This window comes from Vigna umbellata, chromosome 1 (genome assembly GCF_029865625.1).
Source record: "Vigna umbellata cultivar VRB3 chromosome 1, Vumbellata_1.0, whole genome shotgun sequence".
In the NCBI taxonomy this organism is placed as follows: domain Eukaryota; kingdom Viridiplantae; phylum Streptophyta; class Magnoliopsida; order Fabales; family Fabaceae; genus Vigna; species Vigna umbellata.
In genome coordinates, this window is record NC_142165.1 from 83,091,223 (window position 1) to 83,156,716 (window position 65,494).

The window sequence follows — 65,494 nt, forward strand, 5'->3', positions numbered from 1 at the left end:
TTTTAAACTTAATTCAATTTCAAAAAAATTAATTTATAAAATAAAATTTTCATTCACTTATGTACTATAAATTGATGTTATTTTTAGTTCGAAATATAACTTTCAATCCACATATATTCTTACAAAGGGGAACATAAACTGAGGGAAATAGTCCTTTTGCTTTTTTAATTATACACATAGAATTTTGATGGTGCTCATGTGGGAAAAATAGCATGACAGTTACAAAATAGGAATTTGACAAAGTGGTCTATGAGAACCATAAAAAGTGGATGATTTAGTGGGAATCAATATTACGTTCTTCTTTTGAAATAGATAACTGGGTGGACTTTCTAACAGAAGACTTGATTGGTCCTTTCATCTATTCAAAAAGCACCACAGTCTAACAACAGTAATTGGAAGCGACATGCTTTTAACAACAAAATTCTGCATGGAAGTACATTATTACTATTGACTAAGTTATTGCAAATGCCGAGTGATAAAACTGAAAATTGTAGTTGAAACTTCCCCCTTTCCTCACAAACATCCCTTTCATTCACAGCAAAAAGTGGAGTTAATCTTTGCAAAGCCTGATGGATCGATCGAAAATGAGAAGATTGAACACTGAGAAGTTAGTGGACACTGGACACTTTCTAGTCCATTACCATAACCAAATTTCTTCAGAAATTGAGTAGCTACGATTTTAATAGAATTAGATAAATATCTTATGTGTCTCATCATTCTAGCAATTAAATATTAATGTGGATGACACAAACCATCATTAAATGTTTAGCATGTTCAGTCTCATGCCATAAAGCATATAGTAAGTCCATTTACTTAACAGAAGAGCGACAATCCAAAAGATATACAAGAATTAAACCTGGTTGGTAGCATCATCAATCTCTTTCAACCCATATACTCTAGAGTCTTCTAAATTTTGTCACAAGTGAAGCACAAGCACAGATCAGCACTGGAAGCTGAAATTTTTTAGATTTTCCATCGTTTGTTGATAAGGATTTGCTCTGACACGGTGCTCAGAACATTTTTTTGGACGACAATTTGACAACGTTAATCAAAAGGACAAAAAATCCTCCAAATTTTGTTCCTAAGATTTTCATCATAACATTTAATATCAGATAATCAAAATTGAAACCACACACACGATGGGGGTTTTTCCTGATTCATGTGTCCTAAGTTGCCACATTGCCCATTGGAAAACCATAAACACCAACCGTGGATTAAGCTAAGGTTACGCATGTTTCTGTGAACTATCTTTCGTGTTGTCATGCAATGAGTCCACGCGTTTCTTCTGAAACCACCCCATTATGGAACGTCATGTTTTGGCAGTCAATGTCACTGCTGAAACATTGTGTGGTACTGGGTGTCACTGTCTGAAATTAAAGGTCCCTGATATCCTTAACTGTCTTGCTTTTTGAAAAGCATGTCACGAGAACATTCTGTGTGCATATATCGTTTTGCTGTGCGACAATTTATTGATACTGAACCCGATGTGGTACATTCTGATGGCCAAAACTGTCTCATGCTTACACCTAGTTCTGGCATAAGCACCTTCTACCGAAATGAATACGACACGACTTGACAGTCGTTTTGAAAATGATTACCTTAGAAATGTTGTAATATGCTGATGAAGACTAAAAGCTACTCCTTAGAACCTGATTTGGACCTTTTTTATCTGAGTTTAGAACAACTCACTCGTTCTATTATGCTGCTGTGAGAGACATATAGTTTTACCTCTCTAATGCATGCTGTTTTAATATAGTTTAATACACTGAGATGTTTTATTATAGTGGACTATGTGAGACTGATTCATATTTGGTTGGTAGTAATGGTAGCATTTATGAGGCATGACATGTGTACAATTATTGCAGATCCAGAATCAGCATTCACCAACCTTGAAAAACCCTTTCGTTCTGCATAATATAGAATAAAATGGTTGGTCCACACACTACACCAGATTTGTGGAATTGATTATTCTTAAATTTTATCTATGTAGACAGTTATGTGTATATATTTGTTGGCAGTTTGTTGGAATATCTTAATTTCTAACCATTCATCCATCTATAGGCTCCATGCAATGGAAACAAAACAAATGTCCAAGGGGAAAAGATATTTTTCATGTTAGTACGGTTTTTCTTTAATTCTTCTTTGTGATTTTAGTTTTTTTTTTCCTTTTCGATTTTAGTTTCACCATTTTTAAGCAATTGTAATTTTATTCTTATTCTCAAAATAAAATAATTAAATGCTACATTATTGAGAATAAAAAAATTTAAATTTCCTAATGAAGGAAAATTAAAATTGCTAAAGAGAAAGAAAATAAAAATGTAAACAAATTATTTCTAGAGAAAAAAATTACATTAATTATTTTTAATATTTTATATGACTCATAGAGATAATGTAGATTTCGTGTGAAGACTACTATTTAAGGATAACAAATAAACTCGTCATCATAGGTATCGTTTGAATTCGTCTTTGTTTTGATACAAAATTTCTGCATTGATTGGATATATGTATGAATAATATCGATTTTTTTAATTGGATATAAGGATGGTGATGAATATGTACATATACCATCCCTACTCTAAACTCATTCCCATTTCCGTTTAAATTAATTAAATATCTATAATTTATTTCTCTGCCCTAATATAGATACACTTATGTAAAAGAGGCTTATAACGTCGTCAGTTTCACGTAGCATGACTCAAAATTCGACCTTAAAAATGTGAAATGGTATTTTTTGTAAATATTTTGTCGAAAATGATGTTATATCCCTATTCACAACTGATGTCAAATTGAAAATTGATATTGGCCTTAAGGCCAACCAATGTAAATAATGCCAGACTATTATAGGTTCAATATCAATTTCCAATTTGAGTTTGTTGTGAGGAAAATAATTTATACTTTAAATGCATTTACATTTTATTTTTAATTAATATTTCATTTATTAGGATTGATTGAATAATTAATTAGAGTTATTTCACTTAATTAAATATCTCATTAATAGTAATAATTAAATATCACATAATTATTTCACTTTACTTAAATACATATTTATTTTATTTTCAAAATTAATTTTGAATTTTTTTTCTTCCTTATAATTTTTTACAAATAATTATATTATTAATAAATATTACTTTATATTATTTTTACCAAAGATATTTTGGTAATTTTTATATTCTATCTATTAAAATATATTTTTATTTGTCACATCAGTCAAATTCTACCTAAACTTTCATAAACTTTACTTAAAAATTCATTCTCATTCACCTCTAAAAAAATAATTCTCAATTTGTTCTCAAATCCTCTCAAATTCATTGACTCCATCTCCCACAAAATCTATCCTTCCAAGTTAACACACTCTAGATGATTTATATTTAACTAAAATAAATCATATAAAAATTAATTAATTATGAACGCTTATATACGCTAGTAACATATTTTGGGTCTGCATAACTAATTATAAATCATACATAAGCTTCAAAAAGAAATTGTAAATTATGTAAATTTTATCCATATAAAGTGTAAATACATATGAAAACATCACTTTAACATCAAAATATTAGTTAAAGTGAATTATGACGCTAGTAGTCTCGGCTTAGCTAACATTAATATCACATAAATTATTAATTTTTTAATTAAAAAGAGTTAAATTATTTTTAAATTTTTTTAATAAATAAATATTTATAACAATGTTAATTTCTTAAAACAAAAATTATAAAAGTAAAAAGTTATTTTTAATTTTTTTGTTACAATCGATATTTATGTTTAATATTTATATTTGTTTAAGTTGGAGTAAGTTAAGAAAATACAAATTTTAAAAAAATAAAATATTAAAAATAAATAAGGTTATTATTGACTTAGCGAATACTAACTTATTTATTTTTAATATTTCATTTATTTAAGTTAGTGTTGTATTAGTTGATGTTAAGTTGCATGTTTTGAATTGTATTTGTTCCTCAAATTAAATATGAATCATACATTTTATTTTAATCTTAAGGTCCATATTTAAAGATAACAAATCTTCTCACTCTTAATTTTCTTCTCTCATTTTTTATATAAATATTAAGACATTCATCCTCTTTATTTTATATTCATAAATCTATTTACACTCATCTCCTTCATTCAACTCATCCCCTTCACCTATACTTATATCTTTCATTCACACTCATCTTTTTCATCCATACATGTCTCATTCATCTACATTTGTTTTCTCATATTTTCATTTACATTCTTGTCTTCAACTCCCTCATTTATACTCATCTTTTCATCCACGTTCATTTTTTCATCCACGTTCATCGTTTTCATTTATTCCTATTTCCTTAATCTATTATAATAATTTATTTATTTATTTCATTTAAATTATTTAAAATTTAAGATACTATATAATTTTTTTATTATTATCCTTAACATTAACCGATACAAATTAAACTAGTATTAAAAAAAATTGAAAAGATATCTTAGCATTGGTTAAATGAAAACTAATTAGAGTCACTCTTAAAAGCTAATGTTAAACAAGTTAGCTTCAATGATTTTAGCATCACATACATGTGTGTATTGTATGCTTATACACCCGAGTTCTCCAAAGGTTGGGCTCTCCAAAGGCTAAACTTTTCAGGTCGACCTCCTCAGGCTGAGATCTCTAGGTCGATTTTCTCAGTTCAAGCTCTTTAGGTTGTCCCCCAGGTCGAGCTCTCCAGGTTGTCCCCCTCAGACTAAGCTCTCCAAGTTGTCTTCCTAAGGCCTAACTCTCTAGGTCATCCTTCTCATGTCGACCTCCACAGGCCGAGTTCTCCAAGTCGAGCTCCAAGACCGAGCTCTCCTAAGCTGATCTCCAAGACTGATAACTCTCGGACAAAGCCCCTTTGATCGCCCACTTTAGAACGATTGATCTTAGCATGATCAAAATTAAACAACATGAACGACCTATCAAAGCATGGTCAAATTAACAATGATAATGACAAATTAACCTCTTAATGCAGATTAAGGTAAGGTAAAAATCTATCACAAACAAACAATTTAAATATTTTCTAACCAATATTTTTCCATCCATTTAAGCTCCAATCACAAACAAACACAACTTATTTCTAACCAATAAAACTGAAATGAAAATGAAAAAAATACACACTATAGGGTGACAGAATAGCTACAGAAAGTAACTCTACATATAGAGAAATATTAGAATAATTCTTATGATAAAAAATATTACAAATTATTTCAATATTTAGAATGAGATTAATGATAACAAAAAGTTAAAAGTTAAATCTAATACAATAACTTCATTTCTTCTATCGTTATTGATATTAAGTAATCATATCTTAAAACTCAAAAAAATTATATAATTAATTGATATTTACTATTTTATCTTTCTTTTTATAATTATAAAATCTTTTTTTAATGATTATAATCCTCTTAAAAATAGGTAGTCAAGTGATTGTTTGAAAAATATCTTTTAACATCTAAACAATCGCTTGATAGTACACTTTTAAAGGTAAGAGTATCATTAAAAAAAAAATAAACGTTTACAATTGTAAAACTTAGAAAAAAAAAAGGACAAAATAATGAACAATAATTTATTGTATAGTTTTATTAAGCGTCAAGATATCATGGTTCTAATATTTTTTAGATAAATTTTAAACTAATTTACTTAAAATATTTTTTGAATTAATAAAGAATAGATATTATAAAATATCAAATACAACATACATTTCAGTTGAACGAATTGCATTCCATTTTTTTTATGTATGACAAAAATGTATTGTCCCTTTGAATACATAAATTCGGCAGTAATGGTTTCCTTAGCCATGACGCTCCTTTGGATTAAAAATTTACAAAATAAGTTTGAATTAAACTTAAAAATTAGTGTATTGTGATGTGATTATGTTTGGATAAATTTGTTTCTTTCAAAAACACGTTCCAATATATTTTATTCAGAAATATGTTGATATGAAATTCGCTTTGAATATTAATAAAAAAATTACTTTTACTTGATGTTGTTGTTTAATAATAAACCTTAAAAAAAATGAGCTTTCTAAAACAACTCATATATTGCTTCCACCTAAAACTTTAGTTTAGTATTAAATACAGATGGAAAAATCACTTTTAGAAGAGTCAATTACATAATAATAAACTAAATTTTGTATGTTGAAGCCAAACTTGTATCCAAACATAACCTACAAAATCATAATTTAAACATTCTCTTTCATAATTCTTGATGGGAATCATCCAAGATTCTCTCTTGTGCATTCAAAATTTGACAAAACCATTATAGATTCATGGTGCTTAATTATTTCTTTTACCTACTCCAATTTTTTTTCTACGATTTATTCAAAATTGATTTTATAAATTCAGTTTCATTCGAAATTAGTTTTACAAAAAGACATTCAAGAAAAAATTGCATACACAAATGCATCAATCTATTTTCATGGCTTTTAAGTTTTGTCTTGTCTTTCTATCGCTTTAATGAAAAATTATCACAAAAAGTAAAACATAATTAATATAAATTTAAAGTTTTAAAAAGATCTTTACACATTGTTCATGAATATTCATTTTTTACATGGTGCTTTATGGATACTGTTTAAAGACTAAAAAAAATACTTTATGACAACTTTCAATAGCTCTTTAACTGAACTTTTAAAAAAATTATATTTATTATTTTCTAAAGACATTGGTTGGTAAAATTATTTTCATCTATCCACTTAGAAACACAGCAGACAAAATTTAAACAAAAATGTAATAGATATCTCTGTTTATTATACCATAGTTTGAGCAGTTAAAAGCCTATATTCAGCTCCAAATTCACTGTGAGGAAGAAGGGTTATAATGTATGAAAAAAATCTTACACCTTAAATTCACTTTTAATGTAAATTTTGCAACCATAACTAAACTTTAAGCTTTAATTGAATGATCACTGCATAAATTAAGAACATATTACCAGATGCCAAAGTTGGATATTCAATTCATCAATCAATATTGCGCTACAATAAAGGGCATTGAAACTTGGTGAGAGGGATTATAGCTTTGTTGAAAAAGGAAAAAAGTGAGAGAGATTAAGGGAAAAGTGATGAATGAGAGCAACCCATGTGCATTCTTTCTCAGCAAAACAGAGAAGATAGGTTTGTGCCACCTGTTGAATCGTTCTTCATCTCATCCACTGTTCTTTATAAGGGTCACCACAACATGGAATTGGATAAAATGCACAATTCACAATCTCAATTGCAAGATGAGGGGTGTTGACTTGCATCAACGTGTGTGTGTATATATATATATATATATCCAACTTCACTTTTTCGGTTACCACATTAATTAAATCTGAAGCAACCCTCTTACTTTAGTGGATAGTTAGTATATTTTCGTCGTGATTTTATTGTTTTTAAATTCTGTCTGCAAAACATTTGTATGGAATTGAAAGATAACCATGCTTTCAAAGTATAGTTATTAATTATTGTAACTCGAAGGCACTTACTATGAGACTGTTTGAGTAGAATCTAACTCACTACAATTCAAGAATAAGTAACTAGCCAAAACTCTATTAAGTGTTGGTGTTTGTTCTTCTTTTCATACACTACCACTTCCGATTTAAATTTTGAGTTAACTCATCAGTTTCTGAAATATAGACTATTTTCTATTTATGTATTTTTCCAGATTCTATTAATCCAAGTGAAAACCTGCCATCAACAACCCCAATTAAAAATAAATCTGCGAACCCCAGAGAAAAAAAAACATACAAAATAGATTAATAAAGTAACATTTAAATATCGTGGTTTATAGTAAGCTAAAAAAAGAAAACTAAAAAGAAATGATGATAATTTTGAAAGTGGAAATTGACATGAAAAGGTATTGAATTTGGATTTGGGAAAAGAAAAAGAGAAATATTTATTTATAAATAGATTGGTGGGGGAAGAAAGGAAGACAAGAAGAAGGTTAAAGAGTGGTGTACTCTTGGGTGTAGTCGACTGCCATTTCCTTTTCTCTTGCCTTTCCATCGGCCACTTTGGAGTGGAAAAGCTTTTCTCCAATTCAACCTTTCCATAAAACAAAACCATCAAAATCCTGAGAGTGTGTTGTGAGAATCATGGTTTCTGGATGGAGAAGGACGTTTTGCACATCCAACAAAATGCCCGAAAACACCAACCCATTACCAGAAAACAATTCTGATTACGAGAACACACATCCAACTCCCAAAATCACATCCACTTTCTCACTATTCTCCACTCCATCGTCAATTCCACACTCAGAATCTCGCCCCACCCTCCGTTGCCGAACCAATTCACCACTCTCCAAGCACCAATGCAACAACAACGCTACAGCACCATCTCCCACGCCGTTTCACCTCTTCACTCCCTCTTCCCCCAGACCCTCCTCACGCTTATCCAAAGTAATTAAGAAACCCACACTCTACTCTACGCTCTTGCTCTTTATTCATTCTCAATTTTCTTCTAACCCTTTCTTCTAATTTCTCTGTGCAGAGCTCATGCGGAATCTGCACGCAGACTGTCAAAACCGGCCAAGGAAAGGCAATTTTCACTGCAGAGTGTTCTCACGTCTTTCACTTCCCATGCATAGCAGCTCACGTCAAAAAACACCGAATCCACACCTGCCCCGTTTGCAATGCTAACTGGAGCCAACTTCAACCCGCGGATGAAGACAAACCACACCACACCAAAACCACCAAGTCGTTTAAGATAAACAACTACAGCGACGACGAGCCACTAATGTCGCCAACTTCGGTCTCGCGTTTCAAGCCCATACCTGAATCCAACGAAGAAGAGGAAGAGGAAGAGGAAGAACAAAATCGTGAACCAGAAAGCTTTCATGTCTCCTCATCGCTCAGAACCAGAAACATCGACGCCAGCTTCGCTTCAGAGGCTGCGATTGTCGCATCCAATCGGAGCTCCGAGACATTTGTTGCTCTGTTCAAGGTGATGGCTAGGCCGCGCAAAGCTGCGGCGAGTCGACCGCCTGTGGACCTTGTCACGGTGCTCGACGTCGGAAACCCTGTCTCCAGTAAGGAGCTTCGGATGCTGAAACGTTCGATGGAAGTTGTGATCTCCTCGCTTGGCTCTGCCGACCGTCTCTCCATCGTCGCATTCTCTGGTGCGTCGAAAAGGCTGTTTCCACTGCGGAGGATGACCGGGCGCGGTCAGACGGCAGCGCGGCGAGTCGTCGACGCGCTTGTTGCTGGCGAGCTCCAGCGCGGCGGAACACCGGCTAGAAACGACGCGCTAAAGAAAGCTGTGAAGGTTCTGGAAGATCGACGGCAGAAGAATACCGTTGCCAAAATCATTCTCTTCACAAACGGCCACGAGGATCAGCGGTTTTCCACCACGCGCTTCGCGGTGCGTTCCCTCAGATACTCTCACGAAGGCGCGTGTGACAACTCGCAGCATGACTCCGATTTCGCGACACGCGTTGGGAATTTGTTGAGCGTGGTGGCAGAGGACTTTAAACTTGAATTAAAATTAGCTTCTCGTTCGGCCCCGGCGGAGATCGCTGCCGTATACTCTGTGGCCAAGGGTTGCACCGATGCTTTCTCGCCGAATTCCGTCGCCCTCGGCGATCTCTGCGCGGCTGAGGAGAGAGAATTGCTGGTGGAGTTTAAAGTGCCAGCTGGCACAGCTTCTCGTGGGTCCCACCTCCGTTTTATATCCGTACAGTGCTCCCACCTTGACCCCTTCACTCAAGAGCTTGTTAATTCCCAGGAGCGTGAGTTAATCGTTCCGCGACCCCACACTGTTCGATCGTGTGATCCCAGGATCGAGCGGTTAAGGCGTTGCCACGTCAGCGCTCGAGCAATAGCCGAGTCGAGACGGATGGTGGCTCGCAATGATGTGTCTGGGGCGCTTCATTTGCTATCATCAGCTCGAGCGTCTCTGAGCCGCGAACAGGACGATGACTGTTTGAGCTGGCTCGAAGCCGAACAATCCGATTTGAGGAGCCAAAAGTTAAATCTCGGAAGCAGTTGGTTGGAGGAAAAAGGAGAGCCGGTCACGCCGATGTCGGCTTGGAGAGTAGCCGAGAAACTGGCTAAAGTAGCTATTATGAGAAAGTCCATGAACAGAGTCAGTGACTTACATGGCTTCGAGGATGCCAGATTTTAAGTGTATTTTTTTAATGTATTTATTATTTTTGTAGTTTGTAGAGGCAAAAAATAAAATAAAGTGTCAATAATAAAAATACCGTTTTCATGTTTATGCATGGTTAAGAAAGTTGTGAAGCATCAATCTTTCCACTTTTTTTTTTCTCTGATAATTTATTATTTATAAATATTCATACTATTCTAAACTGTTCAATATTTCATATTTTAACGGTGCCCTGTCGAGAAAAGAGAAATTAAAGATGGAATTGTAAAAAAAAAGGGTAAATTTAAATATAAGAATGGAGATGGGGAATTGTACAAGAGTGGCCTAATAGGGACAAGCAGTAGTTGACGGTCAGGGCCTTTCCTTCAGAGAAAAGGAAGCGAATGTGATAGCCAAATGAAATGAGATTGGAAATGGAAATAAGAAATGAATTTAATTGGGTTTGTAGCTTTTCTCCTTTTGTTTTCAAATGTACCTGATTCTTAATTGAAGGTGCCATTATTGGGTCTAATCAAAGAAATGTACAAAACCAGTGACAGGCAGCAATGGCTTTTGTTTTGTGGGTCTCATTTCAGACTTAGACAAAGGACGATGTCAAGTACTTTGGAATTTTTTTGGCATTACATACACATTGCTCTTTAACTTTCAAATTCTTTTAAGAATATGTAAGAATTGGAGCTATCTGAAGTGAGATTTTTTGTGACACCCAAGAGCTTATCTTGTATATTTTGCTTGGTGCCACTCATGTGTGGCGCACTACAAGGCAGTGGGGTTTTGCTCCCATGGTGCCAAACAATAACTTGAAAAATGCCAAGTTATGGCAAGCAAGTAAAATTATGATGAGAGAGACTATGAGACCAATGAGAAAGGAAATTAAAAGGGGGGAGGAGGTGCGTGCATGTTCTCTTCCTTCTTTTCATTATGCACATTTTTTTATGATAAAGTCTTGTTTGAAAGTTGCGTACTTGTATAATCAGATTCATGTAATCGTACCCTAACTTTTATTGGAAATGCTTATCTGGTTATCGAGCTTCCTAGTGTGACGTGTCAGGTCTTTATGAAGAAAAAGCGTGTGGTGTGTGTAATACAAACAAATGTTAAGATGGTGCGTCAAATCATCAATGCCATTTTCGCATTCGCTTTGTTTTCTGTCACCAACGAAATCATGTCGATGCTGCAAATTTTGGGATCCCAGCTAACTTACGACCCAGATCCAACACACCCCACTCCATACTCAAAATTAACAACGCCAACAAATTAGTCAAAAATCTTCTTCAATTTCAATTCCAATTTACTCTCAAAACTCAACCCCATGTGGTTTGGCTAAAAGCTGCTTTAATGCGCTCCATGATTGGTCCCTCGGATTCTTAATATGAAATACTAATCATTATATTCCAGCATGTCACTTTTTAAGCTTTATCTTCAAGTATGATCAAGCTACAAATTTTGCATTTTGGTACCAACATGCTTCTTTCTCTCACTCTAGTTTATTCATGCCATAATGCGAAGGACTTGCTCAAATTATTGTTCAGATTTCACATTATTTGTTATAAAAGTATAAGGTTTGAATTTATTGTAATGATAATTTATTGGTATGGTAGTGTTGGAGTCCTTATGTATGTTATAGGTGTTTGGTAAATGATGGAATGAGAGTAGAAAGATGGGAAAAGAGAGAAAGGATAGATCCATGTGTGATGTGAAAGAGAGAAAAGGGATGAGAATGAAGGTTAAGACTAAAGTTTATGTTTTGGTTGGTCCCTTTGGAGCCGTTTTCCCTTCACTTTTGGGACTACACTAAGGATTTCCTTAATTTACTCAACCACTTTACTTCTTACTTTTCGATTCTGCATCTCAAAGGACATGTTATATAATATCAAATTTCCCATAAAGCTACTTTTTTTCCTTCCTTACTTCTAAGCATAAATGTTTACCAAGTAAATACTTTTGCTCAAACTGTAAAAGGATAATACTTCTCTAATAATTAAATAAACTTAAAAATCAAAAGCAGCTCCTCAAATTATTAATTCTCACATACACGTTAGAAGAAGAGTATTTCTACATTTTCTCATACATGTTTTATAAATAGTTGAATAAGATCAACTAACTCTTTATTTTTCATTGTTACTTTTATGGATAAAATTTTAAAGGAACATACATATATGTCAAGAAGAGATTTTAAGTGAGTATTAACTCTTTCAAAAAATTTTATCATCAAAAATTGTTTTTTAACTTATTTATCATTTACTTCTTTATTATTTATTTATCAATTTTTTAACGAGTGACTCGTATAAAACATAAAAATATTATATTTTTCTCATTTAACTAATGTGACATTGTATATGTTATTAATGAATAAATAAACAAACTAAAGAGATAGTATGATATTAAATCAACTTTTTACATTGGGTACATCTAAAAACAGATCTTAACAAGGGTGATGAAGTATCTTAACTCCCATTTTATTATCAAAGTCATTCTTTTTTTATAACTTTTCTTCTAAGAGTAAAGACAAAGATAATATTAGTGGTCATTTAAGAGGGTGAAATTGTTTTATACTTTTTTTCACATATAAGATGAGATGGTGCAATACGTGTGTGGAGGAAGAGAAGTTTGTCCATGTTACCTTATAATATGTGAAAAATGAACTATGGTAACTTAAACATAAAAATTATGCTTAGTTAAAATTATTAGTCAAATCACTAGGTACTTCATAATTTCATAATTAAGAACAAAAACTAATTTAAATTATGGTGGTTAAGGTCACTCAATTGACATGGTTCCTTTTACGTGTCACAAATTTAACTTCTCCTTAACATGAACATCATTACACACATAATTCATTCAACAAAATTGTCTTTAATTAATACGTACTTGTTTGCTTTACTCTGTACAATTATGTATACAATCACAAAAATGAGGTAATATCAAAATGTAAATAAACTAATAAAATAAACATAATACTAAACAATTATTCCTAATAATAAAATTTATATTTTCAACATGTTCAATAAATGTTTTGAAAGAAAATATATTTAGTAAGAGATTATTTATCATAAGATTTGTTATAATATGTTTTATTGACACTTTTTTTTTCAAACTTTCTGTTTTATGGCGAAGTACTTTCTTTCCATATACTTAGCATCCTTTCAATACATGTTATTTGTACATTTGTAGAATAAAAGCAACAATGCAAAGTTATCACAATGAACTTTTAACAATCAAACAATATTGTTGACAATTCCAAAACTTGAAATAAAGTTTCATAGTCAATTAGCCTTAATAATGACTTCAAAACATGTAATAAATTCAATCTATACATAGATACAACAACAAATTGTCTTGTATTTTTTCCAAAATATTGCTACTCCAACTAAAATAAATACATAATTAAATGTGAATTTTCTTAAACCTACACAACCACGAAAATTAAAAGTTAGAGATTCATTTAAACATTAATTTATTAATAGCTAAAACTTTGATAAGTAATGTTAGAGACAAATTTATACTCCAATAAACAAATCAATTATAATTTTTTATTCATAATTGTTAGATATCTTAGATTTTAGATATCTTATATTATTATATATCTTAGATATCTTACATTTATCTTTTATCTTCAGTTACTTAACTTATGTTGCTTTACTAGTATTTTTTTAGTTTGTATTTTGGATTTAGTTCATATTTCTTATAAATAAAGTAACATATATGTATTGTCTACACAGGGAGATTAATTTTACACATAGTTTTTCATTATATTCAATATGGTATCTAGAGCTTAAGGTTATTTTGAAAAAATCTCGTTGCCCTTGTCCACTACCGCTGTCACTGTATGTCGTCATTGTCACTAGAGTTTTAGTTTCGACCGATCTCCACATGGTTATTGTCAGAACCCATTTAAAACCCACTTAAAACCCCATTTGAGTGGAAGCCAAATGTCAAGGAAGAGAGCTGAAAATCAGAGAGTGGAAAACAGGTGGCAGCAGGAGGCTGGTCGTTCGCTAATGACGGTAGGAGTAAAATTCTGGGTTTTCAAAAGTTCACGCCACTTCTGCATGCTTACCTTCTTCTCCAAATCTCTGAAACCATTTTCCCCTCCTTCTCTCTAAAAAGCTCTTACTTCTCTCTAAGAAATCCTCATCTTTCCTTCCTCTAATCACCACTCAGGCACCATTTCTACTTTTCCGGCGTCGAGGGCGTCCGTTTGAACCGATCAGTTTCAGATTCTGGACTGGTAAGTTCATCTCTCTCAATCGAGTGGTTTTTCTGTGCATGCAAGCCTAGTTTTTGGCTGCTTGAGTTGATCACCTTTCCATATTTAATTCTGATAGTGTGTTGGTCCTTTACTATGGTATAGTTTTGAAATCAGTGAGCTTTAAGGGTAGAAGAAACCATAGTGGTGAACCCGTATTCTGCCTCTGTGAACGTTTGGTCATGCTTAGAGGTAAGGGAAGCTATTAAATTTAATTATGCATGTGATGATTTTGTGTATATATGGAATGAGTTGATTGATGAATTGTATATGAGTGTATGAAATGCATGTTTTTGGGTTTTTGGTGGTTCTGTATAAGTCTATAAGGATTCTGCAAAAATTATGTAAAATAGTTGGGTGTTCGGTCTCAACCGTTCGGTTATGGTCAAGGAATAAGTTATCAATAGAGTTAGCAGTCTAGCCTTACCAGGGTATAATAGTTCGGTTTATAGGGAGTGATAAATATATTAAGTTTTGATGGTTATATATATTTATAATCAGTCTTATTGGATTAGGTATTTTAGTTTGTGATAGCTCATATATTATTATTAGTAGACTTCATAATGGGACTAGGCTTAAAATACGTTCGTTTATGATCGGATACCAGTTTAGGTGTATTTCAGCTAAAAGGTATTAACGTTCGGTTTCCTTAAAAGTATTAGGTTTGATGAATAGTTTGTAAGAGTAATTATAAGTGTTCGGTATAAGCTTTAAGCGTTCGGTTTTGTCAGATAGTGAAATAACGTTCGTTCTTGTTTTGAGAATAGTAGAATATCGTTCGTTATTACTTTGAGGATAGTGAAATAGCATTCGTTCTTGTTTTGAGAATAATAGAATATCGTTAGTTATTACTTTGAGATAGTGAAATACCGTTCGTTCTAGTATTGAGGATAGTTAAATATGGTTTGATCTTATATTAAGTATTTGGTTTAATTCGAGTGTTCTATTCTTAAGTTGTGTTCGGCTCATGTTAAAGTCCTATCTATTAAATAAATGTTAGGTTATATTCGTCTGTTGTTTAGATCCTTTCCGTTCGTTTGTAATTAAGGGTGGTGTTATTTGAGCGTTCGATATTCTTATATGAAATGTGGTTTGATCTTTCAATGTTGATGTTATGGATTGATGTTGCTTGCTTATTTATAGAAATGATCTATTATGTATGGGAAATATTATTGGTATTCAAGTAAAAGTTTATGTTTCAAGTAATGTGGAAGAGAATTCCGGGGAGGAATGTCTCAGCGTAAGGATAATGTTGTAGTAAAGTATGAATACGAATAGTGAAATTCATGGAGTTCATCCTGATATTCTGATGATTACCAATGCTCAAGTAGAGATGGGTAAGTCATTGTGAGAGAATGCCGGGAGGTCCTAGCCCATAGGTTCTTGGGTGAGTTATAACGGACTAACCTCGGGTGGCAGCTGATGGTTTTCCAATTACTACACCACCCGAGTGCACGAACGGCCTCAAGCTACATATTCATACAATCCGGATGGTCAAGTCAAGTGTCAGTCGTACATGAATTATGATATTCAAGTTATGTGTGATATCTACGTTGGCTCTTGTATGCTATAGCGTTCGGTCTGTAATGATTTGTAGTTTTATTTCATGTACGAATGCATGCTTAATTGAATTGTAGTAGCTTACCCTTATTTTATGTTTTTATCCATGTTGTTGTTCGGTTTTCTATTGCAATGATCATCCTTGTTGGATTGAGCAGAAAGGGAAGGGCTTACGTTGGAACAAGAGCTGGACGGTGAGACTCCTGCTGAATAGGAGATGACCGTTCGGTCATATATTATAGATAGTTTTGGTGAACGGACCGTTTACTATTTTTGTTCTGTAAATATAATCGTTCGGTTATATGATGAACGTTCGGTAGTAGTATAGGAAGCTCTTGTATAGTTCAAAAAAATTTATGGTTATTTTTGTAATAACTGTAAGTTTGACTTTCTTATTGTAGTAATTGTTCTATCATATTATTAAATGTTGACACCTGTATATAGTTGTGTGCTATATTTTTGGGATGTTACAATTATGCTCATCTCGGCCAGACGACCCAACACGTCGATATCACCACCATCAGAGTCCAAACGCTCTCCCACACGTCGGTTGAAGTTCACAGACGTCGTTTTCTCCAATTAGACTTGGCGATACATGTGTCGCCTTCTCCGGCTCTTATTACTTTATCTGGACTCATCATGGTTTCTTCTATATGGATTTGGACTTGTTGTCTTGATTGGAGAAACTTGAATATTTAGGATTTCTCTCTCTCATGTTCATCTGTGGCTTGCTTTCATTGTTGTATCTTTCTAATCTCTCTTCTGTCACTAGTGCATCTGACCGTTCATATGTAATAACTATGTCATTGTGAATTTGTCTATTGATAAGTTAGAGGACACTAATTATGCAACTTGGGCATCAAACATTAAAATTTGGCTTAAGAGTCAGTGGTATGTTGATCATATTACTAAAAAAGTGATTAATAATGTTCTACTTAGGTTCCTCATTATTGATGAAAGTTCTGGATTGGTATATAGTCTTTGCAAATCTTTATATGGCCTAAAACATTCTCTTAAGGGTCTGGTTTAGAAAATTTAGCAACATTGTTCAACAATTTGGTATGACGCAGTGTGAGACAAATCATTAAATTTGTTATCGTCATTCAAGTGTTGGATGTGTCTACTTGATAGTATATATTTATGACATCGTTCTTAACGATAATGACAAGTATGACATCTTTCATATGAAACAACATCTTTGTCACAATTTTCAGACATAAGATCTTAACAAATTTAGATATTTCTTGGGTATTGAGGTGACACAATCCAATGATAGTATTGTTATATCTCACGGAAAATATGTATTGGATATTTTGAAAGAAACTGGATTGGTGAATTCAAAATCAGTTAACACACTCATGGATCCTAATACCAAACTCCTACCAAATTAGGAGAAGCCTATGTTAGATCCTGAGCAGTATGAAATATTAGTCAGAAAATTGAATTATGCTCATCCTGACATTTCCTTTGCAGTCAGTGTGGTAAGCCAATTTCTTAATTCCTTAAATAAAGATAATTAGAAATCAATATATTAAAATATATCAAAGGATCTCTTGGAAAATGGTGGTTATATGGTTCCAATAACCATACAAGAGTTATTTTTTTGTTTAGATGTTGATTGTGCATGATATCCTTCTTATAGAATAATTACTTCTGGATATTGTGTATCTATTGGTGGTAACTTGATTTCTTAAAAAAGCAAGAAACAAAGTGTTGTGCCAAGATCTAGTGTAGAAGTTCAACATAGAGTTATGGCCTTAACCACTTGTGAACTTGTTTGGCTTAAGAAATTGCTCAAAGAGTTATAACTTAGATATGTCACTCAAATGACATTTACATGTGACAATCAAGTTACTCTTCATATTAGTTCTAATCCTATATTTCACGAGATGACCAAACACATTGAGATTAATTATCATTTTATTTGAGAAAATATTGTATATGGAGATATCAAGATTGAGTTCGTTAACTCAAGTGATTAGTTAACATATATTTTTACTAAGTCTTTACAAGGACCAATAATTAATTATATTTGTAACATGTTTAGTATATATAATTTATATCCACTAGTTTGAGGGAAAATATTAGATATCTTAAATTATTAGATATCTTATATTTATCTTTTATCTTGAGTTACTTATTTTCTATTACTTTGTTATTATTCTTTAGGTTGTAAATATTTCTTTCATTATAAATGTAATGACTTATGTGTATGTTTTACACAAGGAAGATTAATCTCATATATAATTTTTCACTACATTTAATAAAAAGAGAGACTATTTTAGATACCAATAATGTTTACTTTATAAATTGGTATCTAAATCCATTACTATAGTAACTAATTGTTTTTTTTTTGTTTCTAAAATTAATTGTTATTAAATTAGTATCCATATTAGGAAAGACATGTCGAACTTCTCAATCCGTTTTCATACGTCAGACTGGCCCGACCAGACCCGATTTTGGTGGGTGAAAAACGGGCTAGGCTAACCCATTTTGACATCCATATCCGGAATGTAATTTACAAAAAAGAAGGGCATTACCAAAGGCCACAATCCCTTGGAAATAGCCAGAAGTCGTCGGTAATGACCTTTTACTGACGACCAGATTGCCCTTGATAATTATTGAAGGGCGAAAGCTTTCGGTAATTATCGAAGGGCAAAAGCACTTAATGCAAAATATATCCTTACTGAACTATCCTATCAAACCTATCATGTCTGAGAAGACGACAAATTATTCTTAAACATCAACTGTTGGACCCCATTTCAGTTCTACCAACTCTAACAAATACTCAAGCTCCAAAAGTTGCTTCAGTAGCTATTTGTCAAAATCATTTCTCCAAATTTCTTCCTCTCTACCTGCTTTATACAACCAGTGCATGTTTGCAAATAATACCAAACATCAATAATCATCATTTTTCTGTCAGTTCTTATAAGAGGCTTCACCAAAAATATATATTTATCTCACAAGTGGTCCTCTCAGCCAAGTTACCCATCTATATTACTCAATGTCTAGCAAAAACAATTACTAGACCTACAACTCTGACAGGCAGACTGTAATGTAGCTTGGACATGAGATTTAGAACTTAAATTTGTTGGGTACCATTACCTTACTTCTTTAAATTGTACATTTAACTCCCACACCTTTTCATCAAGTGTAGAAATTCCCAAACATATTCATAGCTAGTGAAAGACAGCTAAAATGCCAAAAGGAACCATGAAGTAAAGCCTAGTTAAACCACGAAAACCCTATTCACAAAAGAAATATTCACCTTTACGACAGCGACAACCCATGTATTAGCACCTTCAATACCCTCTCTCGCGAAGCCCTTCTCACGCAGCGAAAGCCACTTCGTCACACAACCCCTGAATTAGCCTCCCTTGCCAGCTAGAAGCTCTGCCCACGTCGCGACACCAACGCCTGACGCAGCGACAACACCTCCTAATGCCACCAAATCACCTTCGTAGAGAAAAAGGAGCTCGAGAAAGTGAGAAACAATGACAATGATGGTTTTGGATTGTGAACGAGAGAATGAGACAAAGATTAGGGCGGGGAAGAGTGGAAAGCGGGGACCTGACAAATTGGGAGTGAAAGTTTGGGGGAAGGTTTCGCGAGGAGAGTATTTGGGAAAATGGAAGAGGGAAATCCCAAATTCTGATTTCATTAAGTGAATGCCTATACCGACGGGCAAAAGTCTTCGGTAAATTCGTTGCCCAATACTAAAGGGCAAAAGCCTTCAGTGATCACCATCTTACATGACCGTCGCTAAATCTTTCGGTATATCAATTTTACCGAAGGTCTCTAGGCCTTCGGTAATCAGCACATTTCTTGTAGTTTTGCATTATAAATTATATAATCTAGAATGTAAATTTGCATTATAAATTATATAATTTGGAATGTAAATTTTGCATTATGGATTGTATAATCCAAAATAGTTATGTATTAAGTAATTCAAATATATAATTACACTAAGGAATAATTGAAATTTTGGAAAATGTGGGGTACAAGAAGAAATTCCGTAATTGAAATTCATCTCTAACCCAAACTTTGATACATTTTGGTCCTCAAACGTTAAAAAGGAATTAATATAGTCTTTTTAACCCAATAACATTAATTTTTTTTTTGTTTGTTAAATAACATCCCTGACTAACATTGAAAGAAAATGTATCAAACAGTATAAACAACTCAAATGCTAGATTGAAATACATTGTCAAGTTAAAAAATTTATTTATGTATTTTAATAAAGGACTATATTCATTCATTTTTAAAATTTGGAACCAAAATGTATCAAAATTTGAAATAAGGACAAATTACAATTTCCGTTAAAATTCAGAGATTAGAAAACATATTTAACCATTAATTTTTAATTCTTTATTATTTATTTATCAACCCCTTAATTATAAAAATTATATTTTTTCCAAATTTATTTATTTATCAACCCCTTATCAATCACTTTAATTAAAAATTTATTATAAGATATATTTAATAGCTAAAGAGGCTATAATTAATTAATTATATACTTATTGCTAGTCTAGGGACTTATTTTGAATTTCCTTAGCCTAAAAAATGTGATAATACTTTACATTTTCGGGAATTAAAATAATATTTTTCTGAAATAATTTTCAAAGCCTGGTATGAAAAATGAATGTTTCTACATTGGTCTGGAGATAATAAGTTGAAAAGAAATTTTATTTAATTTTTTTTATATTTGTCAGTGATATAATGTACTAACATGATCTAAGAGGTTCAAATTCTATAGAAGTATAACTCTTGTATAAACTCTTTAAAAATATTTTAATAAAGGACTATGATATGTTAACAATTTTTTTTTATAATAGAGCATGTGTCACTATTTTATTGATTCATAAATTTGAAACGGACTAATCATGAACTACCACAAAAGCGGTTGTAAAAAAATTGTAAAAAGAATTGTTAAAAAGATATTTTCCTTTAATAAAATAGTATTGACGTCCTAAGATTTTCTCTAGACAATTTTGTTAGGGTGTTGCTTCCTCCACCACCACCCTATACTTCCTCCACTTCCCCACATTATTTTAAATACAATTATATCCTTAAGTTAAAAAGATTTTTACTTTTATCCTATGTTAAATAATTTGAAACCTTAATTTTACTTTTCCAGCACCCACCCACGGAACTCTCTTCCCCTTTTCCCATTTCCGTTTCACCTCCCCACCTCACGCACTTCCATTCTTTTTTCTTCCCTGTTTTTTTTTTTGGTTTGAAAGCTTCCATTGTCGCCGTGGTGTGAAGGAGCGTCGCCGCCGTGGTGTGGAGAAACATCGAGGAACGTCCAGAGCATCAACCAACGTGAGGAAGTATACATCAACGGAGGTGACATCCTTCAACGGATGTCCCCTAATAAAACAAACCCTAAAATAAAAAAATGTAACCTTTAAACGGGGTGACATCTTCAACGGATGTCAACATCCGTTTAAGGTAAAACGGATGTCAACATCCGTTTAAGGTAAAACGGATGTCGACATCCGTTGAAGGTAAAACGGATGTTGACATCCGTTGAAGGATGTTGACATCCGTTGAAGGATGTCACCTCCGTTTAAAGGTTACATTTTTTATTTTAGGGTTTTATTTCAAGGTTTATTCGAATACGCACCTGGAGGAAGCACGACACGCACTGCACCACTCCACACACTGCACCACGAGAGCGACACTGCACCACAAGAGGGAGACTGCTTGATAATTCTTTTCACCACCACCGACCTTTGCAACTTGTAGTATCTCACAACGACGAAAGAAAGAAAGGAAGAAATATAATGTTAGAATGAAAAAAAAATATTTTACTCATGTACGGGACTAGAATATGTTATTAGTGAAATAAGTTGTGAATGGGTAAAATTAAAAAATAATAACCCTAAAAATAAAATTTTACTGAGGAGCAAAATAGTAAAGGAGAGGTGGAGGGAAAAAGGTGTAGTGGTGGAGGAAGCAACGTCCTTTTGTTAGAATGACAATAGACGTAATCTCTTAATAACATGATTACATTATATAAACTAAATTTCAATTAGAGTAATAAACATCCTTTGTTTATTGCTACTCTACCAATGGCTAAAGTAACTTGAAATAGTTAAAGGTGACATAAAAGAAGAATTGATCCGTGGAGTACTAACTCGGAAATATTCCAGTAGACACAATAGCAGAACCACTCATCTAAGAGAAGGTGGCGAAAATAGTTCATTCGGAACCTTAAAAGAGGAAAGAAGGGAAAATGACAATTGTTTGAACATATAGTAGAAAATATACAATCTTTTTGTAGTAATTCGCTTACAATGCAAGTTATGTCGGATCTTTTCTACCAGCAAAAAACCTGCTCATTACTTAGTTGCTACTTGCTAGTATTTTCTATCTCTCTTCAAGGTAATAACAATAATCTTATTATATACAAGATTACTGAACCACGAGTATTATTTGTTCACTAAGTCTCTCCATATTTCGTCAGCAATACAAGTTTTTCAAAACAGAATCAACTCAAAGGATATAAACTAATTATAATGTATAATGCTGTCTAGTAAATTAAACAATCAGAGTAATTAGAAAATTCTTTTATGAGGTGGCCTGATCGATCACTTGAATCTATAGATTTTCTTCTTCTGCTGTTTTCTTTTGTTTGTTGAGATAGATTCGACATTACTTTCCTTCATTGGTTCAAGCAATTAGGAGAGGAAAATCTAACTTGAGTGTATCAGAGGTTATTCAAATGATTGCTGGTGATTATTAATCAACGAAGGACTTGCTGCACATATCCAAATTAAAAAGAATTTCTATTTACAACAAATTTATTAAATACAGACATCACAACAAGGAATTGGCTTTTTGCATGCGCCATGTACGGTTACACCTATGCTAACACATGATTCAGTTTATACAAGAGTTTCATATGAATCCATTGATATCAGAAATATAGCTGCCTGCATTGTCCTGCATCAATATCAAAGGGGCAATATGGGCACTTGAACACTTTTGTGCAGTTCTTTGATATCTTCAAGATAGACTGCTTGCAGAGGACATGGCCACAGGCCATTAACATCGGAGGGTTATCTCCAGTTGCTTGTTCCTTTGAGACAGGACAAACAAAAATAGAATGAAACTGGAACTCGCTGTCCAATTCAACTGGTACAGGTAACTGGTTCATGGACTGCCATTCATGCTTCTTCCCTGCCATGACGCTCATAAATTTGAGGAGAGATGGCAAAACCTGGATGCCTGCTGCTACAGTCACACTCAACGGACTATTGTAGGACTGACCCAGAAGATTGCAGAACTGCCTTTTAAGTTCCTCAGCCAACTTATCCCAGTTAGATGGCGATAGTAGCGCATGGTAAGGAGATCGATCAAGCTTTCCGGTCCATAGAAGACAACCCATAAGCTTCTGAATCTCAGTCATGTAACGGGAAGCAAAAGGGGAAAGGTGTGTTCGAGCATAGCTAAGGGCTTCCTCTCTACTTCCATTTTGAAGCACTTTCACAAATTGCATTGTGTGAAGTTTCAACACAATATCAGATCCACTTAGATCAAGCTTGTCACTATTAGTGGCAGCCCAGTTGAGGGCTGGCTCTAGGTTCTGATTCTGCATGGCTTCAAGTATTTGATACATTTCCAGGAATGGGGATTTCATAATGGCAGCAGATTCAGGCTCTCCAACCACATTCATGAAATTGTCCCCTATCTCAAAAAGGCCCTGCCGGTAAAAATGGTTGGCAATTATTTGGTTTAATGTATGAATATCAATGTCGATATTTCTGTAAGCCTTGGATATATCAGGATTGAAATATTTTTCAAGAAGTTTTCCATACTTGTTGAGTTCTTTTTGTGTACCTTCCATTTGAGAAAGTGGAGCAGCTTTAAGTAAACTGGCCTTGAGCTCACTCATGACGGTTTTGTAATCAAGTTCATGGTCAGCATTATTCACTGACTGAATTGTATCTAAAACACTCTCAATTTCGTGTCGGATATGATCAATCGCTTCTTGAGTCTTGGAACAAGATAACGTTTGCTTCTTAGTAACACGTTCGAAAGCATCTTTTATAGTACTCAGCTCCATATTGAGTAGTAACTGTATCTACAACTTGTAATGCCTTAAAAAAAGCGAGGCACCTACAAAAGTTCAGTGTTAGGACAAACTTCATGGAACAACCACGCAGAGAATGAAATGCAAGAGAACTAGGAATCCTCCCAAAACAGAATTGCACTGCAATAAAGGAAAACTAAAAGAAAAATACACATTTTAGAAAAAGACAAGAGTGAAGTGAACTCGCACTTTTGGCAACTCAATAGGAATTAAAAATGAAATGCTGTCAAATATGAACTATGAAAAAGGGTTAGAGAAAGTTAGCCACATGTGCATTTTTTTTTCTGGTATGAGAAGAATGAATAGTACGTCAGGGGTTAAAAAGCACGTTATTAGAAAATTGTTTAAGTCAATCCAAATCATTGCCAAAAAATCCATAATCAGAATAGGTACCCTAACTGGACATCCCCCAAAGTATCCATACAAACAAATCAAACAAAACCAGGAAAACACAGCCATCTACCGTTAACAAGTTTATAAATGGTTTCTAAAACTTATATTATATGATACCAGGCGCAAACCAAAAATACAACTATTTTCTTCTAGGATAATCTTGGCTACATTAAATGCCTTTTAATGCATTTTGTGTCTGTTTGCATAGCTCCAGAGTGAGAAGCAACTTCAAGTTGCAAATAAAAACCCTTCATATTAATAATCTTCACACACTCGTACTAATTGAGACTTATCTTTTCCACTAAACGAATAATATATCAGCAAAAAACACAAAATGAAAGAGACTCCAGCCACATTGGAGAACATAAATTTCGGTGCAGCCAAATAAATGGACAACAACAACTCACATATAAAATAAAATTAGAACTAGACTAAGCAAACCACTTACATATTCTTTTTATTTGGTCAGATGTCTAACAAGGCTTCAGAAAGAATAAGTTCCCAAAGATTAAATTATTATAAATCCATTATATTAGTCAAACAAACAATTAGAATTCGGGAGGAGGTTGTATCTTAGCATTTTCTTCAAGCATATTCCTCTAAATTGGAAAAATAATATTCCAGAGTCTGCGTCATATGTTTCACAATAACTTTTACCGTCTTATTCACAACGCCAACCAAACGGTCTAGGATGAAAACAACAACAGAAAATTAACAGAAACTATAGTCCATAAAGTAGGTTCCACTAATATCCAACATATCAGAATACAGGTCCACTATAAATTGAAGAGAATATGTTGAAGATCCACAAGAAGCTGAATCAACAAACAACCACAACGTGTATCAAATCCCTGACAAAATAGAGTTGAATTCGATTCCTTTCCCGTCACAGGACCACCCCAGGGGAAGAAGATTAACGATACCAACCTCCCTACGTCCCATCAAAATTAAATCCACGTTCAACTCAACGCAAAGCACAGTGACCATTACTTACAATTTAAGGTCCAGAATTCAAGCATGCCACTTCAGCTCGAGCAAGACACACGAAAAATCCAGAAAGATAAAAATCCAAAACATGAGATTTAACGATGAAGAAGAAGAAAAGATCGTGAACACAAAATAAAAAAGACAGCTTGAATAGCAAACCGCTTATCCTTAAAATAGTGAACCGTGCAGCATTCCATAGGAAGCCGAAATTGTTAAGCAGTATTTATCATTCATGATGAATAAATAAAAATAAAAAAGGTGAGAGAGAAGGTTAGGATGAAGGGTTTCACATATTGTAATTGGTGGAACAGGGAAAAGGAGAAGCTTACTGAAAATGGAGGTAACAGATCTGTGGAGGTTGGTTAGGGCAAAGCGCAGAGAAGAGAGAGAAATATGAGTTTTGTGCATTAGGATGGAAAGTGTAAGAGGGAAAGGGTTACTTACGTGTCGTTGGTTAATCCACCGAGACACTGTGCAGCCCACTTTACCTACCCAAGCCCACTTTGGGATGGTAATTTCTTACTGCACCTCCACATATTTCCTCCTGCACTCTGCATAAATAAATTTCCGTTTTTCCCCTTTATTGTCTTTTCTGAGGGTGTTTCTTCCACCACCACCCCAAGTGCTTCTGCACCTTTTCATTATTTTCTTTTATTTCAAAAATATTCTACACCTTCCCACTATTTTTTTATTCCAAAAATACCCTACACCTCTCCACTATCCTCAACAATCTTTTTCTTTCTCTCTTTGCATTAATGTTGTGATTTAAACTTGTGATATATTGCAAAATATAAAATTCAGAGAAAACTTCAATATTAGTGCTTCTACCACTTTCATTTTATAAACTTAAAAGTTAGATACAAATACAAAATAATAAACATAATAATATTAATAGTAAATAATATATTATTATTATTATTATATACTAACTTTATAATGACGAAAGAACTAAATAAATTCCAAATCTTTAACAAATAACTTTTCTTTTATATTTTAAGTATTTAATAATATTTTTATATTATTTATCTAATAAATTAAATACTTTATTCAAGTTATTTGAGTCAAACATGTCGGTAAGTTAAAGCATAATATAATGTTAAAAATTATAGATATTAAATGTAAAAAAAACACACATATATATAAACATTTTTCTAGAAATTTAGAACAAAATTTTACCATTTATTAAATAATTTGAAAAAAATATATATATTGAACAGTGAAAATAAGATTGAATCAAACTTATTTAAGGGAAATTGTAAATAAAATTTTGCAATATATCATAAGTTTAAATCAGAGTCATGTGAATGCTTCATTAATGTGGAGAAAGAAAGAGAAAGATAATATAGTGAAGAGGTGTAGGGTATTTTTGGAATAAAAGAAAATAATGAAAAGATGTAAAGCATTTTTAGAATAAAAAAAAATAGTGGAGATGTACAGGAGCATTTGGGTGGAGGTAGCAACACCCCTTTCTGATTTCCAGTACTTCTTGGTCCAATACCCACTCACGTTACTACTTTGATGTGCTTATTTAAACTTGTTAGGTTTTAATGCTGAAATTTAAGGGTACCCATTATTTATATTTAAAATAATAATAGTTTTATTTTATAAAAGATAGACTTGAATTACATTAAATAAAAACATATCATATAATTTAATCACACTAAATAAACTGACATGTTAATAAATATGTTTCATTATTAATTATTGATTTTGTTTCTTATTAAGGCACCTATTCTTAGTTATAATACTCCCACAAAATTATAATTATAAGCCGTCCTTTTAATTTTGTTATTTAATATATATATATATATATATATATATATATATATATATATTATATATATATATATATATATATATATATATATAATTTTATCTCCAAATGTTTACCATTCGATCTAAATTTTGAAATTCTCCGCACAAAAATATTTTAATTTCTTAAGTTTAGCTTTTACAATTATGCTATTTTTCAATTGATCTTTGAAACTAAATTTGTGTTTGGATGAAACGGTGAATTTGGGAGAAATGAAAATTAGTGAGTAAAGGAGGTAAAAGTGAAGTTATTTGAATTGAGAAAAGAATAATGAAAAACATAGATAAATGAGATAAAAGTTTGAAATTATTTGATAACGGTGATAAAAAAATTATTTTAATAGGTAAAATTATAAAATTAATAAAAAATTTATTTATTATTTTAATATTTATTAGAATTACTTATTTCATTATAATAGAAAATATAATTATAATCATATGTTTATTTATATTAAAAATAATTGATTACATTTTTTATTTTAATTAATTACATACATTTGTTAGTGCAAAATAAGACTACAATGTCTTGCGAACAAAAAAATCAACGTTAAAAAAGACAGATGACATTGTTGTAAATAAATGCAATAACTTAAACATATGACCTCTCAAAATTTTGACGTAATTTACTTAATGATATCTGAACACATCAAAATCGACGTCATTTAACGTTGGTTAACACCATCTTCAACGTTATATTATACCTTGAGTAAAAATATAACGTCTGCGTAGGCAACCGCAGACGTCCATAACAAAATAAATTTAACCGAAACGCTTCTTGTTCCCCACAGTTTCCTTTTTCAAAAAGAGTTTTCAGATCCTTTGTAAAACCTACACATCCATTCACCAAACTTTCGTTTCCCTATAGATATTTTGAAACCAACTTTCATTTTGTTAATTTTCTCTCTCTAAATTTCTATAAACTCCTTGAAGTTCATAAAAACAAGGTTTTTCTTTGTCGTTGATTCATCATCTCTAGGAAAAGTTTTTATGAACTTTGAAGGTGTGATGGAAAGTTAGAGGCAAGAGTTAACAAAATCTAGATTTCAAGCAGTTTCTCCATTTTACATATCTTATGCTTCTTTGGTTGGTTTGGTTTTCATATTTGTGCATAATTTTTGTACTAATAGAGGAGCTTTTCAAATCCTCGAAGGTAATTGACGTCGGATAATAACAAAATCTAACGTCAATTTATATGTCAATTTGAACAAAGGTTCCACTGCACATATATTCACCTACGATTTAAGTTTTCTGAAGATGCCTCTTGTCTTGCTTGAATGATTTTCATATTTGTGCATAGGTTTTGTAACTTTAGAGCTTTGTTGATATTGATGAAGCATATTGAGGTCGGAATATCAAAACATCCAACGTCAATCTATTAAAAAAGTTTTACAATCAAACATATTGTGACCCATTTTTTAAATTTCATGAAGATGTTTTTTATAATAAGATTTCATTACATTTTACTCTGAAATCTGAAGGTAAAAAACATCTTTAAGAAAATTTAAAAAATGAATCCTAATATGTTTAAGAGGGAAACTATGTTAGATCAAACAATGGAATAATAGTGGTATTTGTAGGCAAATATTAGACGTCAGAATATGCACTCATGGACACCAAACCCTTCGTTGGTAACAATGTTGTAATTAATGTCCCAAACTACCCCCTCCTCTTGACCAAATAAACGTTGAACCTTTGTCAGTTCAACGTCAAACCCTTTGATGGTAACAACATTGTAATTAATGCTCTCAACTGCCCCCTTCTACTGACCAATTAAATGTCGAACCATTGTCCACTTTGTCGTCAAACTCTTTGTTGGTAACAACACTATAATTAATGTTTTCAACTGCCTCATTCTCCTACTAAATTGACGTTGGGCCATTGCTTAATTCGACATCAAACCCTTCGTTGGTAACAACACTATAATTAATGTTCCTAACTGCCCCTTTCTCTTGACCAAATAGACATCAAACCATTGCCTAATTCAATGTCAAACCCTTCGTTGGTAACAACGCCCTAATTAATGCTCCCCCCTTCTCCTGACCAATTAGACGTCGAATCATTATCTAGTTCTACATCAAACCCTTCGTTTAACTTAACCTATAAATTAATGTTCATAACATTCCTCTTCACCTGACTAATTAAACGTCTGATTAGTGATCAGTCCGTCGTTAATGTGTTTAAAAAGTTTTATCATTGAACATATTGTGAACCATGGTTTAAGTTTTCTAAAGATTCTTGTTTCAGTTAGATTTCATCACATTTCTATCCTCCAAAACGCGTTTTCCAATCTTCAGATTTCAAAGTGCACCTTCATTAATGCATAATGTTTCCTGAAGATGAATGTGCACTTTGAAATCCAAGACAACAAATTTCTACATAAAAATGGATTCTAATATGTTCAATAGGGAAACACTTATGGACCAAAGTATGGAATGGAAAAGGTATATTTATACGAATATTAGACGTCTGAATATGCACTAAGAGATGTCAACCCCTTTGTTGGAAACAACTGTGTAATTAATGTTACCAAATGCCCTCATCTCTTGACCAATTAGACGTCAGACCGTTACCAAGTTCGGCATCAAACCCTTCATTGACAACACTACAATTAACGCTCCCAATTTTCCTCTCCTCCTAACCAAATAGACGTCGGCCCATTGCTTAGTTCGATGTAAAACCCTTTGTGGGAAACTGCATTGTAATTAATGCTCTCAACTGCCACCTTCTTTTGACCAAATAGACGTCGGCCTTGTGCCCAGTTTGATGTCAAACTCTTCATGGGAAATTGTAATGAAATAAATATTCATAACGTTCAGTGCATTGTTCGAGGGATATATGACGTATGTCTTTGTATTTTTAGACGTTATATGCCTTCTGATGTTGTGAGGATAACTTTTTGGCTTCTCATCAATCAATTAGACGTTGGAATGTGGGTCAAGTCGATGTCATATCACCCAAAAACATTAAAATTTTTGCGAGCAAGTTTAAGTATTTACTACAACATAACGTCAAATGCCCTAGATTTTGAGGCCATATACCTATAACATATTGTATTTACTGGGTTTCTGACGTTTTATATATTGTAAAAATTTGTAAGAACTTAATTCAATATCACTCTTTATTCGCGCTTTCGTTGTGCTTGAACTTTCGTTTTTGAAGATGAGTGCAAACAACAATAAAGGTTAGTTTTTAATCAGTTAAGTCTTGCGAAAGTGGTTTCATGATCTTTTGTGTTGTTTTACGTATGTTTTAACCAATTGATTTTTGTTTTTCTTGAGGCTGTTACATGGTTAACGACTTTAACCTCTATTCGTTCAAGTGAGCACCATATGGTTTATTTATTAAGTCAATGAACATTCGAGGTTAATTTTATGTTATTTACCTTAAATGTGTTAGTTTTGAAGTCATGTTTATGGTTTTGTTTATGTTTTTGTATTCATTTTGTGATTCGTAAGTTAGAATTATTTTTTGATGTGGTTTTTTGCCTTTTAATTGTGTAAATACAATGAAGCCATGTTAGGTGAAAACTACTATTCTTTAGGCATTTTATGTGGAAATTTTATGTGATTATTTTTAAACTCCCTTAAGTTGAGAACATATGTTGAGTATTACCATCTTGGAAGAAAGATAATGGAAGGTTGTTGAAGATTCATATTGATAAGAAGAAGTTTGATGAGATTTTGTTGCATTTTCTTTGTGATGATGTGATAATCTATTTTGTTTGCTCATGAAAGACTTGATTGGATGCAATTTGAATTGCAACTTGATTGTCACAATATAGGAGAGACGATTAAGTGTGTTGAACTTGAAGGTCTTCAACAAGATAAGTCATTGTATCTCACAAGTGGTGGTTGAAAAGAGCTTTATACATGATTTTAGATGAAATTTTGGAAACAGTGGGCAACTTTTTAGACTTATAAGATATAAGAGGTTATTTCTGAGCCGCTTTCCAAATTTGAGTCACTAAGGGCTTTAAACTGAAGATCACTCGCTACAACAAGAAATAAGTAATTTCTAGGGTCTTGTTTGAAATATCAAAGAATAGTCATGCAAGCTTGATGATGGTGTGTTTTATGAGTAGCTACAAATTGGATAAGATGGTAGACAACATAGGTAATGTCTAATCGTGTGTTTATTAGATAAAATACTTATCTCTTTTGAGTCTTTTTTAAGGAGTAGGGTTGATGAGATCTTCTTGAAAAAATACATAAGGTAAAGTTATCCATTCAAGCCATCCAATTATAATAAATTAGTATATCTCACATTATATATATATATATATATATATATAGTCTTTACATAGTCAAAATTACACTGCAAAGACTCCACAAGAAGCCTCTCAATTTGTTTAGGGTTCCACTAATTTGTCTTACCCCTTAACCTTTGTTGATAATGGTTGATCCTTGGTAGTTTTGATTGAGACGTTCTTACCGACATGATGCCACTTTACCTAGCCCAAGATGATATTGGTCATATATGATACACTAGCCCTATATTCAATATGAACTAGGTGATACTCTCAATATGCAAAGAAAATGTGTTCTTTGGCCACAACCAAATATTCTTACAAAGCCGAAATCACACTACAAAGACTTCACAATAAGTTTTTCTCTACACTATTTAGCTTTCCTTTTAAGATGTCCATTCTCTACTTCTAGATACTTCGAGGTGTGTACATGTTTATATGTTGCTTAATCTAAGATGAAAGGTGTGTCTACAAAAGACACTCAAATACTCAAATAAGACAAGTATGTTCGCAGTAATAAATGTTATGTTAAATATATAATTATTTACTCTATGAATAATGTTATATATAATGAATTTATGAGTTTTTTTCTTGAGGCAATTATCTTTTTATCTATTTAGGATTCACTAATTCATTTTATTCCTTAACATCTATTGAATATGTTTGATTCTTCTTAACATTGATCAAGAAGTTTTTACTAACATGAGGTCATCTTGTCTAATTTTGTGATAATCTCAATTATATATATATATATATATATATATATATATATATAATATTATATTATATATAATATAAAATTGTTTTATGTTAAAATTAATATTATTATTATTCTTGTGGGCTAATGAAATATATATTTTTTAGTTAAAATATTTTCTTAGATTATAAAAGAAGAGTTTTCTTTATTTAATATCAAAAGTATAAATTATAGTATTTCGTGCATGACATCATCATGCTAGTGTTTTTATAGACTAAAATACCGTCTTAAGTTTATTGTTACATGTTAATAAAATAAAATATGTATTACTAAAAACTGATAAAAGTGATTAATTAACTATTTAAGTTTATTCTATTTATCTGCTAACAGAATATAATAGTTATCATTATTAAATACCAACTAAAAAGATATTAATAGAACGAATTTTTCTGCTACAAAAATTTAAGAACGGCTGATTTAAATTAATCCAAATAACTATTATTTTGGTATGGCAATTTGTTCGAATATTTTCTTTTTAATTTATGAGGAAAAACAATTAACTGAAATAATTGATTATCTTTAATTAAATTATCATATTACAGGGTGTTTTAAACCGCGTTTTCTGTGGTAGAAAAAAAACCGGGACTCAGTTTTGACGCAAAACAAAAGAAAATTGTATTTGAACTCTTAGATTTTGCATCTTCGATCCTTTATCTATTCTCGCCACTCTCGCCGAATAGCTCCGGGCAAATTGGGAACTCGGCATTCGTCAACCCTACAATTATGGATTACCGCAACAAACTCGTTCTCGCTCCCATGGTTCGCGTTGTGAGTTCAACTTCCTTGTCATTTTCACTAAACTACCATTTTCAACTTCCAAACCAAACCGCAACATTCATATCGTTATATCTGCCTTTTTTGTTTTCTAACTTTGTTTGGTAGGGCACTCTCCCATTTAGATTACTAGCTGCTCAATATGGTGCAGATATCACTTACGGTGAGGAAATCATTGATCATAAGATGCTCAAGTGCGAGCGTCGAATCAACGGTACACAACTACGTTTTTTTCTGTCTCTCAATTGCACCCTCTTATGATGGATTTGGCATGATACAGCTTTTATACTATTTTCTACTTGACCCAGTTTTAAATGAATAAACTGTGCTAGTATTCGGTTCTACTGTTGTATACATGCGCATAATGAAATGAAATAGTGGTGTGGTGATGAATGTCAATGCCTATTTATTTTTTACGGTGGAAAGATGCCAACCGCTAAGAATTTTATTGGAACTGTTGGAGAGATAGCTAATCATTAATATGCCTGTGGTTTTTCTTATTTAGATTTAATATACTAAGAAACGTTTTTTTTTCATATTTCTTTGTCAGGACTCATTGGATGCACTGATTTTGTGGAGAAGGGAACAGATAGTGTTGTTTTTAGAACCTGCAATGAAGAAAAGGATAGGGTTGTATTTCAAATAGGCACATCTGATGCTGTGAGAGCCCTAACTGCGGCTCAGTTAGTGTAAGTTAATTGTGTATTTCAGTTCCCTCTTTAAGCTGAAGTTGATATACCCATTTTGCTTTTACTTCTCTGTATGAAATAGTTGTGCACTGTACATACTTTTTATTGATTGATTTCCCAATGGGGTCAGTTATGTCCTGTAGGAAAAAACACATCCAGTCAGTGAGATGTGTCTTGGCTGATATTGTTGTTGTTGGTTCTTAATGTTTTTTTTTCATCTTAGTATATACAAGACTGAAAAGTGAAAACCCATTCAGATATAGATTAAAATGTTGCTGTCTTAGTCATAGTAACGATTTGCTGGAAGATCTTTTTATCTCCCAATTCCAAATATATAGACCCAAACAGATTTAATATTCTGTTTTGAAGTATGTATGCTTTCTTATGTGCACCGAAGTTGCTGTACAGGATCATTGCATGTAGCTTTTCTGTACTGAAGAAGCAATTTATTTAAGTGTTTATTTTTTTCATTTTTATATGCTATGACTGGCTACAGGTGTAATGATGTCGCTGCCATAGATATTAACATGGGTTGCCCGAAGTCGTTTTCTGTGAGTGGTGGGATGGGTGCTGCTCTGCTATCCAAACCAGAGCTTATTCATGATGTAAGTCTTTATAAGCTGTTGTATTTCTGATTGTGCTTCTTTAACATTTTGAATCTTTTCTCTTTAAAATACCAGATCTTAACAACATTAAGGAGGAATTTGAACATACCCGTAACTTGTAAGATCCGACTCTTAAAATCACCACATGACACTGTGGAATTGGCCAGAAGAATTGAGAAAACTGGTGTTTCTGCTCTCACAGTCCATGGACGGTAATCTCTAATTCTTAAAACTTTTCCCTGGGACTTTCTTTCTCTAGTGTGAACTAATACTGGTGTTTTGCTTTCAAAGGACAGTATTTCTTGTTTCAATCAACTTATTAGATGGTTAAATAGACAATTATCGTTATTAGGATCTATCACAATTCTATCATTAGTCTATCTTATACCGTTTTATGTTGTGCACTGACTACGTTATACAACTTCTATCTTTAATCTGGGCTTGGGATGATATACAGTGTTTTATTGAAGAACGGCAAAGGCTTGTTTAATTGTTTTCATTGATGCAGTCAAAGCAGGATAATAGTTTGATGATATGTTATTCGAAGTGGGAGTGATGAAATTTTCATAGAATTAGGATATGTAGAACAAACCATCATGACAAGTTTTTGTCAGAGGACATTCAAAGTATCTTATTGGGAGAGAATGCAACAGTGTAAGGCTTGATCTACTTGTGATGAATTGTCTGATGTCACTATGCTCAATCAAAACCCAAATCCTAGGGGATATTATGTTAGTACATTGAAACTAGATATTTAGGCGCAGTAATTGAATGGAAACTGTAGCAAAAGCTGTCCTATTGTTGTAACAGCTCCTACTGGGAATAACTCTGTCCATAGAACTTCAAATGAACTTTTTTGGCCACTCCTTTCATATCAGACACTTTTAGTTTTGCACAATGACAGCTCCTATAAAACTTAATAACAGTCTGCCATCAGACTAACAAAATAACTTTTTTTTTTTAAATACACAACTGAACCTAATGACACAATATGCATTTGGTGAGTAACTTCTCCTGAAAAATCACCCTTTTCCCCTAGGCTAAACACAAAAATTGATTCTTCCTAGGGATGAAATGACACTTTATGCCAGCCCTTAGTGCATCTTGTCAATTACTATTGTTGAAAGGGTAAAATAGGTGAAAGAGATGCTGAAAATTATATAACAGAGTCCATTTTATATAAGATAATTATTCTTAGTGCAAATAATTACAGGAGATTTTATTGCTATATCTTGATATGGTATATGATAGGCCCTGGTTAGTTTACAAAAGGCGGGAAAGAGTGTAATAACATAATTGTCTTAACAGTTATGAGAGGGGACGGGAAAAGGTTGTATAAATAGCCTCTGTTTAACAGAGAAAGGCGGTTGTTGACTATTGATGTAAAGAACAGGTTCAGTGAACCTTGTGAGGGAGGTTATGCTCCCAGTCTATTCTTTGTACAGACCCATTCTTTGAGTAATAATACAGTTCTTTCATTCATCTTCAGGCTGTTCTAAGTGATTGTGAGTGAGTTCAAATAGGTTCAATACTTAGGAACCTAACATTTTGGTTTGACCTGCCGGATCCGGGACGAGGTGCGAGAGAATTGCCATGGAAGGAAAGGTTGACGGAAGATTCCACGTGATGGAGGGGCGGTTGGAGACGGTAGAAATTGCAGTTGATGGGATTAAGGCGGAGACGGGGGCGTTGCGCCAAGATACGGTTGCGATTCGTCAAGAACTGAAGGAAATTATGAGGGTTTTGGGAGGACGACGTCACCAGACGGAGGATAGTCAGTCTTCAGTCAATGGAAATGTAAAGAACGACGAGAACGACGGGGGAGGAGGAAACGAAAAACACGAGCACCCACCGAATTGGAGGAAGAGGGTCGAATTGCCCACGTTTGAAGGTCCGGATCCACTCAATTGGATCAACCGAGCTGATCGTTTCTTCGACTTACAAGGAGTAAAGAAGATGAAGTGAAGTTGCAACTAGCATACATAAGTATGGAGGGCAGTGCTGAGTATTGGTTCCGCTTCTGGAAGGAGAAGGCCAAGAATCGGTCTTGGGCGGGACTGAAGGAAGCATTGGTAGCGCGATTTGGGGAAAGAAGCAGGGGAACCATCTTTGAAAGGTTGACCACCATCAAGCAGATCGAAACAGTGGACGAATTTATCAAAGAATTCGAAATCTTTGTAGGACAAACATCGAAGCTACCAGAGGAAATTCTGCTGGGGTATTTCATGGGTGGATTGCAGGAACCGATACGCAGCCAGGTGCGATTACTTGACCCTCAGGAGTTGATGGTCGCGATACGTATCGTGCGCGACGGGGAAGCCTTGCATGAGGGTGCGAAAGCAGGAGGAACGGGAAAAAGCATATCGAACTGGATTAGGCCGATCGGGACAGTGTCGTGAGCTGAACCCGTACGTCAAAACCCAGGCCGAACGGGTCCAACGAAGAATAGTGGGTCGGTGCGCAGAGAATTAACCCAGGCTAGTGGAGCGGCGTCGAACAACCTCAAAAACAGAGGGCGAAACTTTCACAACTTACCTTACGCTGAATACGTGAAACGTAGGGAAGAGGGCAAGTGTTTCAGGTGTGGAGGGCCTTTCGGACCTGGACATCAATGCCAAAAAGGAGTTTGAGGATGTTGATCTTGGCAGAGGACGAAGAGGAGAACGGGCCGTAACTGAGTCGGAGATGACCCAGTTGCAGATGGAGCTCTCGGCGTGTTCTGCAGGGGGCCTAACGCAGGCCAAGACGATGAAGATGTAGGGAGAGATTGGGGGAAGAAGGGTGATAGTACTGGTTGACAGTGGCGCGAGCCACAACTTCATTAATAGAGAACTGGTGGGGGAACTAAGGTTGGCCACGACAAAAACTAAGCCTTACCTGGTTAGCTTGGGTGATGGGTGGAAAAAGGAGACCCGAGGGTGCTGCGAAGGGGTGTAGATTCGCATAGGGGACATGGAGGTCGCAACTAGATTACACTTGTTTGAATTAGGAGGGGTGGATATGATTATGGGGGTAGAATGGTTGGCTACCCTGGGGAAGGCGACTCTGGATTGGAGCAACCTGACGATGACTTTCAGCCAGGAGGGTAAGGAGATGACAATCAAGGGGGATCCTAAACTGGCCAGAAGCCTGGTGACTCTGGAGGCGTTATTGAAAATAAAAGAGGCGGAGACTTGGATGCTAGTCTGGGAATTGGGAGAGATGGAGATGGGTGGAGACGGAGCACATGAGCCTGGAATAACCGGGGATTAGAGAAAGGAAATGGAAGAGATGTTGAACCAGTATGCAGGGGTGTTTCAGGAACCCACTGGGTTGCCTCCCGAAAGACTTATGACACATCAAATACCCCTGAAGGAGGGAGTAGACCCAATAAATGTAAGGCCCTATAGGTACCCGCATGAGCTGAAGAATGAAATAGAGAAGCAGGTAGCGGATATGTTACAAACAGGGGTGATACGGCCAAGCACCAGCCCATACTCCAGCCCTGTTATACTGGTGAAGAAGAAGGATGGCTCTTGGAGATTTTGTGTTGATTACAGAGCCTTGAATCGGGCCACAGTCCCTGACAAGTTTCCAATCCCAGTCATAGAGGAGTTGATGGATGAGTTGAGGGGAGCGAAATACTTCTCCAAGGTTGACCTTAAGGCTGGATATCATCAGATACGTATGGGGGAGAAGGACATACAAAAGACAGCTTTCCGAACACATTTGGGGCATTATGAATTCATGATAATGCCATTTGGCTTGATCAATGCCCCAACAACCTTTCAAAGCGCGATGAACGACCTGCTGCGGCCTTACATAAGGAGGTCCGTTCTAGTTTTCTTTGACGACATTCTGGTCTACAACCAGACGTGGGCTGATCATATGAAACACGTGGGGATGGTGTTGAGTAGATTGGAGGAGAATCAGTGGGTTGCTAACCAGAAGAAAAGCGAATTTGGGCGTGTCCAGATAGGATATCTAGGCCGCTTGATCTCGGAAAAGGAGGTAGAGATGGATCCTGGAAAAGTAAAAGCAGTGGTGGATTGGGAAAGACCAAGGAGCGTGAAAGCATTGAGGGGCTTCCTTGGGTTGACGGGATATTATCGGCGTTTCGTCAAGGACTATGGTAAAATTGCTAGGCCCTTGACCGAATTGCTAAAGAAGGGGGAGTATAGATGGACTGAAAAGGCGGAAGAAACTATGGATCGATTGAAGAAAGCAGTGACTTCAACTCCTGTGTTAGTGCTACCAGATTTTGAGAAGCAATTCCACATAGAATGTGATGCTTCGGGAGGGGGCGTCGGGGCTGTATTGACACAAGACAGGAGACCTATTGCATACTTCAATAAAGCCCTATCTGAGGGGTCATTAAATAAATCGATCTATGAGAAATAACTAATGGCATTGGTGATGGCCATACAACATTGGCGACCTTACTTGTTGGGACAACAGTTTGTAGTTCACACAGACCAAAAGAGCTTGCGGTACTTGTTGGAGCAACAAATTACAACCCAGAATCAGCAGAATTGGCTTGCCAAACTGCTTGGGTATGACTTCGAAATAGTCTACAAGGCAGGGAACACAAACAGAGCGGCTGATGCCCTGTCCAGGAGAATGGAGGAACCGGGGGAAGGGGAAAAGGAATTGAGGGTAGTGTCTAGACCCTACTGGCAGAATTTTTAAGAGGTGATAAAGGAGGTAGAGGAGGATGTATACTTGAGGAAGATAATGGAGGATATTACGGAGAACTCAGACTCACACCCACCCTTTACTATGGAAAATGAAAGGCTGCATTACAAGGGGAGGTTGGTGATATCGGCTCAATCAGCCTGGATTCCCAAACTGTTAGCTGAGTTTCATCTGACCCAAACTGGGGGACATTCCGGGGTGTACAGGACTTACAGGAGGGTGGCTCAATCTCTTTACTGGGTGGGAATGAAAAAAACTGTGGCTGATTATGTGCCAGGCTGTTTGGTATGTCAACAACATAAGTACCTTGCGTCGTCCCCCCAAGGACTATTGTTGAGACTTTGGCAAGTGCCACCAAATCGTTTCAAGTAATAAACCGGTAAGACCGGATATCGTTTCCCAAGAGACTCGTGTCACCAAACAATCGTGTAATTTCCAACTAACGTTGACTAAAGAATGCTTCCATAATTTGGGTTTTAGTGCAATTAAAGTAAACATGAAACATAAATGATAAAAGTGATCTTAGATACTCAAACACTTGGAAATGAAAAGATTAGAAATGATATGGAATGATATTGTTGGGGATATGATTTCACCTACTTCACTCTTATGTATAAAAAATCACTTCCTCTTCATTAATATGCCAATGTCAATCTACTAATTTACTCAAACCCAATCCCTTGGTAGAGAGAGCCTAGACTTCCTCATTAGGCTCCAATCCCTTGGAAAACCTAACAATTATTTTTGCATTAAGATTTGAGATTTAAGAACCAAAAGTCCTAGTTCTATCCCTAGATACTATTTCTTTTAGGTGTTTAATCCAAGTCCAGATTTACCCAACATTTCCGAATATCAAGCAAACCCTAAAATCATGTCATGGGTAGCAATTTCACAACAAGCATTAAGAGAAGGAATTAAACACTAACAATCAATGAAAGAGGCATATATTCATTCAAAACAGAGTAGTTTACATAAGAGTTCAGTGGCTACATCAATCCCCCAATAACAATGAAACTAGCTCTCCATGAATGGAGAGCTCAAGCTTACAACAACGGTGGAAATGGAAGAAGGAAGAAGACCCAAGGATGAAGAAGGATTGTTCCCACAGCTCCTATCTCGTCTCCAAGAGCTCCAAATGAGAGAAATCGTGTTTGGGCAGCCAAAGATGTCAAACTCTTCGTGCCTCTGAGTTAAATAGGGCAAATCTGTCATGTCAGCAAAGTTGGCGCTCTAGTGCACGACAGTCATGATGCACTGGCGCTCAAGCCCCCATAGACCAGGGGGGCCCGAGCTAGCTTCAGCAAAATTCTGGTTCTTCATTTTTGTTGTTTTTCTTGCTTTCCTTGGTTTCCAGTGCCTTCATTTGATGCATAGACTTCTTCCAACTACTTTAAGCACATAAAAGCAGGGATTAGTGATCAAAATATCTCATTAGAGCTTAAAGTGCAACCACTTAACAACTAAAAGAAAACTAGGATTTACAAGGTAAAAAGTTAAGGAAGGGTTGACATTTTCTCTTAATTCATTACTGAATTCATGGTAAAATATGTCATTATCAACTACTACAACCACTACCCATTCCAAATGTTGTATGGGAAGAAGTCAGCATGGATTTCATAGTCAAGCTGCCAAGGTCGAATGAGTTTGATGCAGTGCTGGTGGTGGTGGCTCGCCTCAGCAAGTATGGCCATTTCGTGCCCTTAAGGCATCCGTATTCTGCCCGCACGATAGCGGAAATGTTCGTTAAAGAAGTAGTAAGGTTACATGGTATACCCGCCTCGATTGTGAGTGACCGGGATCCTCTCTTTTTTGGTAATTTTTGGAAAGAACTGTTTAAGAAGCAAGGAACTCAGCTACAGATGAGTACAACTTACCATCCAGAGTCCGATGGCCAGACGGAGATGCTGAATCGGGTATTAGAGGGGTATTTACGGTGTTTTTGCTCAGAGCAACCCAAGGGATGGAGTTATGTTTTACCTTGGGCGGAATACTGGTACAATACCAGTTTTCAAGGGGCTGCGAAGTGTACACCCTTCGAGGTCGTCTATGGGAGATCGCCTCCATCATTGCACAAGTTTATTCTTGGTGAAACAGCAGTGGAGGTAGTAGCACAAGAATTACAAACACGAGATGAGGCCTTAAAACAATTGAAATTCCACTTGATGCGAGCCCAAGAATTAATGGTGAAGCAGGCTAATAAAAAACGGAGAATAGCAGATATTAAGGTGGGAGACTGGGTGTATATCAAAATTAGGCCGCATAGGCAGACATCCATGCCGTCAAGACTGCACCCAAAATTGGCGGCGAGATACTATGGGCCTTTCCTAGTTGAGCAGAAGGTGGGCGAAGTATCTTACAGGCTTCAGCTACCCGAAACAGCTCGCATTCATCCCGTTTTCCATGCCTCACAGTTGAAGACAGCGGTGGGGGATAAGAGTGTGGAAAAGGAGATGCCCGAGGATTTACAAGGGGAAGGGCTGTCTTATTGGCCTACTAAAGTGTTGGAGAGGAGGCAAAGCAGGACAGGAGACGAGGAAGTGCCACAAGTATTGATTGAATGGCAAGAAGGGGGCATGATGGAGCAACATGGGAAGACTCTGTTACCATACGTGATCAATACCCGGAATTCAACCTTGAAGACAAGGTTGAACATGGGGCGGTGGGTAATGATAGGCTCTGGTTAGTTTACAAAAGGCGGGAAAGAGTGTAATAACATAACTGTCTTAACCGTTATGAGAGGGGGCGGGAAAAGGTTGTATAAATAGCCTCTGTTTAACAGAGGGAGGCGGTTGTTGACTGTTGATGTAAAGAACAGGTTCAGTGAACCTTGTGAGGGAGGTTATGCTCCCAGTCTATTCTTTGTACAGACCCATTCTTTGAGTAATAATACAATTCTTTCATTCATCTTCAAGCTGTTCTGAGTGATTGTCAGTGAGTTCAGTTAGGTTCAATACTTAGGAACCTAACAATATACCTATTGTTGAAAGAGAAAAATTGATGCAAGAGATGCTGAAAAGTGTGTCTGGGCTGCACAACTGAAAATCAATACAAATAATTATAGGAGGCTTTATTCCCATATAGATGGCATGATATACCTATAAATGTAATTCTAATTAATCTGAATTTTAGCAAATATTACTCCTATTATCATAAACATCCCAATTAAATAAAGAAACAAATCAAAATATAAAGAAGAATAAATCCTAAGATCATCTAAGATACCCTAAAATATTCTAAGATGATATCATCATATGTTTCTTATATGTCTAACACTCTCCTTAAGATGAAGCATACTAAGCGTTAGCTTGTTACAATAAAATAATTAAGTTTACCTAAAAAGAAAATGAGCTCCACTAAACAATTGTGGGAAAAGTAACTTAGAAATATTGGAGAAGTTGGAGAGAGAAATAGCTTAGCTAAGATGGGATGACCATCAACCTGAGATACAATTCATGGCAACCAAAGCAGGGCTGTCCTTTTTAAAACCGTATTGGAAGCTTCAAAATATTATTGGAGACCCAAAATTTTTAAACTTGAACATATGGCTCTTGGATAGAGACCATGTCAATGCATAAATATAGTCTATTGCATTTGGGTAGGGCTAGTGCATCTGGGACAAAGGCAGGGGTTAGTTCATATGGGACAAAGTTGGGGCCAATGCATTTGAGACAAAATCGAAGCCAATGCATTTGGGAAAAGTCTGGGCAAAGTATATCGTATAAAGTCAGGGTCAATGCATCTAAGAGGACAAAGGTGAGGCAATGCTTTGGGAAGGTGGTGAGCATAGGGTATGTCAATGAAAAAGTCAGACAATGAACAACACTTACGAATTGGAGTAGCAACCATATTTGGAAACAGTGGAAAAGGGATAGTCTTGTTGGAAACAAGAGAAATAACAGATTATGTTATTAATTAGAGTTTTGCATTTTTGTTTTAGGAAATTCAACAGTGGAGTTTTGACAAGACAGTCCATGGAGGGTCATGAAACTTTGATACCATGTTTTTTTAGTGTAGTAGGAAAAAATAAGAAGAAAGAAACACTACATAGCTAGACTGAAGTCCGGCCTATAGGCAACCAAGCCTTCATTTGGAAGATTCTGCCAACAATGATCCCAAATCTGATTACTAGACCTCCGCCAACGACACTATCAACTAAAGAATTATCATACCAATAAATATGAACTGAGGAACAACTTCCACATTCCAATTTTTAAGAACATTTACAAGATCAAATTTTTCAATTCACAAATAATATTCCTACAACCCTTATCACAAGAGATTAAATCCATTTTTATAGCTACTTGCCTACGTATGTATAGAGCATTGATACATGCTTAGGTGATAGAAAGAATAAAACTATACTACTCTAAGAAAACTATTTGAAAATAATAAAGATTCTTTGCCTTCTTCATTTCCACAGTAGGTGATATAAAGACTTGAATACATTATTCCTACTGTTGAATATAGTGAAAAACTATATTTGGATTAATCTCCCTTGTGTTGAATACACACATAGGGTTCTCTATTTATAATAGAAGAAATATGGGCTAAGCCCAAAATACAAATGAGAAATAATAACAAACTAACTAAAAGATAAAAGATATAATATATCTAACACTCCCCCTCAAGCTGGAGCATACAAATTGTATGAACTAAGCTTGGAATAGATGAACTCAGTGTTGAACTAGATGATTTGTCTTCAAGAGTGTGAGGCAAACATAGATGGACTAACAACAGCTTGTGAAACTTCAACTTCAAAAGTGGATGAAGGAGAGCAGTGGTAGACAATGACAAGCTGCAAGGACTGATTCCCAATCAATGATGGATGAGTGACGGGATCAACAGTGGTAGCTGAAAGCTAAGAGCTACAAAACTGCAGGGACTACACTAAATCCTCATCAATGATGGCTAGGTGACGGGATCAATAGTAGTAGCTGAAATCTACAAAACTGCAGGGACTACACCCATATATATGTGACTTGCAGTGTCTTGGAAACGTACTCCCCCTTAGTGTGAAGGGCGGAAATGTGGAATATCACAGTTGCTGGACCACTAAAACAAAACAAAATATTAAGCTACAATGCTGAAACAAAGGCATCAAAGATCCAAAGATATGTTGGAGGTCCAAAATTCTTTGCTGGACAACTCCCAAGTGGTGATACTTAGCAGTGTATCACAAGAAGATCGGGCTAAACTCTAGCCCAAGAAGAACTGACGCAGTTGCGTCTGTCTGAGGCGGTAGCGACTGCAGCGACGGTTGACTGTTATAAAACTGTAGGGACTAAATTGCCATCACTGACTGATGGGGCCTGTAGTGGCTGGAAGCGACAAAACTACAGGGACTGCCATCACTAACTGACGAGGTGATGGGGGCATACAGTGGTTGGAAGCATGCGGTGCCTGGACAGCAGCAAACGGCGCCTGGACAGCGGCAAACGGCGCCGGGACAGTGGCAAACGGCGCGGGACAGTGGCAAACGGCGCGGGACAGCGGCAAAACGGCGCGGGACAGCGGCAAAACGGCGCGGGACAGCGGCAAACGGCGCGGGACAGCGGCAAACGGCGCGGGACAGCGGCAAACGGCGCGGGACAACGGCAAAACGGTGCCGGACAGCGGCAAACGGCGCCGGACAGCGGCAAAACGGTGCCGGACAATCAACGGCGGAGACGAAGACAGACGAAGATGGCAACAATGGCTGCTCTGGAAGGTCTGAACAGAGAGAGGGAGGTCCGGCGAGAGCTATGGAGGTGTTGCGGTGAAACCCCGACACTGGGAAGGCGGCGCGTGCAAAACACGCGCCCGAGATCTGACGAGAAGAAGGTGGCGCATGGAGGCGCGTTGAGCGGAGTCTGTGCTTGTCTCCGGCGGGGTTGGCCGTCGCTCGAAGAGACGGTCCAGATCCGTAGGTCACCCGTCGAAACTGTGACGGTGGCCGGCGGCGGAAAGTGGCGGCGACAACGATAGCAGCGACGGCAGCGGAAAGCGGCGATGGTCGGCGACTAGCTGCACTGAGAAGAAGAGAAAATAGACTGCCGACTGAAATTTTAGGGGCTGCCGGCGGCCATGGCGGTCGGCCGCCGGCAGACAGCAGAGACCCTGGAAGAAGATCAGAGAACCTGCTCTGATACCATGTTGAATATAGTGAAAAACTATATTTGGATTAATCTCCCTTGTGTTGAATACACACATAGGGTTCTCTATTTATAATAGAAGAAATATGGGCTAAGCCCAAAATACAAATGAGAAATAATAACAAACTAACTAAAAGATAAAAGATATAATATATCTAACACCTACAAACTAGTCAAAGACACTTATCATTGTGGATAATAGAAAAGATTCCTAATTAGAACTCGTGGTTTAGGGTGGATAAAGTCCTTTAGGCAAGGGGGCTTAGATGTATTCCTAATGGTTTGTTACGAGTGCCAAGCCCATTAACAAAGTCTCCCTATGTGACAATAACCTTGTCCTCAAGGTTGATAGTAAAAGCCCCAATAATGGGAGGTAGGAATGCCTTGGAAATGGAAAATGGGGGTACATGGTGGGGTTGGGATTGGGCTAGTTTGTTGCGGGACCAATGGGTGGGTGGTGATGTACAAGTAGATTAATTGTGGAAGTTCAAATTGAAAGGCTCAAGACATGTGTGTGGTATCAAAGAGTGGGATGGCAAGGACAGTGGGCGAGAAGGTAACAAGGTTGGCAAAGGCATAAAGATTACATTGGATACAATGAGAGTGTATGGCGAACATGAGTTATAGTGGTTGTAGCAGAAGTAGAAGTGCTTAGTTTAGGGGAAAGGGTGGGGGTGAGAGTTTAGTGTGTGGTGTCGCTATGATTTAGTGGTAGGATGTGAACGGATAGGAGGAGGTGTGGGTCTATGTTAGGAATCTGGGTAAGAATCCTAACTTTCTACCTCACTCGCACACTTCAGTAACACTCACAACAAGAATTGGTAATGAATCGGCTGTATTCACATCAAAGAATCAAGAATACAACTGGGAAAAACCAGGAGCTTAACCTCCTTCACCAGGTCTAAACCGGTCTACAACTCAAATTACAAAATTTTCTACTTGTAACTACAAAAGAGGTCCTTTTTATAGACTTCCCCCCCCCCCCCCCCCCCCCTAACTACTCAACAGTTAAGTACTCATCTTTATTTCTCTACTATCTTTCTCCTTTCATAAACCCTCCATGTCCTAACATTACTCCCCCCTTGAAGATCAACCTTGTCCCCAAGGTTGAACTCTAGAAAATGCTTTGGCATTGTTATCTTGTCTTCCCAAGTTGCACTATCCTCCCCTCCTGCTTGCCATTCAACTAGAACCTGCTCCCGCTTGTCCTCCCCTTGCTGTTGGATCCTTCTATCCAATACCTTGGTTGGCTAGCAAGATGGCCCCTCCATCTGCAAATCCGCTGGCCGAAAAAGTCGATAGATCCCTTCGTTGTGGCTCCGCTTCGACCTCCTCCTCTTCATCTTCCGCTAATAACACTACCCGTAAACTCTTCTCAGGGCATTGGTGCCCATAACTGAAGCGCCCCCCCCCCCCCCCCCCCCCCCCCCCCACACACACACACACATCTAAAACACCTCCCTTCTTCCCTTCGTTTCAGAAATTCTGGGTAGGGAAGGTTTCGCGAGTTCCTTCCTCTACTATCACTTCCCACAGGGCTTCCTCCTCTCGCCGAACTACTCCTTGTCGTGCTTTCTCGTCTTACTGATCTGACGCACTCGGTTGGGGTCGTTCTTCCCGGATTGCTCCTCGGCGGTTCGGTTCTTACCACCACCGCTCCTCCTCCCGTCGCTCGCCCCCATGATGGGGAATTTTTGGATGCCGTCCAACCCATCAAACCAAGCACGCGTAGAGCCTCTTCGACGTCTCGCGCCAGTTTGATCGCCGTCATCAAATTTCGTGGGTCGTGCGGTCGAACCTGGCATTGCAATTCCTCTCGTAGGCTTGCCAGAAAGTATCCCAACAACTGGTCGTCCGAAAACGCCTTTGTCTGTCCGGCCAGTGCTTCAAATTCTCACGTATTCTTCCACGGTGGCTGTTTGCTTGATCGCCGCCATCCTCTCAAAAATGCCGCCACGTAGCGACTCTCGAACCTGATCAACAACGCTTCCTTGAGTCCCTCCCACGATCGGTTGCTTGCCTTTTCCTTCCAAAACTTAAACCAATAACCGGCGCTTCCCTCCATGCTAATATGGGCTAGTTCGATCTTCTCAGCCTCCGCCACCTTCTGTATCTCGAAGAATTTTTCGGCCCTGTTAATCCAATTCAAAGGATCGGGTCCTTCAAAAGTGGGTAACTCCACCCTTCGCCTCCAATTGGATTGGTTCTCTGAACGCTCCCCATCTCTTTCTCCTTCAGCGTTGTCGCGCCGGCCAACTCCATTATCATTGATTGAACCATGGCTCCCGTCAGAGCTCTCCCCGTTTTGCTTGGTTCGCACACCCATCAACCGTAACAGTTCTTGGATGTCTTTACGCATCGCGATTGAGTCTTGCCGGTTTGTCGTTGACTCCGCCTTCAACCCGTCTACTGCCATCTCCAGATGTTCCATTCGTCCTTCAACTACGTTCATTTTTCCTTCAATTCGGTTCTCCATAGCATGTAACTTCCCTTCCATCGTGTTCTCCCTCCGATTTGGATCCGGCAGGTCGGACCACTTTGTTAGGAATCTGGGTAAGAATCCTAACTTTCTACCTCGCACACTTCAGTAACACTCACAACAAGAATTGGTAATGAATCGGCTGTATTCACATCAAAGAATCAAGAATACAACTGGAAAAATCCAGGAGCTTAACCTCCTTCACCAGGTCTGAACCGGTCTACAACTCAAAGTACAAAACTGTCTACTTGTAACTACAAAAGAGGTCCTTTTTATAGACTTTTTCCCGCCTCCTTAACTGCTCAACAGTTAAGTACTCATCTTTATTTCTCTACTATCTTTCTCCTTTCATAAACCCTCCATCTCCTAACAGTCTATGATAAAGGAGAAGCAAATTGTGGAAGATGAGGAGGATTGAAAGGGCCAACTTGTACGCCATTTCACTGATGTCTAGTGATGGTGAAGGGGTCAAAATATTTGCGGAAGAGTTTGTGGGAAGTTCATGTGGTGATCAATCCTAGGTAGGTAGTATCCGAGGCGAAGAAAGACCGAATTGCCAATGTCGAAGGCATGGTAGTTCCAGGAGTTGTTGACTTTGGAGGCCATGCCTTGGTGAGTTCTTTCCAAGTTCTGTTTGTGTTGGAGGAGTATTTTGACACGTCGTTGTAGTAAGGTGTTGAGAGATGGAATACTAGTTGTGCTTGATAAGTAATATGGAAATGAGGGTGGTATGGTATCGTAAAGGGCGTGAAATAGGGTGGTATTGATTGCTGAATGGAACAAGGAATTGTACCAATACTCTACTCGGCGAAAAACTTGTACAAGGAATGTGGTGCGAAACATGTAAGGTAAATTTCTAAGTTCTGGTTGATGTCTTCAAATTAAGCATCCTTTGGTGGATGGTAGGAGGTGCTAAACCTCAATGTGTTTACAAGTACACGAAAAGAGCTCATGGAAGAAGTGGCAGAGGAACAAGGGGTTGTGGTATGTGACAATTGACTTGCAAATTTCAATAGAGTACTAGTGAGCTAAATGGGTGCGGTGAAGGATATGGGGAGGGTAATGAACTGAGCATATTTGGTTAATCTATCAACATGTAAATGGGCAATAAAGTCAATGGTAAGATCATCTCAAACTTGTTGGGAAATGGGGAGGGGTTGGAGTAGGCCCAATTTTTTCCTACATTTTGGCTTGTTCTATTGACAGGGAAGACATTCATGGTAAAAAAGTCTAGTACTTTGTGCATCTAGAACATTAAAAAGGTTCAGATGGGTTATGGTGGTTGTTGGTTCAAGGTTTGGTTAATAGAGAACAAATCGGCGATTGAGACCAATGGATGTGAGAGGAGAGTGGAAAGGGTACCAACAATGTTCTTGAGTTGTTTGGATTCCAAAGAACACTGACGTGTTTTTGTGGAAGTCTGAAGTGTTTGGAAGGATATGTTGAAGGGTTTAATCAAGATCTTTGTGGGGTTTGGGAGGCATGGAGTAAGTCAATTAAAACACCAAAATGAGACATGCTTAGGTGATAGCAAGAATAAAGCTATACTACTCTAGATACCATATATTGAATATAGTAAAAATTGTATGAAATTAATCTTCCTTCTGTAGAAAATATACATAAGGTACTATATTTATAATAAAAGAAATATGGACTAAGCCCAAAATAATAATAAAGAATAATAACAAAGTAATTGAAAATAAAAAATAAAGATAAGATATCTATCTAAGATGTCTGATAATTTAATATTTCTAACACAAACCAGTCAAAGACACTTGTTAACTGTGTATGACACAAAAGATTCTTAATGATAACTCATGGTGTAGTGCAGATGTAGTAGTCCTTTAGCTAAGTTGGCTTAGATATATTCCCAATGGGCTTGTAATGAGTGGTAGGTGCACTAACAGGCAATAGGGTGCAAGCGTTTAGAGAAATCCCCGAGTCATCTCCCTGTGGTTGAATATCTTAACACCACCAATCCCCATGGCATGTGTAGTTGGTATGTAACTACCATCTACTTTTAACTTCAGAAAGGAATACGTAGGGCTAGACTATGTGAAGTAGATCCACTCGTAAGGTTGGCATTCGACAAGGAAGATTTTTGCATGAGACTCAAATGGCATTTTTTTTAGTCTTTCCACATTCTTTACTTTACATTCATAGACTTAGAGCCTGTTTCTTAGGGAAACCATATTATTTAAGAAAGTAACTAGCCCAAGATTTTTGAGACATACTAAAGGTATCACATGTACAACTTAGGGATTATTTATCATTTTTGAAAATTTGATTCTAATGAACTGAAAAATAAAGTAGCGCTTTCATTTACAAGAAGATATTCATTCTATCTTGTATCAATTGGGAGAATTGAGCTTTAGCTTTGTTGTGAAGGTACATTTTTTTTACAAAGTCGAAACCCTTGGAGGAGGGAACTCTTTCTCTATTTTATTTTTAATTTCATTTAATCATTAAAATTGATTTTTAGGTTCTTAAAGTGCGCTCACTTTTTTCCTTTTTGATATATTTACAGGAAAGTCACAGATAGGCCCAGAGATCCTGCTAAGTGGAATGAAATAGCTGATGTTGTCTCAGCATTATCTATTCCAGTGATAGCAAATGGTGATGTTTTTGAGTATGATGATTTTGAACGGATTAAATCAGCAACAGGTAAGCTTACAAGAATTCTCCAAGAATTGTTCTGATTTTTCAGTAATGTTTTGTTAGAATGATAGATTGTAGATAGTGTGCAGGGAAAAAAACTGAGTGCAGCTGATTTTTATTATAAACTTTAGGAACCTGAGTTATGTTGTCTGTATATTATTATGTTGCAACCTAATCGTTGTCCTTGTTAATGAGATCTCCAGAAGTTTTAATTCTTTATCTTGGACATTGAGATGGGCCAAAGCTAAACTAATTTCTTCCTGTGGTGATCATAAATTGCTTACTTCTTTGTGTCCTAATCCTAGAACCTTCAGTTCTTCAGGAAGGATTGGGTGTACGCATAGGCTTTGCCTTCCCAAAGAGGCCTTGAATCAAGTGTACACATCATGATATTGGTAATCATTTGTTACGAGCCTTCATATAGGACCAAGTAATGGGCTTAGACACAGAAGATTCCTTCTGACACTTGTTCATGACAGATACCATACTAAAATATATCTATGAAATACTTCCGACTCCCAAAATGCATCCACATCATCTTTGTATTCACATTTATGGTAACTTGAATGCTCCCCTCTTGGAGATAGCTTCAAGTGGTTTTTTTCCTCCATACGACAAGACGTTGACAATAAAGACTAGAGACTAAAGGGGAAAGAAAACTATAACACTTGGCAGCCTGTAGAAACTTTTGAAAAACAGGTTTCAAAAGTAACATTGAGGGGACTAACCAGGGTATATCAGGTTGCTGCAGGATGTCACTCATGGATCCACACAAATAACTGACGATGCTCATAAAAATAGTATGCATTTGGATTGAATATAATGAGAGAAAATTCATTGGTTTTTATCATGTATGATGGGAATTTATTTTTTATCTTCATTACTTTTGATCCAATAGCAAATATGCAATGAAATCTGTACTATTTTTTCCTATCATGATGGACTAGCTTAGTTGCTATTCATTAAATATTTTTTCATGTTTAATTTCTAACTGACATTGGTGTGTAACGTAAGGTGCCACATCGGTGATGGTTGCCAGAGGGGCACTTTGGAATGCATCAATGTTTTTGCCCGAAGGTAAAGTCTCTCATGAAGATGTAAAAAGAGAATACATTAGGAAGGTACTTTTTTCTTGTTCTACGTTAACTAACTACAATACTTTTTATGACCTTTACATTTTACCTAGAGACGGGTGATTTATCTTATAAATATGCAGTTTCCAAATCCAGACAGATTTTTTTCTTCTTTCGTTCTTCTATATTTCCAATGCTTATATTGCTAGAGGGTGTTGGGTTGGGCTTCTGAATGTCATGGTACTAGCTACTAATGTTACTGTTCTTTACTTTTGATATCAGTGCATCTTATGGGATAATGATATAAAAAGCACCAAGTATACAGTAAAGGAAATGATAATACATTATTCTTGCCTAGAACTGGCTGAAGGGAAGGCTGTGAACAAATCAGAGTCCACAGCTGATCTAGCGTAAGTTTATTTGTTCTTACCACCTGCCTTCATGTTTTCAGTATGTGACTATAGATCAGTCTAATCAGTTGTCACGTACAATCATCATTTGTATACAAATAACAAATGAATCAATGCTTCCCAGATTCTTTAGAGATTAGATTACTTGATTATGTGATTACAAAATAAGGATCCAAATGAATCAATGCTTTCTCTTTTAGCCTCCCTTCCTGTCCTCACATGACATTTTTATGTTCTCTCTATTTCCTAGAAGTTAAAAAATAGTAATGTTATTGTCAATTTCCTTTGTATCCAATTTAGGGTGTGGATAGCATTTACCCAGCTTTCCTTGCAATGATAGATTAACATGGATATTTTTTTGGGTATAATGGAACTATTACCTAGTTGATTTTAGGATTGCATCCTAGTATGACCACCTTGCTTTCTCTGTAGGCCACTTTCCTTGTCCTCATATGACATTTTAGGTCTTCTTTGTGAGCAAGATAATAATTATAATAATAGTAGTAGTGGTTACAAATTTCCTTCTGTTTTGAATACAGGGTTCGTATAGTTTTTGTCTTGCAGTCGCTACAATAGTACTTTCAAATTGTACATGTTTTTCTTTTTGCTTGTCATGATGGAAAATTTTATAACTAATGGAGGAGGATAAAGACAAGAGAAGAAGTAACCTTCCGCATAGAAAATCCAAAATAAGAAAATCAAAACAGTGAAGACAAGATCTTTCCAATCCCACTGCAGTTCTAGCAACGAGACTCGTAAAAATCCCATATGCTTAACACGAGAAAAAGGCCATGAAAATATTTGCGTGCAATTGGAATAGTAAACCTATACAAAGTTTTCTTTTAAAAATTGAGAAAATCTGTTCAAACTCAACATCTTCGCATAAAACCTACGCTTTTTGTTTGGCCAAAAGCCCTTGAACATGCTAAATAAAAAGAGAAAAAAATCCGAATTTTAAGGACGTAAGGCCTCACCAATATTCACTTAAAATCCTCCTCCACAGAATTAGTTGTTGGCTGCTGGGCAAAGTGGAAGCAGATTATTGGTGCATAAATATCAGGAGACAGCCTCATATTACCAATAAAAATAACATATCACTATCATTTATCTTATCTCTTAGAAAGTGTAGGTTTTAAGTCTAGTTTATCGTCATAAAACTAGCTTGTAAAGTTAAGAGAAGTTTAAAGTCAACCTTTTAAGATGTCATCACATCATTGATTATAGGATAAACATAAACATGAGGTGTGATAAAAATTGACAGGATTAATCTATGTTAGGATTGACAGGGAAAGGATTCTGGGAATTCGAGGATAGAGGACAAAGAGCCTCCTTAGAAGATTTAAGCCCCCTTTGAGGATTTAGGAGAAGGAATATATCAAGGTAGAATGAATCCGGATACAAAGAATGGGTAGAAAACCTATATTTTGAAAATTCGTTCTAGAAAATGTTGAGTCATAGACTAACAAACTCATTGGGCCCCTGGTACTAGGAGCAGGATTAGTCACTGGCTTTGTGGGAACTTGTGGAAGGAAAGGTAAAAAAAGCGAGATCTAGTTAGTCCATTTCTTTGGCTTGGCATTGTCAATTTCTTGCTGGACATGTCCCTCCGAGGCTGCTATGGGTTTCACATGCTTGCAGGATTGGGCTTGAGTCATAACAAGGTTGGTTTAAAAGATAATATTCTATTTTAACTCAACCATATCCCCCATCCACTTATTTATCAACTTGTCTAAGCCCCAAACCCATCTCAACTGTTACGATCTTGTGGTGCATCAAACATTGAATCGTGTATGTTTATTGTGTAATTTACACGATACTGTTTATCTTTATTACAGTGTAACTTGCACGATATTATTTGTCTTTATACTATCTGGCATTATGCTATTGGGTCTTACCCTGTATGAAAACAGTAGGGATCTGCTTCAAGAAAAACTTAGGTATATTGGATCAAATCAATGAAAACATCTGGTGATTCTTCATGTGATAAAAGTTTGATCTTCGTAAAATTCTTCTTTTAATTGGAATCGCTCTTATTACCACTGGGCATGATTTTGTATATGTACCGTTTGGCCATATGTTGCACAGTCACTAATAATTTTCAAGTACATGCATGTATTCCCTTGTACTGAAGGATCTGCTAAAGCGTACCCAATTCCTCATATACGTAAGGGAAACTTCATTTTATAGATAGGGATGGGAATGGGCGACTACAGGCCAGGCTTTGGTATAGGATCTGTAAGCAACCCTGTCCGTGATAATATCTTTGTTAACTAAAGTTCTAACGAGGCATTTTTCAAGAAAGTTTTGAATAAATCTGAATTGACGTTTACAAGCGGTACTTTTCAGTATGGGGTCTCAAAATTGAATTTATTTACCTCGTTCTTCACTGAGGAGAAACCCGAGCTTGAGTTTGATTTGGCCTGGATAGCTTGGTCTAATTCTGTTTGGAAGTGATTAAATCACCGGTTCTATGATAAGCATCTGCTAATAAAATGAATTAATTTTATACTCTCAACTGGAGGCACTCTCTGCATAATGGTTATACAAAAGTAATGCCACAACTAAAAAACCACCTTGTAGTGAAAACTGATTTTTTCCTTAGTCATTTCTTTCAATAAATTTTAGTGTTACTTGTGTTCTTTTTTCCCCTAGATAATGTAAGTTAATCATTATTTTGTAACAATCATCATATATTGTTGCTTGTTTCAAATATATACGACGTTGTACTCTTTTGTTGTTTCAGGGAACTCTATGGGCAGAAAGAATACTACCAGTTAGTAAAACAAGGCTCTTTTTATGCTTCTTGATAATGTCTTTGGAGCATAAATATTCAGAGATAGGACATGGCTTCCCTGGTTAAGGATTTGGGCAGCTCCGAGTTTACTTAGCACATTACAAGAAACTTACACAACTCACAATTGATATTATTCTTGAATTCGAACTCAATCATTTGTTTGTCATGGATGAAAATAGTTAGATGAGTTAACCCCTACAAGCATGGATATAGATAATGCTATAAGCTATATTCATGATTTGTAATCATTTTTTATACATGGAAGTGTAATATTTATTGTAGAGGCTTTTTTTTTTGTAAAGCATGAACAATAATATGATTGACTGCTATTACCACAGTTTTTAAAGGACTCGAAAGTGATGTAGTTTGTTGGTTAGATTATGACTATCTCCGTTCTTAAGGAAACTTTAGTTAATATAAAATAGAAAAAAAACATTTAATTTAAATAGTAACATTAAATTTGTTACCTAATTGTGTTATTTTATTGGTATTCATGATCATAATCCATCTTTCGGATTCTCGAGGAAATTTATCAACCCAGCCACTCGTAATCGCTCATCTTTTTTCCATTCCCGAGAACGTTGAGATAGAAAGTGTAACATCCCACAAATACAGTCGACACCATATAATAGAATTGATTACATTTAACAGTAACACAGTGCAGTCTTTACATAAAGATGCGAGGTTCAAAATGTCGAACGGCTTAAAGTACAAAATTTAAGATCGCCAGCGGTATCCCAAGGTTCTAATACTAACGGTTACCCAACCCGCAACTGAACTTTCAAAAGCTAAATAGAAAAACTAAATACTACCACATGTCGAGCACTCTAGGGCTCGACCTTAACCTCTACTTCAACCAGATTGGCATCATCCAAAATTTCTTCTTCCAGCGCCTCTTCCAGCAGCTCACTTCCATCTGCTCCCATCCACATGGATGATCATCGCAAGGACAAGACGGACGTACAATGACGATCGACAACGCAAGAAAAAGAACACAGGGTAAGCTCATGTAATTTAATTCATTTATTAAAGTATCAATTCAATCAAGTCAAACATACCAGAATGATTCAACATAAATAAATAAACAAATATCCATCAACTATTTCTAGACGGACCGTCCGGACTGTATGATCTGTGTAGCTATAGGCGTCCTCGCACCCGAGTGGTGGAGTAGCCAGGATATACCTAATCAGCTGCCAGTCGAGGTTAGTCCGTTCTTACGTCGCCCATGTTAACTTATGGACTAAGGACCTCCTGCCATTCCCACACATGAACTACTCCCCTCTACGTGAGGATGAGTGTCACGGAATATCCGGATGGACCAAGCCTGTCTTAGCTTTCCACAGTCATACTTTACCAAATTTTAACATTCAAAATATATATAAGAGACGTTCCTCCATGAAACGCTCGTTCGACTTTCACAAACATTTATTCATCTCATATAATGTTCATCATTCAAAAAATAAAGTAATACCGACTACCAGATAGATGAACCACCTGTATTAACACGGTACTCGACACTGTCGGTCGACTCAGATGGATGATCTGTTATTCAAGGGAGTTCGACACTATTGGTCGACACAGATGAATGATCTGTATTACAAGGGAGTTCGACACTGTTGGTCGACACAGATGAATGATCTGTATTACAAGGGGGTTCGACACTGTTGGTCGACACAGATGAATGATCTGTATTACAAGGGGGTTCGACACTGTTGGTCGACACAGATGAATGATCTGTATTACAAGGGGGTTCGACACTGTCGGTCGACACAGACGAATGATCTGAATTACATGGATGCTCGACACTGTCAATCGATACAGATGAAGGATCTGTATTACAAGGATGCTCGACACTGTCGGTCGACACAGTTGAATGGTATGTATTACGAGGGTGCTCGACACTGTCGATCGACACAGATGGATGATCTGTATTACAAAGATTTTTCAAGAAAAGGGTAAGAGTGCTTGGTGTAAGACCGAGCACTACTCAATACGATTACTAAGTATAAGAACGACACTGCTCATTATGAGCTCTAAGTAAAAGACCTAACATAGCTCATGCTCGACCAGAATCCTTCCCAAATGAAAGTATTCCAATTCAAAGAAGTTTACTAGAACACCAAACGGTCGAGAACCGTTTCATGTCGGACATACGTTATCATAGGGAAGTTGATATTCAAGTTTCACTTACATTCTCTCGTTTCCTAAGCATGCATATTTCGTATCACCCATATCATACATTTCAACCAACATATATCATATTCATTCGGTACAGCAACGTTCGACCATGCATAATCAACCGACATACATCTCATACATTCAGTTCATATCATGTTTACATACGACATACAAGTATAAATTAAATTACTAAGCTTCCCTTACCTGGATAGCAGTGTACGTCGAATAGTATAACTTGGTCTTGCCTAAATATGGTTTTCTATCCTCCACGATCTTTCTTACGCTCTTCAACTAAGTCTAATCAAAAGAAACTCAGAGAACTCAGTTTATACCCTTGCATGCAACTGAATCTAAGTTTGCATGTAACAAGAAACGAGCGTCCAGAGTCGAGCGACTTACCGGTTACAGAACTTGGATTTGTTCGGTTCGGATTGAAGCTCACGGTGCCAGGAACGTTCCTACGGTTCTGAAACGTGATCGGAGAAGAAGGTGATGAGCTACAGTAGAGATAAGGTGACTGGTTTCAGAGAGAAGTTGGAGAAGATGAAGGGTTTGAGTTCAGAGAAAAGAGATGAGTGGTGCAGGTGAGAGAAAGAGTTTTCAAAAATCTGGTTTTGTAAATCTCACGCTCGTTTGAACGAACGTGTCCCAAGTTGACACCTGCACACCAAACTCTGATTTCAGAAACTTCTCCCGCGACACGTGGCGTGCGTGCATGTGTGGCTTGGTGCGTTTTTAATGTTGCAGAGAATGATTGTGGCTTGGTTTCAGTGCAAAGCAGAGGGGTTTATTAGATTTGGAAGTGGGTTTTAATGGCTGAGAAGTGATGTGGCGTGCATTAATGGAGAGGTGTCAGAATTAATTTATACTAATTATTAAGGGTTTCACATTCTCCCTAACTACAAAAATTTTCGTCCTCGAAAATTTGAAACTTACCTTGAAACAAGTGGGGATATAAAACTCTCATGGCGTTCTCCACTTCCCACGTTGAATCACCAGTCTTAGCGTCCCACACCACCTTCACCAAATGAATGTCTTTTCCTTTGTAGTACTTGGTGTGGCTATCTTCTATACGGACTGGTTGCAACTCCAGCGTTCGGTCTGGACGAAGTTGAACGTCTTCTAACTCCAGCACGTGTGATGGGTTTGCTATATACTTCCGAAGTTGGGAAACGTGGAAGACTGGATGGAGGTTCGACAGTTGAGGCGGCAATGCTAGCTCGTACGCTACTGGGCCAATCTTCCTTAGTATTTGATAGGGTCCGACGAACTTCGGGGATAATTTCTTTGGTCGCATAGCTCTGCCGACTCCCGTGGTTGGATTCAGTCTAAGGAATACGTGATCGCCAGCTTGGAACTCCAACGGTCTTCTTCTCTTGTCGGCATAGGACTTCTGCCTGCTCCTCGACGTTTTCAACCTCTCCTGGATTAACTTCACTTTCTCTATTGTCTGCTGGATAAGTTCGGGTCCAGTTAGCACGTTCTCTCCTTCCTGGAACCAACAGAGTGGCGTTCGACATCTTCTACCATAGAGAGCTTCAAACGGTGCCATTCCAATGCTAGCCTGAAAGCTATTATTATACGTGAATTCCACCAGTGGCAAGACTTCATCCCAAACGCCTAAATGATCTAGGACACACGTCCTCAGTAAGTCTTCAAGCGTCTGGATGGTCCGTTCAGACTGGCCGTCCGTCTGAGGGTGATAGGCTGAACTCATTTGCAACTTACTACCGAGCTCGCTTTGAAGTGACTGCCAAAACCGTGAAGTGAACCTTGTGTCTCGATCGGAAATGATGCTTGACGGCACTCCATGCAGACGAACAATCTCCTGAATGTAGAGTTCGGCCAGATTAGTCATCGACATCTTCAAGTTTACTGCCAGAAAATGGGCGCTCTTCATCAGTCGATCCACGATCACCCAAATTGAGTCATGATTTCTGATCGTACGTGGTAGGTGAGTCACGAAATCCATGGATATGCTATCCCACTTCCATTCGGGAATCTCCAACTGCTGAAGTAATCCGCCTGGTCGTTGGTGTTCAGCCTTTGCACGCTGGCAAGTTAAACATGATGCCACAAAACGAGCGACATCACTCTTCATTCCAGGCCACCAAAATGATTTCCGGAGGTCTTGATACATCTTGGTCATGCCAGGATGCATGCTAAGACGGCTGTGGTGACCTTCCTCCAGAATAATTCTCTTCAGATCTCCATCATTCGGAATGCACGTCCGGCCCTTATAACGTAAGAAACCGTCCGTTCCAGTGTTAAACTCTTTGGCCTGATCCGTACCGAGGGCATCAAATATCTTCACTAACTCTTCATCCTCTCGTTGCTTCGTTCTGATCCGCTCAAACACGTTGCTGGATATTCTAAGGTTACAACACTTGATACTGTTCGACTCCAACTCGAATTGTAACCTTAGATCTCTAAAGCTTTCCACCAAACTCAGCTCGCGCACCATCATGGACGACACATGCACCACTTTTCTGCTTAGAGCGTCCGCTACCACGTTCGCCTTTCCTGGATGGTAGAGTAGCTCGAAATCATAATCTTTCAGAAATTCTAGCCAACGCCTCTGCCTCATGTTCAACTCCTTCTGATCAAATAAATATTTGAGGCTCTTGTGATCACTGAAGACTTGGAAAGTGGATCCGTACAAGAAATGCCTCCAAATCTTCAGCGCAAAAACGACCGCTGCCAACTCCAGGTCGTGCGTTGGGTAATTCCTTTCGTGAATCCTCAACTGTCGAGACGCATAAGCCACCGCTCGCTTCTCTTGCACCAAAACACAACCCAAACCTTGGTGAGAGGCATCGCAATATACTTCGAAAGGTTTAGACGCGTCTGGAATAACTAACACTGGAGCGCTCGTCAATTTCACTTTCAACTCCTGGAAACTGGCCTCACAACGATCTGTCCAAGCGAACGGCTGGTCTTTACGAGTCAACTGAGTTACCGGCGCCACTATCTTGGCAAAACCTTCAATGAAACGTCTGTAGTAGCCCGCCAGTCCAACAAAACTACGCACCTCAGTGACCGAACGCGGACTCTCCCATTCCAGTACCGCTCTCACTTTCGCTGGATCTACCGAGATGCCTCCAGCCGACACCACATGACCCAAGAACTGAATCTCCTTCATCCAGAATTCACACTTAGACAACTTGGCATATAACTCCTTCTCCCGCAACACCCCAAGTACAAGTCTAAGATGCTCTTCATGCTCGTCCTCGTTCTTGGAATAGATGAGAATATCATCTATGAAGACGACCACAAACTTATCCAAATAAGGCCTGAATATGCGGTTCATATACTCCATGAACACGGCTGGAGCGTTCGTCACTCCAAAAGGCATCACCACGTATTCATAATGCCCACAGCGAGACCTGAATGCTGTCTTCTGGATGTCGTCCTCCTTAACCCTGATTTGATGATACCCGGATCTCAAATCAATCTTTGAGAACACTGCAGCCCCATACAACTGATCCAGCAGGTCATCTATCCTTGGCAATGGGTATTTGTTCTTGATGGTCAGCTTATTCAATTGTCTGTAGTCTATACATAACCGAGAGCTGCCATCTTTCTTTCTTACTAACAGCACGGGCGCTCCCCAAGGTGATACGCTCGGCCTAATGAATTTCTTCTCTATCAACTCTTCAATTTGCTCCTTGAGTTCAGCTAACTCCGCAGGCGACATTCGATACGGCTGAACCGAGATAGGAGCCGCTGTTGTCACCAAATCAATGGTGAACTCCACTTCACGACGAGGGGGAAGTCCAGGTATCTCCTCCGGGAAAACGTCTGCAAATTCATCCACAACCGATCGTCCCTTGTCGTCACTAGTGGACGATCGTCCTAAACTCGTATTCCTAACTTCTCCATCTTCATGCGTCATAATGAGAAAACAGCTGGCGCCCTCCATAATGTCTTCTTTCAGTTGGCCGAGCGTCACTGAAAGAACTTCTTCTTCTTCACCAGGGAAGATCAATTCCTTCGTTCCACAATCAATAAGAATGCGATTGGCAGCCAACCAATCCATTCCTAAAATCACCTCCAAACCTTGAAGAGGTAGGCAGATGAGGCTAACCTTAAACTTACGCCCTTCCACTTCTATAGGACACTTGACGCACATAGTGGACGTCCTAACCTCACCAGCTGCTGGTGTAGACACCACCAGATCAAACTGCATCTCGCTCACTTCTAATCCCAGCTTTTCAACACACGCCTTCGAGATGAAGGAGTGCGTTGCCCCCGAATCATACAAAGCACAGCACGGTCTACCAAACAGCATGCATTCACCAATTATAAGATTACCTGAGCTCGCTGCCTCAGTGCTCGTTATAGCATACACTCGCCCACTCGCTTGGGCTCGTCCACCCCTTGGCTGATTCCTTCCAGCGGTTGGTGGTCTCATTACTGCTCGCCCACTCATATTGCACTCGTGATCCAAGTGCCCATTCCTTCCGCAACGGTTGCAGTGCTTTCCTCCCACCAACTGAGGGCAAGAAGACCTATAATGCGGTCCTCCGCACTGGAAACAAACTACACTTCCCTGTCCAGACTGTCCGATAGGGACTATAGCTCGAGATCCGCTCGTCTGCGAAAGCTGGTTTGGACGAGCGTATGGAGGTCTCCTCTGAACAGTTCCTCCCCTGGACACGATCGGTCCCCTACTCACCGGTTGTTGCCTCTTCAACCGTTCCGCCTCTGCCATATTCTTCTCCAAAACCTTGGCTCGCTCAACCATAGCAGGAAACGACCGGATACACAGACTTGAGATCAATACTTTCAAGTCACTCCTCAGCCCATTCTCAAATTTCCTGCACTGCCACTCCTCACTGGTGGCCATCGTATTGAACCTCAGAAGATGTTTAAAAGTGTTGGTATACTCCGATACTGACTTTGCCCCTTGTGACAGTTGAAGAAACTCAACTTCCTTAGCATAGTGAACGCTATCTGGGAAGTACTCCTCATAAAATTTTCCCCTGAAAACCGTCCAGGTGATGGGATTCTGAGCGTCCGTCAAGATGGCTTTCATACTCGTCCACCAGTGGCTAGCTTCACCAGTCAGCAAGTACTCTGTAAAAGCCAGACGACTTTCATCTGGACACCTCTTAGCATCGTAAATACGCTCTATGTCTCTCAGCCACTGGTCTGCCTCATCAGGAAGGCATTTTCCACTAAATTTAGTCGGATGATGTTGGAGGAAACTCTCCAAACTCCATTCAGCTGCAGGCGGGGCAGCGTTGGAAGAAGACGCTCCCGGGGTGTGTCTGGTAGCAGCTAGGATTTCCATTAATTGTCTTTGCGTCGTTTCAGAATTGGCACGAGAGGCCTCCAAACTCTGCATGGCGTTCTGGTTTTGCTGCATCAGTGTGGCGTTCTGATCCATCAGCGTGTTGTTCTGCTGCTGTATCCTTTCTATTACTGATTCCAACAACCTGGTGTTGCTGGACGTATCAGACTCATTCGGTTGAGGAGGAGGAGGTAACCTAGGTGCCATTTGTTCTCTGGACACAGAGAAAAACGAGCGTTAGTTATGTCCAAGAGTTAAAATAATAATAACTCATTAAACATACAATAAGTACACAGCAAAAACACAGTGCACCCATAACCATACAGTGTCCTTAAAAGAACAAAACTGCTCTGATACCACTAATGTAACATCCCACAAATACAGTCGACACCATATAATAGAATTGATTACATTTAACAGTAACACAGTGCAGTCTTTACATAAAGATGCGAGGTTCAAAATGTCGAACGGCTTAAAGTACAAAATTTAAGATCGCCAACGGTATCCCAAGGTTCTAATACTAACGGTTACACAACCCGCAACTGAACTTTCAAAAGATAAATAGAAAAACTAAATACTACCACATGTCGAGCACTCTAGGGCTCGACCTTAACCTCTACTTCAACCAGATTGGCATCATCCAAAATTTCTTCTTCCAGCGCCTCTTCTAGCAGCTCACTTCCATCTGCTCCCATCCACATGGATGATCATCGCAAGGACAAGACGGACGTACAATGACGATCGACAACGCAAGAAAAAGAACACAGGGTAAGCTCATGTAATTTAATTCATTTATTAAAGTATCAATTCAATCAAGTCAAACATACCAGAATGATTCAACATAAATAAATAAACAAATATCCATCAACTATTTCTAGACGGACCGTCCGGACTGTATGATCTGTGTAGCTATAGGCGTCCTCGCACCCGAGTGGTGGAGTAGCCGGGATATACCTAATCAGCTGCCACTCGAGGTTAGTCCGTTCTTACGTCGCCCATGTTAACTTATGGACTAAGGACCTCCTGCCATTCCCACACATGAACTACTCCCCTCTACGTGAGGATGAGTGTCACGGAATATCCGGATGGACCAAGCCTGTCTTAGCTTTCCACAGTCATACTTTACCAAATTTTAACATTCAAAATATATATAAGAGACGTTCCTCCATGAAACGCTCGTTCGACTTTCACAAACATTTATTCATCTCATATAATGTTCATCATTCAAAAAATAAAGTAATACCGACTACCAGATAGATGAACCACCTGTATTAACACGGTACTCGACACTGTCGGTCGACTCAGATGGATGATCTGTTATTCAAGGGAGTTCGACACTATTGGTCGACACAGATGAATGATCTGTATTACAAGGGAGTTCGACACTGTTGGTCGACACAGATGAATGATCTGTATTACAAGGGGGTTCGACACTGTTGGTCGACACAGATGAATGATCTGTATTACAAGGGGGTTCGACACTGTTGGTCGACATAGATGAATGATCTGTATTACAAGGGGGTTCGACACTGTCGGTCGACACAGACGAATGATCTGAATTACATGGATGCTCGACACTGTCAATCGATACAGATGAAGGATCTGTATTACAAGGATGCTCGACACTGTCGGTCGACACAGTTGAATGGTATGTATTACGAGGGTGCTCGACACTGTCGATCGACACAGATGGATGATCTGTATTACAAAGATTTTTCAAGAAAAGGGTAAGAGTGCTTGGTGTAAGACCGAGCACTACTCAATACGATTACTAAGTATAAGAACGACACTGCTCATTATGAGCTCTAAGTAAAAGACCTAACATAGCTCATGCTCGACCAGAATCCTTCCCAAATGAAAGTATTCCAATTCAAAGAAGTTTACTAGAACACCAAACGGTCGAGAACCGTTTCATGTCGGACATACGTTATCATAGGGAAGTTGATATTCAAGTTTCACTTACATTCTCTCGTTTCCTAAGCATGCATATTTCGTATCACCCATATCATACATTTCAACCAACATATATCATATTCATTCGGTACAGCAACGTTCGACCATGCATAATCAACCGACATACATCTCATACATTCAGTTCATATCATGTTTACATACGACATACAAGTATAAATTAAATTACTAAGCTTCCCTTACCTGGATAGCAGTGTACGTCGAATAGTATAACTTGGTCTTGCCTAAATATGGTTTTCTACCCTCCACGATCTTTCTTACGCTCTTCAACTAAGTCTAATCAAAAGAAACTCAGAGAACTCAGTTTATACCCTTGCATGCAACTGAATCTAAGTTTGCATGTAACAAGAAACGAGCGTCCAGAGTCGAGCGACTTACCGGTTACAGAACTTGGATTTGTTCGGTTCGGATTGAAGCTCACGGTGCCAGGAACGTTCCTACGGTTCTGAAACGTGATCGGAGAAGAAGGTGATGAGCTACAGTAGAGATAAGGTGACTGGTTTCAGAGAGAAGTTGGAGAAGATGAAGGGTTTGAGTTCAGAGAAAAGAGATGAGTGGTGCAGGTGAGAGAAAGAGTTTTCAAAAATCTGGTTTTGTAAATCTCACGCTCGTTTGAACGAACGTGTCCCAAGTTGACACCTGCACACCAAACTCTGATTTCAGAAACTTCTCCCGCGACACGTGGCGTGCGTGCATGTGTGGCTTGGTGCGTTTTTAATGTTGCAGAGAATGATTGTGGCTTGGTTTCAGTGCAAAGCAGAGGGGTTTATTAGATTTGGAAGTGGGTTTTAATGGCTGAGAAGTGATGTGGCGTGCATTAATGGAGAGGTGTCAGAATTAATTTATACTAATTATTAAGGGTTTCACAGAAAGGGTCAATGACTATACTATTAAAACGTGACTGATTATCAATTTTAGTACGTAAAATCATTATAATTATTAAAAGAAGCAAAAAATTAATTTTTTTTCATTATATTAAAAAAATGTCTATGAAAGTTAATGCTTATGTGACAAATCATTAAAATTGTACACCTAATCTGACAATTCAGATGATTTATTTTCACTTATAACCTTGCAGCAACTTATAGCTATTTTCATTTTTAAAGTACTTTTAAATTTTTAATTAACTTTTATATTACATATAAATTATGAGCAAAATGTCATTATCTTTCCTCGTTTCTATTTATTATTTTCTACGTTTTTCATTCTGTTTACACAATTTCTGATTTATTTCGATTTTTGACCCATTCGTTCATATTTATATCAAGTTCAATTTTTAAAATTTAATATTTTCATCGTCAGTGTTTTGAGTCCTAGTTTTAAGGTTTAATGTTGAGTTTGAGTTACATTTTTACATTGTATTGATTATTTAACAGAAGAAATACATGAAGGTGAATGACAAGAATTTTTTTGCTATATTTATGAAATATAACTATATTTTGTTCAACCATAAGTTAACATTAAAAAATTTAAAGTAAATTTTAATTCATGTAACGAAAAAATTTGCATGGTCTATCAGATAATATAATTATTAAACTAATTTATAAATGATTACATATAATAGTAGTTATTAACTAAATT

At 37.0% G+C, this 65,494-nt stretch overlaps 4 protein-coding genes across 7 annotated transcripts; 2 read left to right on the forward strand and 2 right to left on the reverse strand.

Moving 5' to 3' along the window:
- The first annotated feature begins 7,887 nt into the window (after positions 1–7,887).
- LOC124822023 (putative E3 ubiquitin-protein ligase EDA40) lies at positions 7,888–10,184 on the forward strand. The gene is made up of 2 exons (XM_047293976.2): positions 7,888–8,368; positions 8,460–10,184. The coding sequence occupies exons 1-2, from the start codon at positions 8,066–8,068 to the stop codon at positions 10,089–10,091; spliced, it is 1,935 nt and encodes a 644-aa protein (XP_047149932.1). The 5' UTR covers positions 7,888–8,065; the 3' UTR covers positions 10,092–10,184.
- A 12,473-nt stretch (positions 10,185–22,657) lies between these two features.
- LOC124822033 (protein RMD5 homolog) lies at positions 22,658–25,782 on the reverse strand. 2 transcript variants are annotated; one of them, XM_047293988.2, is made up of 2 exons: positions 25,693–25,782; positions 22,658–24,009 (listed from the first exon to the last, which is right to left on the reverse strand). In XM_047293988.2, the coding sequence occupies exon 2, from the start codon at positions 23,954–23,956 to the stop codon at positions 22,808–22,810; it is 1,149 nt and encodes a 382-aa protein (XP_047149944.1). In that variant the 5' UTR covers positions 23,957–24,009; positions 25,693–25,782; the 3' UTR covers positions 22,658–22,807. The 2 variants fall into 2 exon arrangements, with proteins under 2 accessions (XP_047149944.1, XP_087960569.1); XM_088104443.1 differs by having other exon boundaries at positions 25,371–25,765.
- Positions 25,783–32,779: 6,997 nt separating this feature from the next.
- Positions 32,780–54,802, forward strand: LOC124822037 (Aldolase-type TIM barrel family protein). 3 transcript variants are annotated; one of them, XM_047293998.2, is made up of 9 exons: positions 32,780–32,946; positions 33,061–33,166; positions 33,503–33,641; positions 34,138–34,246; positions 34,322–34,458; positions 50,058–50,194; positions 51,203–51,309; positions 51,544–51,671; positions 54,415–54,802. In XM_047293998.2, the coding sequence occupies exons 1-9, from the start codon at positions 32,902–32,904 to the stop codon at positions 54,476–54,478; spliced, it is 972 nt and encodes a 323-aa protein (XP_047149954.1). In that variant the 5' UTR covers positions 32,780–32,901; the 3' UTR covers positions 54,479–54,802. The 3 variants fall into 3 exon arrangements, with proteins under 3 accessions (XP_047149954.1, XP_047149961.1, XP_087960570.1); XM_047294005.2 differs by having other exon boundaries at positions 32,806–32,946; positions 33,104–33,166; XM_088104444.1 differs by having other exon boundaries at positions 32,824–32,946; positions 33,078–33,166.
- Positions 54,803–56,905: 2,103 nt separating this feature from the next.
- Positions 56,906–62,038, reverse strand: LOC148206618 (uncharacterized). The gene is made up of 7 exons (XM_088108334.1): positions 60,961–62,038; positions 60,734–60,801; positions 60,243–60,637; positions 60,025–60,149; positions 59,714–59,904; positions 57,583–58,699; positions 56,906–56,943 (listed from the first exon to the last, which is right to left on the reverse strand). Exons 1-7 carry the CDS (start codon positions 62,036–62,038, stop codon positions 56,906–56,908), a joined length of 3,012 nt encoding a protein of 1,003 aa, XP_087964460.1.
- Between the last annotated feature and the right edge of the window lie 3,456 nt (positions 62,039–65,494).

What these genes read in the sequence shown, in the direction of transcription:
- LOC124822033 (XM_047293988.2), bottom strand. Translation starts at nt 23,956, where the DNA reads ATGGAGCTGAGTACTATAAAAGATGCTTTCGAACGTGTTACTAAGAAG.
- LOC148206618 (XM_088108334.1), bottom strand. Translation starts at nt 62,038, where the DNA reads ATGGATCAGAACGCCACACTGATGCAGCAAAACCAGAACGCCATGCAG. An exon ending in GACAGCATTCAGGTCTCGCT is followed by an intron (nt 59,905 to 60,024) that starts GTGGGCATTATG and finishes TCGTCTTCATAG; the next exon opens with ATGATATTCTCATCTATTCC. An exon ending in ATATCCCCACTTGTTTCAAG is followed by an intron (nt 56,944 to 57,582) that starts GTAAGTTTCAAA and finishes TCTTTTGATTAG; the next exon opens with ACTTAGTTGAAGAGCGTAAG.
- LOC124822023 (XM_047293976.2), top strand. Translation starts at nt 8,066, where the DNA reads ATGGTTTCTGGATGGAGAAGGACGTTTTGCACATCCAACAAAATGCCC. An exon ending in CCTCCTCACGCTTATCCAAA is followed by an intron (nt 8,369 to 8,459) that starts GTAATTAAGAAA and finishes TTCTCTGTGCAG; the next exon opens with AGCTCATGCGGAATCTGCAC.
- LOC124822037 (XM_047293998.2), top strand. Translation starts at nt 32,902, where the DNA reads ATGGATTACCGCAACAAACTCGTTCTCGCTCCCATGGTTCGCGTT. An exon ending in AACCAGAGCTTATTCATGAT is followed by an intron (nt 34,247 to 34,321) that starts GTAAGTCTTTAT and finishes TTAAAATACCAG; the next exon opens with ATCTTAACAACATTAAGGAG. An exon ending in GAGTCCACAGCTGATCTAGC is followed by an intron (nt 51,672 to 54,414) that starts GTAAGTTTATTT and finishes TTGTTGTTTCAG; the next exon opens with GGAACTCTATGGGCAGAAAG.